The sequence below is a fragment of the Parambassis ranga genome, unplaced genomic scaffold (genome assembly GCF_900634625.1).
Source record: "Parambassis ranga unplaced genomic scaffold, fParRan2.1 scaffold_21_arrow_ctg1, whole genome shotgun sequence".
Taxonomy (NCBI): Eukaryota; Metazoa; Chordata; class Actinopteri; family Ambassidae; genus Parambassis; species Parambassis ranga.
Genome location: NW_021144767.1, coordinates 1,447,873 through 1,519,961, shown reverse-complemented (window position 1 = coordinate 1,519,961; position 72,089 = coordinate 1,447,873). Strand labels below are relative to the sequence as shown.

The window sequence follows — 72,089 nt, the reverse complement described above, 5'->3', positions numbered from 1 at the left end:
GGTTTACACCCCACCGCAACTTTACCAACTCTCCGCTAACCTGTAGATAAACTGTGTTCAGGATCCAGGGACCCCATGAGGGGCAGGGGAGGATAGGTTGGTTCTTCCATCCCCTCCAAGTCTTCGCCCGTGTAAATGATCGGTATTGTAGCAGCCCACTAGGTATCACATAATCTTTAACTATAGTCCCACAGTCATGTTTCTCCAAATCAGCTGATCTCCTCACCTCATGATTGCTGCAATAGTAAGCTGCAGGGCCACAGAAAGCGTTATAGTACAAGGCGTCTCCCCTCGGGCGATCAAGATAAATTCTTTCATTTGGGAGTTGTAGATAGGGGCCAGGTCTTCTTGGTATTCGCCCCCTTCTCGCCCGTTTCGATGCAGGGGTCCCTTTTACTGCTGGGACTTCCCCCTCCATTGTTTCAGCTTGAATCTGTGGAACAAGCTCTTACTTCTCTTTTCTTCTTGTCCTGGAGCTCCAGTTGGCGCTCCTGGTGTAGCTCGTTCTTCTTCCAGTGTCACCTTCGCTCCGACCGAGAACACCCCGAGGAAGGGAACAATCACTGACTGAACTGACAGCCGCACCCTCGTTGTCTGGTCTGGGAAGGCAGGAGTAGCTGCTCGCCCCGCCCACGATCCTGGCAGCTGGAGAACGCCGTCCCTCCGCCACGCCTCTGGTGTGACCGTGTAGACCGCACTCTTTTCCCTCGCTCTCGCCACCTGGTGGCCCCATGCATCCATGCATGTGACACTGTAGAGCAGATTGGTGCCCCTGATGTACTCCTCCCGTGGAATAGGCCCCAGCTCCTCAACCGGTATGGTGGCATCGTTGTAGACCTCCTCTATGAGCCGACCCCAGGTGGTAAGCTCCCAGGGTCCTGCCCAGCCATTGCTCTCTGCCATCTCTCGCTGATCTGTCGTCAGATCCCCGGCCATAGGAGTGAACCCAGGCTGGCTGGGGTCTCGATACACGCGGAACACCATGTTCACCTGCTGTACAGATGGTGGCGGTGCGAAGACCTCTGTCTGCGCAGGGCTGTAGGGCCAGCTCCTCCGGATGGCTTCTCTCCACAGCATCCTTGGGTCTGGATGGTGAGATCTCTCCCTCCGCCTTCTCTTGGACTCAGAGGATTTTGGGGGTAGAGGTGGTGCAGACGGGCCCTCGGCTTCAGGTGAGCTAGAGTAGGATTGGTTGAACAAACCTCCTTCCGTCCTAGGACCTTCTCCTCCCTCCCATCTGGCTGGCTCCAGCGGTTGCAAAGGATCAAGGAACTTCCTCACCTGCCACCCCTCAGCCGTGGCCACCTGTAGTAAGCGGCCATTTCTCTGCTCCAACTTGCAGGCGCTGCAGGGATGTAGCGTCTCTCCGTCCCACTGGCACGAACACTCTCGATAGCCCCCCCTCTCTCTTCTCAGGTCCCACTGGGTGATGAAGACGGGTCTGGGCATGGTGTCCACTCGGCAGAGGCCACACACATGCGCATCCAGCACCTTCACTGGTTTGGGGTACATCCCCTTGAATTCCCTTCTGTTGGGCTCAGCCCGTAGGGGTTTATCCTGTCCAGGTCCTTCCCACTGGACCCCCAGAGTGGTGGGTCTTAAACACACCACACAGGAATTCTTGACTTCTCTCCACTGCAACATCTCGTCTTCAGTAGAAACTCCTCTCTTCGCATACTCCAATAATTTGAGGGCTCTGCCTGCCCAGAGGCCCGTAGTACTGCGTCTCATGGTAACCACCCCATTAAAAGTGGCCAGTCTGACAAAGGGTGGTAGGTAAGATGTGTTACTGGCCATGGTTTTAGCTCCTAGTCGCCACTAGTCTGGAACTGGCTTCAGCTGCTCCACTCCCTGGATCCCCGTCTTCTTCAACCGAACCGTGTTTCGGTCTAAGACTTCGGTCACTATGTCAGTCTTGTCGTACTTGGCTTTGACTGCCACACCGGCCGGGTGATTCTGAGCTTTGATCCACACCTTGTGTCCGACATGCAATTTCATCTTGTCATCGAGGTGTGGCTTCTTGTCATCAGAGCCACGCCCCACCTCCTGTGACGCAAACGGCCTCTGATTCAGCTCTTCTGCAGGTTTTCTGCTTTGACCATAGGCAGAATTTTAGTGCTCCATTCTTTGCCGTTGGCGTTCTTCCCTATCCAACTCTTTACTAGACCAATAGTCCGTTCCACAATTCCATTCGCCTGTGGTGTGTATGGTGGTGAATAAACTCTCATCACCCCATTTTCTTGGCACCACTGGTCAACTTTGGCATTGCGAAAATGAGTCCCATTGTCTGTTCTGAGTTCTTTTGGTAGTCCCAGGTAACAACAAGCTTGATCTAACATGCTAACCACACTGCTACCGTTTGCCTGTCGCACTGGTTTTGCAGCTACATAGCCTGACATAGAGTCCACAAGCACTAGCAGATACTTTTCTCCTCTTGTACCTGTCACTCCCATGGGTCCAGCCACATCCATGCAGATGGATCCCCATGGTACGGTGCTCTTGATGGAGAGACCTCCAGTCCGCTGCCCCCTCCGACCCGCGTTGTACCGACCACACACCGCACAGTCTTTGAGAACATGCCGAACCTCCCTCTCCGGAATCCAGAGTTGCTGCTTCTCCAGCTCCCTGCGCGTCGGGACAGCTCCGGCATGACCGAGTGCCTCATGCACTGCCTGCGTCACCCCCTCCACACAGTCTTTCGGGACTACTTTACCCTTGGGTGTTTGGTCCCATTTCTCGATCCCGACAAAGACAATTTTTCTCATCTGGACGAAACGGTCCACTTCATCGTTCCCTTGCCAGTGAGCTCCCTCTTTGGTGTGCGCTCTCTGATGCACCACCTCCAGGTCCAGATTCAATAACATTTGTGCTATTTTCTTCCACAAGTCCTCATGAGCCACCTTTTTACCTTTGGCGGTCTCATAACCATTCTCTTCCCAGATGGCTAAATCTTCTTTTAGTGCCTGAGCACAATAATAACTGTCCGTTACAAGTTGAGCATGTTTAATTTTTCTGTTCTCTAATTCAAGAAGTCCTTCTAACACCGCCGTCACCTCTCCAGCTTGTGCACTCCCTGGGGCTCTACCTCTCCGTCGGGTCTCTTCTTTGTCCCTCCGTTTTAGGATGAATCCCCAGTAGGCTGTGTCGTCAGGTCCTTTCCTTGAACCATCGGTGAACAGTGTCCACTCAAAATCCCTCTGGGGTGCTTTCTCTGGTACAGCTGCTTTGTGTGTGCCTGGTTGTAGCGGCCCCAAATCGAGGTCTGGATCCAACAGGATGTCTTCCCATCGACCCCATCTGGCATTAGTTGCTCTGGTGCTCTCGACAGTTGCTTTTCTGAGGAACCGATGCACTTGGCTCTGAGTGATGACTTTGATTGGCTGCCCTTGGGCCAAGTCTTTCAGGGCACTCCAGTACCTCGCCAGCACTGCCAGTTCCTTCTCCTCTAGTGGGTACTTGACTTCCACCGAACTGAGCGCGTAGCTCCACAGTGTCACCAGTCCTCCGCCTTCATTACTCACTTTAACTGTAGCATTGTCTTCCTCACAACCGATTTCTGCAACCAGCCGCGCTGTAGGACTCCTCGACTCCAGTCTCAGAGCCCCCTGGATCGCCTTCCTCAGCGTCTCCAAATGGTTCTGGTCAGCAGCTGTCCATTCCCAGGCTGTAGGCTCATCTTGTTTCCTCAGCTTGGCATACAGAGGTTTGGCAAACTTCTGATAGCCCGGGATGTGGTCTCTCACATAGTTACAAAGTCCCAATATTTTTTGTAGTTCATGCAATGATGTAGGAGGCTCTATCTGCTCGATCTTTTTCTTGTACTCTCCCGAGAGTCCCAAGTCATCAGACACCTGGAACCCCAAGTAGTCTACCTGTTTACGTCCAAACTGACACTTTTTCAAGTTCAGTTTGAGCCCTGCTTCAGTCAGCCTTTCAGTCACTTCTTGCAGTCTGTTCAGGTGTTGCTCCTCCGTATCATCAGCAATGAACACATCGTCTATATAGATGGTAGCGTTCAGCCCGTCAAGCACATCCATTACAGCTGATTGAAAAACATTTGGAGAGTTCTTGTACCCCTGTGGAAGTCTTTCCCACACATAAGCTCTTCCTTTGTGGGTGAAAGCTGTCTTCCCTTGGGAGCCTCGTGCCAGTCGAAGGGAGAAAAACCCATTTGCTAAGTCAATACATGACTTAAAGGGCTTCAGCTTCAAGGTCCTCAGGGTCCCCTGAGGATTAATGAGGCTTGCTCGGTTAGCAACAGTCCTTCTGTTTAAAGCTTTAAAGTTGATGACTGGCCGCCAACCTCCCCCTGTTGCCTCTGGCTTCTTTACAGCTTGAATTGGGCTGTTGGTGATGGGGTTGGGCTCTCCCCGAATCACACCCAAGGCTAACAGTTCTCTGACAATCAAGTCCATTTCTTCCACTGCTGCTGGATTTAGGGGGTATTGTCGCACTGGTGGGTGCACTCCCCCTTCTATGGTATGGATGTACCTGGTTCCTAAATCACCACAGTCATTTTTAAATCTTGCCACGTTCGCTCTGGAGATGATCCCTCTCAGCCTCTCTTTCCCCTCTGGAGAAAGATCACTCTCCTGTATTTTCTGCTCTGTCACCGCTGGGATGTCCACTGCCTTGTACCAGACTCTGGTGGTCGAGTCCTCAACCAAGGGTAACTTCACTAGGCGCGCCTGTAGAATCTTCAGTCGCTCCTCCACCCCTCCTCGGTTGCGTGGTTTCCGATGTAGCCCCTCTAGGTCAGCAATGGTTACCAAGTCATAGGCGCCCAAGACCCACACGATCCCCTTCCAGATGCCATACGGGACCTCTGTGATGGATGCGTCCGCCAACTGCACCTTCAACCGTCCTTTGGGTCTCAGGGCCCTCCGTGTCATGGACACCTCAGCCCCTGAGTCCACCAGGTACGGCCTGTCATCCACCTTGGTGTAGATCTGGTCGCCGACTCGGTAGGCATTCTCCAGGGTGACTTGAGCCGTCATGTCCGTTACTCTTTCTTCCCTCCTTCAGCCGCCAGCCGGCGAGCTGTTCGGAGGGCGTCCCGCTGTTCTGGAGTCAGCTTCCTGTACTCCTCTGGAGGCAGGTAGCCAGCGCTCTTTTCCCCAGGTTCACCTCTAGGCGGGCGCTGATCTCTGGGTCGGCCGCCTGGTGGGTTGCTCTGTGGGTTGCGTGGGCTAGGCTGTTGTTCACTCCTCCTGGGTTGGTTCTGAGTGTTCGGCTGGGATTTCGGGGGCGTAGTCTTCTGTTGATTGCGTTGACTCTCCTCGACACGCCTATCCGCCTCGTACTTCCTCCTGAGGTCCCATTTTCTCACCGTCTCCATAATCTGCTCAGGTGTGCTTCGCATTGGATCTAAAGTGACAAAATCCATCTCACCTCTCATGTTCTTGACCAGTTTCCTAAGCACCCTGACACTCCTCCCTGGCGGAACCACTGTTCAATGTGTACCACACCTGGGTTAGAGTCTGTCCCTGATCCAGTTGGTTACGGGCCTTCTCAATCTGGGTGTCTTCATCATCGACATCCTCCAGAACCAGTCTCTTATAATGGTCTTCTGCTGTTTCTACTGACCCGATGGGCTGGCCAGTAACACAGGCCAACCACATCCTCCGGGCCTCATCGTTTCTGGTGCTACTTTTCACCATGGGCCATTTCTGCTTCAGATAATCTTGTAGTGGTTGAGTAGACACTCGATCTTCCACCAGCATTTTGATCTTTTTAAGCTCTTCGAAGCTGGAACCCACTGTCTGCACCGCCGTCGGGTGGCTGTCAGGAATGTTCATGGTTGACTCTGGAGTGGATCTGCTCCTTCTCAGCTGAGGCCTGGTGGTGGAGGGTATCACTGGCTCGTCTTCTTCGCTCATAGACATCTCCTGAAGTTGCCTTGCCCGCATTTCTTTTGCATGTTTACGGGCTGCTTTCTTCAGGCGCCGTAGCATGACATCATAACCAATCGCCAGGAATGTAGTTCTGAAATTTTCAGTCAATGGTTTGCAGCCTCTCAGTGTAGGATAAGTGGGCGCCATAAGGAAATTGGCCCACTCCCTCACCAGTGCGTCCACCTGCAGCACCAACCTTTCCTCCAGCTGCTCTCTCCAGATGACAGGCACGGCGTGCTCCTGCTGCCAACCTCGGGCATGTATGACTTTCGGCCATCTAGTGTCTCTATGTAGCCAAATGAGATGTCTCGGGCCATCTTCTGCGAGGCTTTGTAGACAGAGTAGACAGGGGCTTGTTTCTTTTCCCCTTTCCTCTGGCCAATTCTCAGTTCTCTAGCCTCGGTGATGTCTTCCTGTCTAGGGGACGCCATGCTGCCAACTCCTCCATCGTCGTCATCTGCGCTGTCGTCCGCTGAATACTGTTCCTCATCAGCTGCCTGGTCCGACGTATGCCCTGGGGTTCGTTGTTCTACGGCAGGTGTTCTCTCTGCGTAGATCAGACTGCGCGTCCTTCTGGCCGGCTCGTGACAGTAGGTGACGGCTGCCACGCCTGTGGTCCTCTGTGTGTGCATCGCTTCGTAGTCGGGCAACGGCTCCATCCTGATCCTGTCTGGGATGGGTCCCAGGGTTGTCACCTCGAACCTGGGCATGGCGGCTGATCTCTCCGATGGCGATCGGCTCTGTCGAGGTGCTGCCATCCCGTCCTCGTAGCGCTGGGAAGGTCCTGCCTCCTCGTCCTCGCGCCCTGGCGTGGAGGTGCTCTGGAGTCGCGTCCCGGGTAGAAGAACGGCTGTCGGCTCCTTCTTTCTGGCTGGGTCCTTCGGAACACTTTGCCAGCTGTCACCACCCATCGTCTTCTGTAGGGTGAGTGAAAGGCGACCTCTACGCTCCTCTCGCTGTTTTCTGGAGGTAACGAGGACCAACTCCCTGATGTTGGACCAAGCTGAAGCCTCCAACATGTGCACACGTCCTGCCATCAGCATCGCCGCCTCGGCCGCGATGCAGGGTAGGTTACCGGATCTGGCTCCGTTTACACACATGACCACCCTCTAGTAGGCCAAGTTGCTGGCTCGGCGAATCCCACTATCTAGGGCTTTAGTCAGTTCTTTTTTGTATTCTTCTTGTGGCGTCGCTGCCTCATAGCCTGGCACTGGAACGTGAATCACTCCCAGATAGTCAGTGTCCCCCCCGTGGGTGAGAACAATGGGGTCATCACCTCGGGCTCGTGGCGACTTTCTCTCCTTCCGCCGCTGCTTCAGATCTTCAACATAGTCCTTCCCAGCCTGGCGCAAAAGGTCTTTTTTAAATTTGCCATTCCATGGGGAGTAATGGGAGTCAGTCAGCACAATTAGCCCATGCCCATCAATCTCCCACGGCTCCCCATCATAGCTGTACATCACCTTCTGGGTCTGACTTTTCCATCTCAATGCCTCCGCAGGCATGGGATGCAGCCGAGGGAGCCAGTCATTGTCGTCGCCCTCTCGCCTTGCTGCCCTCTCTTGGTCGCCTTGCTTATTCGTCCCTGGCGGCCCCTCTTCTTGTGGGTTGATAAGGGTGCAGAGCTCTTTGATTCTGGCTGGAGTATCGGTGACTCGTGTGAGTCTTGGAGGCAGCGCCACCAAGTTCATCAGTCTGTCACAGCCGTCCCAGCTTAGGTCGGCGTCTCCTGTTGGTATCTGTGATGCCTCAGAACCTGCCTCTGAATCACTCCCCGACCCTAGATCACAGTGAGAGCCCTCAATGCTCTCTGGGGGTTCTTCTGTCAGTCTTTCTGCCGTTACTTGATACTTTTCTAGAATTTGTAACAGCCCTTTATGTTCTTGATAGCGGCTGGCAGCTTTAGATCTTGTGGCCACTGATATGACTGCAGTGCCTGTTGCTCCAGCTATCATCTTGAGAATAGAGTCAAAATCTTTGTGTGGGCTCACCCAAGCTGCCACCCGCCTAGGTTGACTTTTCTCCACACCTAGGGGCCACAACTGTCTTATTGCCCATAGAATCCAGTCCTTTACGGGTCGTCTCACACGAATGGTAGCCTCTCCGGACTACCTGGGTTCTTCTGTTTGGGCACGACAAACTTCACTTGTCTGTCGAGCCCCACGTTGGGCGCCACGTGTTAGATCCCGGGAAATAATCGTCAGCTCTCCGTCTAAATGGGGTCCCGGTGCCTTAGTCAGAAGGGTATTACCCTAGCATGAATTCTAAAAACACACTACTTAAGCTGAGGGCGGGGTAACTCGCCTGGCTTCTAACCACTGTTAATCCTGACGTCTGCCCTGCTTCCTCCCTCGCACCAATGCAACCACGCAGGGAGGCTTTACCCGCAGCCGGGACCGGTGGAGGGCCCCGTCAGTTGTGGTGGCTTACCCCTAATGGATCTGTGCACTTGGTACGTGCCAGGTTAACGTTTAATGGCTAGGAAAATAAGCCCTAAGGACATAAATGGTAGTGGACTCCTAAAAACCAGGGTGACCGCTAGAGCTAGATGTTGGAACACGTCAAAAAAGTCATTACATAGAGTTTTACTTCCATGAGACTGTGGTGTACTATCACTAGGGAAAACAGGAGAATTCTGAATTTTAAAATATTTATTTTGTATGCAGGTTCAGCAGTTTAAGCAACGCAACAGCTCTTAAATTCAAATCGAGTAATTCTTAGAAAATCCCAAAGATCATCAAAATCATTTAAAATTGCAAAAACTCAATAAAACCGATCAAAATCATCAATCATCTCTCAATCACATTAAAATCTGTAGAAAATCATTCAAAATTAGAATACTTATGAGCCGGCTGAATGATGAGGGGTGGAAAAGTCCAATTCTGTTCAAAAATCCTTGTTGAGTAAGATTGAGTGAGCCGCGGGGCCAGGGCGGCCACACCCGATCGGTCACTGCCGCAGCGAGGTCGGTCCGGGGATCCGTCACGGAGAAGTGTGTGTGTGTTCACACTTCTCCTGTTTCAGTCCAAGGTGTCTCTCTTCTCTGTTCTTGACTCAGTACAAAGTCCAAGAATTAGCACTAGCATGCTAAAGAAGCGTCCAACTTCGCCTGCTAAGCAGGGGGAAAACAGACAGAACTTTTAAAGCCAAAATAGCACTGCAGAGGGCTTGGCTCGGTCCGCACGCAGCGCAGTCCTCGTCCGGTGTAGAAATCCCGGGTTGAGCTTACTTACTCAACCTTTTATAGTCCTTTTCGCAAAGACAACCTATTTTCCAAACATCATCATACTGCAGATGTTTTCTAACCAATTGTACAACATTTCGTCCCACTGCAGATATATTTTGACCAATGGTCAGCATAATGATATCACACACTTTTGAATATGCATTTCTTAGATCATACTTATATCTAATTTCATTAACCATCATATTTGTCACGTACGCCATGGCAACCCAAATTTCAGTTCCCCATTTGGTGCAACTATGGTGCAATCATCCACCAGATGCATCCTGTTTTTCACCAGCCCTACTGCTTGGTCCACCCTGACCTTTGGGACTTGTGACCATGACTAATTTCTGCCCATTACTTATACACACACACACATTTGTCCTCATATGCCCTTAAGTATACAGAAAGACGATCTTAGAGATTTATTTGATTATTATATATTGGATATTTCAACAATTTATTAATCATTACATCATGAATTACTGTCAATTTTTAGGTTAATATTTCAGCCCATAGCTTTCTTTAAGGGGAAGTTAGCCCTGAGATCTCAACTCCACTTGACAATTGGTGGCATCCATTTATGACAGAGATTACTAAAAATTGGGTAAAAGAGTGTAAAATATGTATGAGTATAATTCCAAACACATAGTGAAGTCAGACATGGGAAGTTTCCACTCCCAGTTGTACATGGACAGGAAATAGTTATTAATTATATAGATATGGTGAAGCACCAGGGATGTCTTCTGGTGGCAGTAGATACATTCACAGGGTGGCCAGAAGCATGACCTGTAAAGGAGGAGAGTGCTACAGTGATAAAGTGTTTGATTAATCATTACATTCCACAGCATGGATTTCCAGAGCGAATTAGATCTGATAATGGGTCTCACTTCAAGAGTGCAGACCTAGAAAAGGTGGAGCAGGCTTTGGGCCTAAGACATAGATATGGTGCAGTATATCACCCACAGTCACATGGAAAAGTGGAAAGGATGAACCAAAATTTAAAACAAAAATTGGCTAAAATCTGTGCACAGACTAAATTAACATGGGTTCAAGCATTGCCTATCGCTCTAATCGCTAATGACTGTCAGATGTTCTGTTAATGCTGTCACACATCCATCCATCCATCCATCTTCTACCGCTTATCCGGGGCCGGGTCGCGGGGGCAGCAGTCTAAGCAGGGACACCCAAACTTCCCTCTCACCAGACACTTCCTCCAGCTCCTCTGGGGGAATCCCGAGGCGTTCCCAGGCCAGCCGAGAGACATAGTCTCTCCACCGCGTCCTGGGTCTTCCCCGGGGCCTCCTCCCAGTGGGACATGCCCGGAACACCTCCCCAGGGAGGCGTCCAGGAGGCATCCGAACCAGATGCCCGAGCCACCTCAGCTGGCTCCTCTCGATGTGGAGGAGCAGCGGCTCTACTCCGAGCTCCTCTCGGGTGACTGAGCTTCTCACCCTATCTCTAAGGGAGCGCCCAGCCACCCTTCGAAGGAAACTCATTTCGGCCGCCTGTATTCGCGATCTCATTCTTTCGGTCACTACCCAAAGCTCATGACCATAGGTGAGGGTAGGAACGTAGATTGACCGGTAAATCGAGAGCCTCGCCTTCCGGCTCAGCTCCTTCTTCACCACAACAGACCGGTACAGCGACCGCATTACTGCGGAAGCTGCACCGATCCGTCTGTCAATCTCCCGCTCCATTTTCCCCTCACTCGTGAACGAGACCCCGAGATACACAAACTCCTCCACTTGGGGCAGGAGCTCTCCTCCGACCCAGAGAGGACAGACTACCTTTTTCCGGTCGAGAACCATGGCCTCAGACTTGGAGGTGCTGATTCTCATCCCAGCCGCTTCACACTCGGCTGCAAACCGTCCCAGTGCACACTGGAGGTCCCGGCTCGATGAAGCCAACAGGACAACATCATCTGCAAAAAGCAGAGATGAAATCCTATGGTTCCCGAACCAGATCCCCTCCGGTCCCTCGCTGCGCCTAGAAATTCTGTCCATAAAAATTATGAACAGAACCGGTGACAAAGGGCAGCCCTGCCGGAGTCCAACATGCACTGGGAACAGGTCTGACTTACTGCCGGCAATACGAACCAAACTCCTGCTCCGGCCATACAGGGACCTAACGGCCCTCAACAGAGGGCCACGGACCCCATACTCCCAGAGCACCTCCCACAAGATGCCGCGAGGGACACGGTCGAACGCCTTCTCCAAGTCCACAAAACACATGTGGACTGGTTGGGCGAACTCCCATGAACCCTCCAGCACCCTGCGGAGGGTATAGAGCTGGTCCAGTGTTCCGCGGCCAGGACGAAAACCACATTGCTCCTCCTTAATCCGAGGTTCGACTATAGGCCTAATTCTCCTCTCCAGTACCCTGGCGTAGACTTTCCCAGGGAGGCTGAGGAGTGTGATCCCCCTGTAGTTGGAGCACACCCTCCGGTCCCCCTTTTTAAAAAGAGGGACCACCACCCCGGTCTGCCAGTCCAGCGGCACTGCCCCCGATTGCCACGCGATGTTGCAGAGGCGTGTCAACCAAGACAGCCCCACAACATCCAGAGACTTAAGGTACCCAGGGCGAATCTCATCCACCCCCGGTGCCTTGCCGCCGGGGAGCTTTTTGACTACCTCGGCAACTTCAGCACAGGTGATGAACGAGTCCACCACTGAGTCATTAGCCTCCGCTTCCATAATGGAAGGCGTGTCGGTGGGATTGAGGAGGCCCTCAAAGTACTCTTTCCACCGTCCAACCACCCCCTCAGTCGAGGTCAACAGCTCCCCACCTCCACTGAATACAGTGTTGGCAGAGTACTGCTTCCCCCTCCTGAGGCGCCGGACGGTTTGCCAGAATCTCTTTGAGGCTGACCGATAGTCCTCCTCCATGGCCTCCCCGAACTCCTCCCAGGCCCGAGTTTTTGCCTCTACAACTGCCCTCGCTGCAGCACGCTTGGCCTGCCGATACCTATCAGCTGCTTCAGGAGTCCCACAAGCCAACCAGGCCCGATAGGACTCCTTCTTCAGCTTGACGGCATCCCTGACCTCCGGTGTCCACCACCGGGTCCGGGGATTGCCGCCACGACAGGCACCAGAGGCCTTGCGGCCGCAGCTTCGGACTGCTGCATCGACAATGGAGGTGGAAAACATAGTCCACTCCGACTCAATGTCTCCAGCCTCCCTCGGAATCTGGGTGAAGCTCTCCCGGAGGTGGGAGTTGAAGATCTCCCTAGCGGAGGGTTCGGCCAAACGCTCCCAGCAGACCCGCACAGTACGTTTGGGCCTGCCGGGCCCGTCCAGCCTCTTCCCCCGCCAACGGATCCAACTCACCACCAGGTAGTGATCAGTTGACAGCTCAGCCCCTCTCTTCACCCGAGTGTCCAAAACACAAGGTCGAAGGTCGGCTGACACGATTACAAAATCGATCATCGACCTCCGGCCTAGGGTGTCCTGGTGCCAGGTGCACCGATGGACAACCTTGTGCTCGAACATGGTGTTCGTTATGGACAAACCATGCCCAGCACAGAAGTCCAATAACAAAACACCACTCGGGTTCAGATCGGGGAGGCCGTTCCTCCCAATCACGCCTCTCCAGGTGTTACTGTCACTGCCCACGTGGGCGTTGAAGTCTCCCAGCAAGATGACAGAGTCCCCGGTTGGGGTGCCATCCAGCACCCCTCCCAGAGACTGTAAGAAGGTCAAGTACTCTACACTGCTGTTTGGCGCATACGCCGAAACCACAGTGAGAGACCTCTCCCCAACCCGGAGGCGCAGGGAGGCGACCCTCTCACATACTGGGGAAAACTCCAACACATGGCAGCTAAGCTGTGGGGCTATAAGCAAGCCCACACCAGCCCGCCGCCTCTCACCATGGGCAACTCCAGAATAGAAGAGAGTCCAACCCCTCTCAAGGAGTTGAGTTCCAGAACCCAAGCTGTGCGTGGAGGCAAGCCCGACTATATCTAGTCGGTACCGCTCGGCCTCCCGCACAAGCTCAGGCTCCTTCCCCCCCAGCGAGGTGACATTCCATGTCCCCAGAGCCAGTTTCTGTGTCCGGTGATCAGGTCGCCGAGGCCCCCGCCTTCGACTGCCACCCAATCCACTCTGCACCGGCCCCTTACGGTTCCTCCCACCGGTGGTGGGCCCATGGGAGGTCGGCCCCACGTCGCTCCTTCGGGCTAAGCCCGGCCGGGCCCCGTGGGGAAAGGCCCGGCCACCAGGCGCTCGCATTCGAGCCCCAACCCCGGGCCTGGCTCCAGGGTGGGGCCCCGGCTGCGCCATACCGGGCGACGTCACGGTCCTTGATTTTGTTTGCCTCATAAGGGGGTTTTTGGACCGCTCTTAGTCTGGCCCATCACCCAGTGCTGTCACACAGTTTACACCTTATGAGCTCCTTACAGGTCGACAGTTTCCTGGACCGGCTGGTCCATTGAGATTAACAGAGTATGAAGTAAGGTATCCGTATAAACCTTACTTTAATGAACTCAAAGCTCTGGTGTCAGCATTTGCATTACAGGTGAAAGGTGAGACGGAGAGTCCAGATAAAGCCACACCACACACAGCTGAGTGGGTCCTCCTGAAGGTGATAAAGAAGAAGTGGTCGGAGCCAAGGTGGACAGGCCCTTACCAGGTGGTGGAGCGCACCTCCCATGCGGTGCGGCTGAAAGGGAAAGGAGACACCTGGTATCATTGGAGCCAGTGCACCCCAGCCGTGGAGCCAGGGCGGACGCTGGCCGACATTCAGACGGAGCAGGACAAGGATAAAATACAAGGGGCAGAATAATCCCCTAAACGCAGGAGTGTGACCAGTAGGTAGTCTACCCTACTTGGTTGAAGAGGACGAGACGGTGAATTACAGCCGACATGAGTGAGCAGTTGTCAAGAGGAAGGTTTGAAGCTTCAGGAGCGGAGGTTTTGGTTCCTGTTATCAAGAAGACCTCGACTGACAAGATGGAACTGTGGGGAAAGTGGAGAGTGTTGGGTGGTTTTATTTTGTTATTTGTAACTGTTGTAATTTTGAGTTTATATGTGTGTGAAATGAGAAGTGATTTGGTTTTTCCCTCAGGGTCCAGCATACGTAGGGTGAGGAGAGCACCAGGGACAGGAGGAGATGCATGTGTGTGAGAAAAGAAAGGGGTATAGAGTTAGACTATTATAAGGGTGCCTCTTAAGAGTCTTCTTATATTTTTGATCTGTGTGCAGTAATCAACTGTGGAGGACATAATGCATCGTGGAGAGAGTATAATGTCTATGTTTGTGGGTTAGGATGGCCAGGGGCCTGGAGATGGTGTTCCTCATGGGAACAGTGGCGCAGTGGTATAGCAGGGTTGTCTAGTAACCGGAAGGTTGGTGGTTCGATCCCAACTAGTGTTCTTGGGCAAGACACTTCACCCTAGCCTGTAGTCATTGTATGACACTGCTTGGCAGCAGCCGTAAAGAGTTTCCCTCTGGGATTAATACAGTATCTAAAATAAAAAAAAGAAAATAAAAAAAGGGCACAAATTGGGCACCTAGAACAGCTAAAACAACAGATCTTGTTAAGTGGGTTTTTCCATATACAAAGGGATTGGAGCCACACACAGAATCCCATTATGCTATCAATTATTGGCTTGGAGCAAAACTTATGTTAAACCTTCTGGAGTGCCTGGCCAATGTTGGGACTCCAAATCCGATGATTTTTATATTGTCGTAGGAGTAGACGTGTCCGGTAGGGATCCTGTAGGATTGATTAAGATTAATTTGCTCGATAAACCAGCACTGATTAACCCATCGCCAACTCCCCCACCTCAGAAGGATGTTGTAGTTCATGATTACACTATGTTTACCCCATTCGATGTATTAGCATTGTCTACTGGTTATGAGGATGATAATATTTGGCTCAGATGGATGGTGAAACAGGCACAGGAACAGTTAATTATGGAAATATTGATGTATCATGGTGTGAGACGGTGGTGCACCGTAATACCTCGGTTTTAGGATCAAAGGCTAGAGCGGATTTATATTATTACTGTGGGGGGCCTCATTTGTTTGTTTCTCTACGAGTAGACGGAAGGGGTTTATGTTCTATGGTCAGATTGATGTCTCCATTGCAGATAGTAGGTGAGAAAGCTACCAGGGTACCATCCCAACAACAAGTAAATGCGGCGCTGACTCGCAGACGGCGGCGACATGTCATCACAAAGTGTTACGCAAGCCACTTTGATTTATCTTTAGGCAGTCCCACCTACATAGATGCAATAAGGGTTCCAAGAGGCGTTCCAGATGAATTCAAATTGGCTGACCAGGTTGCAGCAGGGTTTGAGGACATTCCTATTCTCTCTGCTCTTTTTCCAGTGACTCCTAATAAAAATGTTGACAGAATTAATTATGTGCATTATAATGTTCTTAGGTTAGCTAATTTAACCAGGGATGCTGTAGAAGGTCTTTCTGAACAGCTGGCCCCCACCTCTCTGATGTCAGTACAGAATAGAATGGCTTTGGATATGTTATTAGCAGAGAAAGGAGGGGTATGTGCTATGTTTGGTGAAATGTGTTGTACATTTATTCCAACAACACTGCCCCAGATGGTAAGGTGACTTTAGAAGGCCTCAGAACCCTGTCTCAGGAGATGCATGAGCATTCAGGAGTTGATAACCCTTTAGATGGCTGGCTAAATAAGTGGTTTGGTCCCTGGAAAGCTTTAATCATTTCTGTAATGACTTCTCTTACAGTTTTTATAGCTATTTTGATTACATGTGGATGTTGTTGCATACCTTGCATGCGTAGTTTGTGTAATAGATTAATTGTATCAGCTGTTGAGAAGAAGGATATAGGTGTATATCATCCATATCAAATGCCTTTGTTAGCAGCAGAGGTGCCTGAGGGAGATGAGGATGAGGAGGCTCTGTTGTGAGCTCTTAAATGAGCTCAAAAGGGGGAACTGTTAGGTGAAAGATTTTATTTTGTATGATGTTGTTATGTGGTGTGGGTCCACATATCTAGAAGTGTGTCCCTAACATGAAGTTTTCATTTCTGTATGCATATTACTGTAATATGTTTTATAAGTACTTATGTGTTAAGTAAGTTTTACAGAAGATCAAAAGAAGACAGGTATACTGAATGTATTGAGAAGTGTGTAATTTCCCTACTTCTCATAGACTTTTGTAATTCATTTCCTCTGTTAGCTGTTGTCTGTTCTTTGGAGACAGCTCTGGTTGATATCAAGCTAAGGTTGTAAATCCAGATCTTGATTGAAAGAATGTGTTCATCCCCAGGACCCCATTTTATGACCCACCCTTCCTGTGAGTTTGTTTTCCTGGTCACTTTCAGATCTGACCCACAGCTTATGAGATGTTAGGACTTAAAGTGAGCTTACATGGGGGAAGAGGTGTAAGCTTTTATGGGGCGTCATAAAGTCGCTCGTATGGTACAGTGATCATTCTCCTGGAGAACTTATCTTCAATTTAGGTTTAAGACTGACAAAAGGGGACCCCCTGCTATTTCTTTCTCTTTTCTCCTGACTCTAAGGTTTAACCATTACCAAATAAGGTAAACTAAATATCAGTTGAGCTGACCCTATTGGTGCAGAGTTAGGGAAGGACATGATTTTATGGGATCTCAAGATAGGATAAAAGGTGTTTACAAGAATGGCATATTGTTCTCTGGCTGTGAGGCTAGGCAACCACAGAAGCTTCTGTTTGTGTGACTCAGAATTTGCTTCTTTACTGTTAGAATAAATTGTAATTTTGAGACCAGATATTGTCCACTTCTTCTTAACCTTAAGAACCGGGGAAGATGAACGAAAGGATCCAGAAGATTTTACTTCCCGAACACTGGCAGCACCACAAATCACGCCCGGCAACACCTCTGCCCACAGCAGAGAAACTCATGAAAGTTTAAGCACACGCGAACACACACCCCTGCTCGCAGCAGACAACACAACGAAGCATACGCTAACACACATGAAAACCGAGTGCGCACACACACCTCTGCCTCCAGCAGAGAAAACACAAAGGACGAAGCGTACGTTAAACACACCTCTGCTTGCAGCAGAGAACACACGAACAAAGCACATGCTAACACACAAGCTAAACCATACAGAGTTCCTACACAGACTGTCCCAGTTCCTGCCCAAACAAACTTACCTAACTGTCTTCTGGAGCGTGCCGGGCTCGAGGCGTCTTTAAAGGCTGAACTCCAGTGGCCGAGGCCCTGGAAAGCCTACCCCCGCCAGGGAACTGGATCCCCACCCAGGATTAGCTCCGAAAATAAGAAAGGCAAAATAACAAGAGTGTCCGATGGAAGGACTGCTAGCAGACCAGCTGGGCACTCACCTATTCTAAACTGGGAAGACAGTTAATAGGGTTAAAGCTCACACTCACCTCGAGGCTTCCAGCAGGCTACATGGCTACAACAAAGCTACATAGTCACCAAGACCTTGCTGGAACTCTCCCTCAGTAGGATCCCGGACGAGCCCCCATTTGTTACGTTCCCCAGTTAGTCCAGGGGATGAGGGGAAGCAACAATAATGTTACCCAAGCCTGAGGAAGAGACAGCAGTCGGAAATAGTGACTATTAATTAAATTTATTAACTTAAACGAATAACAAAATAATAAATCAAACACAAAAGCAAAACTAAAAAGATCAGCGCTGAATATCATGCTCTAGTCCCTCTGGACGGAGCAAAGACACATGGTGTGTGCGTCCACAAGTTGACCCACACTGGCCCCAGCCATGTGCACACCTCCAGCTGATATACTTCTGCTGATGAGGACCAAATGGACTCAGGTGTGGATGATCCACTTAGTTCACCAGAAGTGCACAGGGGACCCTGCAGAGAGAGCAAAAGACACATAACAGAAATATACCGGCATGTAACAATGTTCTTTGTATATAGTCATTTCTTGATCTTTCTTGATAGTCATGATCTTTTGTAAATAGTTGTACATTTCAAGAATGCCCACTTAATAGAAATGTTCAAATTGTGTCTTTGTAAATACTTGCACATAAAAAATAAATTATTTACCGTTGTAACAAGAAACACAATGACAATACAAATTCAATATACAATTTAATAATAAGTATCATTTTTTTAAATAACAAACAACAACATAGAACTGTGAACCTTCAAAAAAGAAAAGAAAATCACCTCCTGTCCACCATCCTCTCCAATAAACTAAACTCTCTCCATCCTCTCTCTGCTCTCTTTCTCTCCTTTCCTCAGCCTCCCTCTGCAGCCTCATGTCCTCCCTAATCAAGTCCAATAATTCATCAAAGTTCTCTCCTCCTCTTCCTCCTTGCTCTCCTTTGACCTCCTGGCTGCCTCTCCTCATCATCATCCTCTTCCTCCTCTTGCTGGTCACCCTCTGCAGCACCTGGCCCTGGTGTGTCCTCAGGGATGGAGGCAATTAGCACAGGCAGGGCAATAGAGGGCCTCTGTCCTAATATTCATGAGGACAAACCAGGGCCAGGTGGCAGCAGTGGGCGTTCCAGCCACTCCCTGCCCTGTCCCTGGATCTTTGCATTCCTAAAGCAGAGGAAATCAATCACGTCAGCAGATGCAATTTTCTGCAATGTTTATTTAAAGTGTTGAAAATTAGTGCTTGATGGTCTCATAAAATAACTATGTTTAAGGTGCTGTTTTAAATGGGTGATGCAGAAACAAAGATCTGATCTGATCTGATTTTCTGATGAAGGCTTGATGCCAACATGCATTGAAGGACTGTGTTTTTAAGGTGTAGGCTTTATGACCACACCAAGAACAAAGGCATTTTAACTACTTTGGAACAGTTGGAGATTTTTTTTAGGTTACTTAATCAAGTGTTAATTAATCTGGGTAAAACATATGTACTTTCCTTATCATTATCCAAACCTGCACATACTTTATATTTCTTCTTTAAGTTGTCCCATTTTTTTTTTTTTGCAGGATTGCTCTAAACAAGAGAGAAGCATGACAAAAGGTAAACACACAAGATTCACAAAAAGTGGCATCAGGGCATCATTTAATGTGATCCAAAGATTATATTTGTATTTTGGTCTTTGTAAATGATTTGGGTTAATTTACGTAACTTTTACATACAAATGCAATATGTATGATTGATTTCAATATGGTTGATTTCCTCAACCGTTACCTCCAGCCAACTGTGGCCGTATTTTTGGCCCCGGTGAAAAGGTGGTCGTTTTCACCCCGGAGTTTAATCAACTCCTCTGTCTGTTCCTTGCTCCCTACAACAGAATTACATGTAAAGCATATTTTTTGGAACGTCAACAGGCGAAATCTTTTAATAACTATGATATTGCTCTTCAGGTGAACTACGCTTTATACTATACGAAATGATATACTAAATGATATTGTTTAAATCAAAACTATTAAATCAGTATAACTGGGCTCACAACACATCGTTATCATTGTAAGAGGAGTGAACAACGTATGAGAACAAATTTACCTGATGTGAGGTATACAAATATCAGCACAGTTACATAAGGTATAAATTAACATCCAACACATTTGAAAGTGACGGCTTTTCATGTTACGATCGTATCAACAGGTTAGCTTACAACGCATCACATTAGCGTTGTTCACATCATGGCTTTTAAAATAAAACTTACATTTTTCGAAATGCTATGCTATGCTATGATGATAAAAAAAGACCCCCTGAAATCCTAGCCTTAAGCAAAAAGCTATTACTTACATTTAAATGTGTATTTGGTGGCGCCGCTGCTGCTGCTTGCATTGCCAGCCATTGTTGGGGAAAAAAAAAGTAAGCCCGCAAAGCATCTTGGGATATGTAAGGCCACGAAGGATGGTAGCGATGCATCCTCTGAATTCAGGCAAAAGGAGGACGCATTTGGAGGCCACGTTTTAACCTTCGCAAGTCTGGGCCTATTCTGGCCGTTTATGAATGCTTTTGGTTTTGTCTTAATATCCCACATTGAAAATATTTACCATACCCATGTTTGGTATCCTTTTTTTCAGCACAACCTCACCTATAAGATCTGATCATTATTTTTAGGTTTAACCTACTCTATTAACATATTGGGCCCCAAAACAAACAAAAATCACTAAATCCGAATGGAAAAAAATACTATTTATTACAATAAAAATATCACAAAAATGCTCAATGAACCGTTTTGAAACTTGAAAAAGTAAACATAGGTAGCAAATATGAACAAAGAAGCATAAAATTGATGATTGGTAAAAAATATATACAAATATTCACCATATAAACATGTGTATTTACAGGCGATTTTTGTACTACAAGTCTTCAAAAAAGAAAAACACTATGTGAAAAAATTTACAGCACTACTTTGATTTCCCAGAGTTCAAAATAGTGCAAATGTATAATAAAATCTGAGATGTAATCAAACTATATAGAATATTTATACAATATTATACAATATACAATATTTTGTTTTTTTTATTTATGCCACTCCTCAAAGCAGTTTCTGTCCACAATGAGACACAGAGGTACATCACAGGACTTGCACTTCCATGGAGTGAGGCTTCTTTTGTCCAACAGGTGGCACTGTTGGCAAATCCTGCGACCATGTGTGGCTTTCATGCTGGCATCTGTGACCTTTGCAATGGCAACAGGAATGTGGTCAGTACTCCTCTTGCAAGGAATGCCTGCGTGGTCTACCCCACACAACTGGGACAACAGTTCAGTTTGAAAATCCTTGTGGGACATGTGCTTCACCTGTTTTGATGCACTGATCTCACAATGAAGAATGTAGGCATTGGTAGTGGCAATGTCTACAAGGTGCAAAAACAGGGTGCGGTACCAGCGTGCGGTTCTGCGGTGGGTTGAATAATATTGGATCAGCTGGTCAGATCGGTCAACCCCACCCATGTGCTTATTGTATGCGATGACTGGTGTGGGGCAGGGGATGTTTTTCACTGCCCAGCATCCATCTTTGTCCTTCACTCTCCTCTTGATCACCTCCCCAGAAACTGCTGGATGGACTGTGGAGCATATGGACACCTCCCTGGTGTCCATCCACTTCACAAAGAGCAGGGGGCCTTCCCTGATCCATCTCACTGCCCCCCTCTCTGATTTTCTGGTGAGGGCATTTTCCCTACCAGCTGGACATCCTTTTCTGTTTTCCCTGTATGTTCCACAGGCTCCAAATTTGATGCTGGCCAAGTCTAGGAACAACTGGGGACTTGTATAAAAATTGTCCATATAAACATGGTAACCTGTGCCAAGATATGATGGCCTGATCAGGTTCATCACCGCATCGTATGACAGCCCATGCACCATGCGTGTGTGTGTTTTGCCTGCATAAACATTGAAATTTATTGTGTAGCCGTTGCTTGAGTCAGCCAACACAAAGAGCTTGATTCCCCACTTTGTGGGTTTATCCTTCATATACTGGGTCATGCCCGTTTTCGCCTTGGTGGCCACCATTCTCTCATCAACAGCCAGTTCTTTCCTTGGGTGATAATGAGCCTGGCAGGCACTGAGGATGTCATCCATGAGAGGCTTGATTCTGAACAACTTGTCATATGCTGGTGTTCCCTTCTTCTTGTCATTTGTTTGGTCATCCTCTGGGTCACTGGGGTGGATGTTCCAAAGCAGAGCCCTGAATCTGTCCCTAGGCATCACAGTAGCTGGGAATGGCACTGACGTGACTGTATTCTCCCTCCAGTAATCTTGGATGTTTGGCAGTGACACCAGTGATGTATATAAAAGCAGCCCAAAAAACTTGTAGAGCTCCTTGACTTCAACATCAGCCCATTTGTACTTCTTCCCCGCTGCTTTGTTCTTTGCTGCATACATGTTAGTGTTTCTGCAGAGGGTTAGCATTGTGGCTGGGGAGAAGTACAGCTGGAAGAGGTCCAGAGGTGAATAGGCTGCATGGGTGTCAACCTGGGCTCCGGGTGTTCGTCGTGGCATGAACCGGCTGACTTCTGGGGCAGTGTCGGCAACACTTCCAGTTTTCCATGGCTCTGGCTCCAAGCGATGGTGTGGCCGGGCTTGCTGAGATCTGGACCTCACCTGACTCCTCTTTTCACACCCTCTCTGCACAGGCCTCCGTGTAGAGGGTCCACTTCCTTCACCACTGTATTGGTGCAGGAAAATGATAAATAGATAAGAAAATCTGGAGACTAAAATTCTCATTCTCCTTACATCAATGTGAATGCTTACTTTACGAAAGAAAAATCACAACTAAGAGGCAAAACGTAACATAAATAAATAAAATATAATCCAAAGTAAACACTAGGAAAATCAGTGTATACATTGCTTTGAAATGAGCATGAAATTATTATACTCATCTAAATTTAGATAATGGGGTAACAAACAGCTGAACACTTACCAATTTATCTATGTAGACTTATTTATTATTTCACCTCTGCTCTGTACACATAAACCTTCCTGAATATAACATTATATGAAATATAAAACAGGTTTAGAGTTGTTTACAATAGAGCAAAGGCTATAAATACATTCATGGTAAGCTTACCGGTCATGGCTGATGACAAAAGGCGGGTCAGTCACCTCATCATCCTCAGCGCCACTCTCCTCCTCTGATGACGAAGATGAAGTGGGCTCACCCTCTTCATCTTCCTCTCTAAAAAACAAGTCAAGGGCTTGCTGAACATTCAGTGAACGCTTCATGTTCTTCTCAATATTCCTGGTCGTTTTCTTATCTTCTTCTCTTCTTCTGTAAATACACCCGTCTTCTCCCGCTAACTCCGCTAACTCCCGCGGTTGACTTCCGGTTCGGTGATTTTGGCGCCTCCCCGAGTGACGTCAGACGTCGCTGGTATAGTCATCACGTAGAATTACGTCAGCTCATTCAACACATGTGACCGACTTGTAAAAAGACAAAAACTGACGAGTACGTCGAGAGAAATGCAACGCCTGCCGAGCGCTCAGATCGCCCTTTTATGCTGTGACAAATACTCGAACTAAAACGTATCGTATCTCCGGTTTTACTGGGTGTATCAACATAAAATAAAAACTGGGTGAAAGTTCGAAATCTGCACGTTTCAAAGATGTGAACGGCTGCATTGTAGATGGCGGAGTTTTTGTGTTACGACGCGTTGAAAATGTCACGTGATATAATCACGCCGGCGTGATCATAGACTTGCGAATGGACCCTAAGAATTTTGGCGAATTGGGACAGCCTCCGCGCAGCGTTGTGACATAAGCGGCCTTAAAATGCGCACTCCGAAGGATGCAGACCCTGAATTTGGACACAGCTAAAATGAAAATGTTAGCTTAACAAAGGCGAGTGTTAGCTATATGCTAGGTGAACATATTTCAGCACAGTAAGTCAGGTACAGCAGTGCATTATAATCAAGGACTTGTTGAACTTTATTTATGATTCAGAGGCTTTTGGAGACTTTTGTTTTTATGTGCCTGATTTAAATGTAATGATCATTTATTATTATCCATCCATTTTTTAATGTTACCAAGTTCATGTTTGTGTTTCATTTTTGTTCATGACTTCAAGACAAAGAAAAATATGTGAAGTATAACTGATGACAACACAATGTGAACTAAATGTCAAAGTTCATGATCATAAATTCAGCTTCACATTCTTCATGTCATGACTGCTGCTGTGTTGGTGCTGGAGGTCAGGTCATCACACAAGTGCTGCACAGATCACTGTCACTTTGACTGATGGTACCATCACTCTGATCAATATCAAGAATCACTCTGAATGTGTGGTACCAGTATATATTTCCATCATCACACAGAGACAGATGGAGGTCAGTGTTTGTTACAGGTGGAGCTCATTCTGCTGCTTCCACCAACAGGAACATGAAGGTCAGGAATCAGGAACAGGAGAAGAGAAAAGCTGAACTTCATCTGTCCATGATCATCCAGAACAAGAAGATCAATCAGTGCAGTTTTTACAGGAGTTCAGTGGTTAGGAGCTCATTTCACTGCTTCTGCTGACCAAAAAACATCTGGCCTGAAATCACAGTCAGTGATTCAAATGAAAGTGAAACATCATCAACATTTAAAGCACAAAGTTGAAGCTGCTGTCACTTCCACACACTCTGCTTCTACACACAACACAGACTCACTGAGGAACCAGGCCACAACAACAACCCAGCATGTAGAGGCTGAGTGAATGTGGTGCTGAAGGTGTGGAGGTGGATCAGTGTGTCAGAGGAGACTCTGTAGAAGGACAGAGTGCCAGCAGGACAGTCCACATACACTGCTACTCTGTCAGAGACAGAGGAGGAGGAGATGGATGTTCCTCTGTTATTGTGACAGACAGAGTAACCATCATCATCAGAGCAGATCAGACTCCAGGACTGATTGTTTGCTCCAAACCAGCAGTCATCACTGACTCCTTTCCTTCTGATTCTTCTGTAACTCACTGATATATGAACCCCTCCTCTCCTCTCGACCTCCCAGTAACAGCGACCAGTCAAAACATTTCTACACAGCAGCTGAGGCCACCTGTCAAATCTGTCTGGATGATCAGGATATGGCTGCTCCTCCTCTCTCACACATGTCACCTTCCTGTTGTTGTCAGACAGTTTGAGGTTTGTGTTCACTGAGTTTGTGTCGACTTCAAGTTGACAGAAATCTGATGGAGAGAAAAAGACACAGCTGCAGTTTATCATCTGACACATCTGATGGCTTCATTCTGTCTTTACTGACTGATGTGTTGTTCATTCATACAAAGTTTATCATCAGACTTTTTGTCACTAATGTTTGAATGAACAAACACACAACTATCAGCTTTGTGTTCAAACACAAACTGGATATTTGTAGCAATGTGAGTAAAGACAGACGACACATTTAGAACATGAGAAGAACAGCATCATCAACTGTATCATTGGATAAAGAGCATCATACAAAAGCTCCTTCATCAGAGTCTGGAGGAGGATCTGGACTGAAAGAACAGACTCAGACATCCTGATCTCCTCTGCAAGGACTTCTGCAGCTTGGAGCCTCTGAGGACAAACTCTCTGTCCTCTTTGTTTGGAATCTAGATTTGGATCCACCAGGAGAGCCACATCTGAGGGCCTCAGGGCCGTGAAGGTTAACAGTGTGTTCAAAGGTCAGAAATATAATGTGGCTTCAAAGCATTTAGTGCTTTAAAAGAAGAAATCAAATGTTGGAAGCAGCTGTAAACGTCAGAGGCAGCCAGTGCAGGAAGAGAGTGTGGCATGAGAGATGTTTGAGGCATTGCTGTGATCACTGATTGGTTTTGCTTCATTAGCATAGGTGGGCGGGGCCTACATGTATTTGGGTGCCTGTCTTCCCCCCCTCCTCCTCTCTTCCCACGCTGTGCGCTTCATGTCCATTTCCTGTCTCCGGCTGCTGCAGGTGGGCTACATGTGGCTAAGTGCTGTCCACCTCCTTATTCTTTTGCTGTGGCTTTATAAAACATGCTATTACACATTCCCTTGTCACTCGTGCTGCCATTGGTGAACACCGCACGCCAGTTCTTCCTCTGCCATCTGTTAGGTGACAGATTTTATTTTGCATGATGTTATTATGTGGTGTGGGTCCACATATTTAGAAGTGTGTCCCTAACATGAAGTTTTCATCACGCTGCCTGTTTGGTATGTAGCCTTTCCAGCAGTACTTCCGGCGTAATGCCATGTAAACCATTGTATTCAGCCATAGCTAACTGTATCTGACACATAATAAAAGGCTCTTTTTGTGGCAGGGACGGTGGCCCTGCATTGGCCTAACTAGGCCAAACAGCATTGGAGGTCAGATGTGGAGCCAGGTGAAACCCAGAGCCCGGACACTTTGTGTCATGTGTGTAAAGACACAGATCTTTGACATGTAAGCAGCAGCCCTGTCCACCTCACCTTTTATATGTCCCTCTGGTTCTTTCTGACCTTTTCTATCTATTCCTGTTAAGCACACTCAGAGTCATGTGTCTCACTGTGCTTCATCACACAATCATTACCTGTGTGTGATGTGTGTGATTTGACGCCTAACAAATATTACACTGTGTATATATGGGAATATATACATGCTGTTCATAGCTCAGTGTCTTCACTCTTCAGTCCATCAGTCCAGTCTGACCCTTTGGATGAGATTCTTTGCGTCTGAGTCCTGCCTGCTTTTTTGACTGTGGATGTGGTGTGTGGTAAGGGACTTCATTGCCCCCTAGGGGCCGACACACACCATGGCTGCTCTGTGTCTCCTTCTCCTTCCTCATTTCTCCACAGGTGCTCATGGATGGTGCTGGGCGGCACCGGGGCTGAGTGGACGCACCTGTTTCCAATCACTCCTTCCATCTCCTGCATTTAAGGGTTAACTCCTCATCTCTAATAGTCAGTTCTTCAGCTGACCTCCCGTTGACTCCTTTCTTTCAGGCTCCCCACCCCGGAGAACATGGAAACAAAGAAAAAGGGCTTCTCCCTCCAACAAGCTGCAGCTACACATGACAATATAAACAGTGCTATTTACAAATGACTAATCCAAAACCAAGATGGACTCCACCTAAGGAGTGAGAGCTTTTACCATTAATACAAGATCTTTAAACAACACCAAGTTTTTGGGCCATTTCAACAAACCACACAGACCGCTGAGTGCTGTGATTCAGTACAGTTGGAACATTGTAGTGTGTCATGCCTTGTATGCCTTAAATAGATAATGAGGGATGTCTTTTTATTATTTGACCATTTACTATCATCCATGTAGCAGCCTTTCTCCTGCTGAACAGCTCTGATGGACTGATAAAACACTGACTCATGCACAACAACATGAGGAAACACTGAGTCAAACTTACACTTCCTCAGCCCAGGTTTTAACCACTGCTCTCCACCATGCTCCACCCTGCAGGAAGAAACACAGAATGATTTTCTAACCAACATGCATCCAAACTGCTGATCAACATGAAGCAGAGTTCCTCAGTTTGTCAGAGACACACAAACAGACTGAAACTCATCTGTGTCGACTCCAGAAGAGTCTCTCCTGATCTGCTCTGTGTTTATTCATGTCCTCCATTCTGTGAAATATTGCTCTCTGTCAGTGCTTTACTGTAAAATCCTCTTCATGCAGCAACAGTGTAGGTTTGATCTCAGCATTGTGCATTTATCCAAAGCAGCAAACAAGCCACACTGTCTCTGACTGTTTGTTCCTTTCACTCTATATGCAAACACAAGCCTGGTTCACATGTGTCATGGATGGAAGAGTTTCTGACACACTTCAAATAAATTTCAGGAACATTTGTTCGTGGAAATAATTCAGTGGTTCTTACAGCTGAGGACATTAATAAGTAGGGCATCATTTTGTACTTTATCTGCACTAAGTGTGACTGAAAATCAATCTGTTTGTATTTTGATATGAAGAAAGTGTATAAAGAAAAGTGAAGTTAACATGATGGACACTTAATGATGGAGGAAGATGAGCATCAGGGATCAGTGATTATTTGTTCTCTGCAGTTTCAGTCCATCCATCAACAGCTGTGGATATATGAGCTAAACTGACAGACTGAGGAGGACTCATGCTCTGTGGTCTCTGTGTACCTGAGAGTCTTCAGACTACAATCTGGACTGTTGAGTAAAGCAGACAGCAGCTTCACTCCTGAGTCTCCTGGATGATTGTAGCTCAGGTCCAGCTCTCTCAGATAGGAGGGGTTGGAGGTCAGAGCCGAGGCCAGAGAAGCACAGCCCTCCTGTGTGATCAGACAACCTGACAGACTGGAGGTACAAAACATGTCATGAACTCAAGAAGAAAGAAGAAAAATCCAACAGATCTTCAACATGAACATGAAGCAGAATTTAACTGATGATCAAAAAGCTGGATCCTGACCTGAGAGTCTCCAGTCTACAGTGAGGACTCTCCAGTCCACAAGACAGCTGCTTCACTCCTGAATCCTGCAGGTCATTATTATCTAGATCCAGCTCTCTCAGACTAGAGGACTGGGAGCTGAGAACTGAGGACAGAGCTTCACAGCTTCTCTCTGAGAGGTTACAGCTGCTCAGTCTGAGAAAAAAATAAGAATGAACATGAATTCAATGTTTTATTGTTCATAAATAATAAATAAAATAAACCATGTTTGAAATAGTTATTAAATCCACCTACAGAACTTTGTTGGAGGCTTTGACCACTGGCAGCAGCCTCAGAAGAGCCTCCTCTGAAGCAGAGTATTTCTTCAGGTCAAACACCTCCAGATCTTCTTCTGATGACAGTAAGATGAAGACCAGAGCTGACCACTGAGCAGGAGACAGTTCATCTGTGGAGAGACATCCTGATCTCAGGGCCTGTTGGATCTCCTCCACTAGAGAACGATCATTCAGTTCATTCAGACAGTGGAACAGATTGATGCTTCTCTCTGCAGACACATTCTCACTGATCTTCTCCTTGATATACTGGACTGTTTTCTGATTGGTCTGTGAGCTACTTCCTGTCTGTGTCAGCAGGCCCTGTAGAAGAGTCTGATTGGTCTCCAGTGAAAGACCCAGGAGGAAGCGGAGGAACAAGTCCAGGTGTCCATTTGGACTCTGTAAGCACTTGTCCACAGCACTTTGGTGGAGATGTTTTAGTTTAGGTTTGTCTCTAAAGACTTTAGATCTCACAGGTGTTCTTTGTTGTTCCAACAGGTTGACAGCAGAGCTGATGAAGGTCAGATGGACATGAAGAGCAGCCAGAAACTCCTGAACGCTCAAATGGATGAAGCAGAACACCTTGTCCTGGTACAGGCCTCTCTCCTCTTTAAAGATCTGTGTGAACACTCCTGAGTACACTGAGGCTGCTGTGATATCGATGCCACACTCTGTCAGGTCTGACTCATAGAAGATCAGGTTTCCTTTCTGCAGCTGGTCAAAAGCCAGTTTTCCCAGAGACTGGCTCATCTCCCTGCTCTCTGGACTCCACTGTGGATCTGTCTCAGCTCCTCCATCATACTTGATCTTCTTCACTTTGGTCTGAACCACCAGGAAGTGGATGTACATCTCAGTCAGGGTCTTGGGCAGCTCTGCTCCCTCTCTGGTTTCCAACATGTCCTCCAGAACTGTAGCAGTGATCCAGCAGAAGACTGGGATGTGGCACATGATGTGGAGGCTTCGTGATGTCTTGATGTGGGAGATGATCCTGCTGGCCTGCTCCTCCTCTCTGAACCTCTTCCTGAAGTACTCCTCCTTCTGTGGGTTAGTGAACCCTCTGACCTCTGTCACCACGTCCACACAGTCAGGAGGGATCTGATTGGCTGCTGCAGGTCGTGTGGTTATCCAGAGGCGAGCAGAGGGAAGCAGCTTCCCCCTGATGAGGTTTGTCAGCAGCACATCCACTGAGGTGGACTCTGTTACATCAGTCAGGATCTCATTGTTGTGGAAGTCCAGAGGAAGTCGACACTCATCCAGACCATCAAAGATGAAGACCACCTGGAGGCACTGAAAGCTGCAGATTCCTGCTTCTTTGGTTTCAGTGAAGAAGTGATGAACAAGCTCCACCAAGCTGAACTTTCTCTCTCTCAGCACATTCAGCTCTCTGAAAGTGAATGGAAATGTGAACTGGATGTCCTGGTTGGCTTTGTCTTCAGCCCAGTCCAGAGTGAACTTCTGCGTTAGGACTGTTTTCCCGATGCCAGCCACTCCCTGTGTCATCACTGTTCTGATTGGTTCCTGTCTTCCAGGTGAGCCTTTAAAGATGCCTTCTAGTCTGATGCTTGTTTCTGGTCTGTGTGCTTTCCTGGATGCTGCTTCAATCTGTCTGACCTCATGTTCCTCATTGACCTCTGCAGTCCCTCCCTCTGTGATGTAGAGCTCTGTGTAGATCTGGTTCAGAAGGGTCGGCTCTCCTGCTTTAGCGATCCCCTCAAACACACACTGGAACTTCTTCCTCAGGTTAGACTTGAGTTTACATCCACACTCTGCAGCACGAGTTCCTAAACAAACAATAAATGTCATTAATAAGTGAACGCTACAATAAATGTGTCAAATTAAATTCTCCGTCTCCATGAAATCTGTTCATCAGTTGTAGACAAACAGTTTGTGTTTTCAGTCAGAAGAATTCATAGATGTCTGCATCATATTAACAGCAGAGTGTGTAAATGTAAACTTCATTTCCACTTTCCATCATGTTAAAGCTCTTCAAATCCTCTTACTGCTCTGCAGACGCTCAGCCAGTTCCTCCTGCTTCATCCTCCTCAGGAAGTGCACTGTGATCTGCACTAATGACTCTCTGCTGCTCCTCTGCTCTTCATCCTCCTCATCCTCCCTCTGACTCTCTGAGCATTCTGGGTAATCTGGACTCAGAAGCTTCTGGATCTTCTTCAGCTCATCCTTCACAAACCTGACAATGTTCTCCTCCAGCAGCTGGAACAGAACAACAGAGTATAAACTCTCAGACTTTGAGGAGCAGAATAACAGTTTAGTGTTTCATGTTTCATGATATTACAGCTTATGTTCATACATTTATTACTTGAATCTATAAAAACAAATATGAGGTGTTGTGTATGTTTTAGTCATAATTAAATATATACAGGACACCCTCTACTGGCCAGAGTGTGGTAATGTAATAAGTCACTTCCTGTTCTGCATGTTGGTGTGTTTGATGTTTGGTGCTGGTTTTGTAGACTCAAAAGATTCGATGTGCAAAGAATGTGAAATGTTTAGATATTCATCTGCCTCCTTTATTTTATCAGCAGTTTTGGAGGTACGCTTCAAGCTCTGAGCGGCTAGGTGGCAGTTTGAAGAGAAGTTTACTCCTTCTGTCCTCGTCAGGCATTGAATCGTTTCTCCCTCCTCAGCAACACACCAGTAACCGACCCTGGCCATTGGTGATTATATTTTGCACAGCATGAGGCCGACTATAGTTAGGGGCTTGAGTCAGGTCCTGCTGTTCCTGTTAAAGGGCTTTTTTCCTTTCCACTGTTTGCCTTTGAATGCTTGCTCAGAGGTCAGGCTCTGGATCTCTGTAAAGTCAAATTATGAATGTAAAATTCTAATTGGTCAACGTTTCTTTAGACTGCAATTTCAGTTAAGGATGTTAGATGGTCTATTTAACAGCATAGTAACAGGGATTATCCCACAATGCACCAGGAGAAGCAGGTTCGGACAACATACAGAGATAACAGGGAGGAGACAGGACTGTTGTGTTGTAGTTAGAAGCTGTTTTTACCAAGCGGCAACCTTCGGGGCTCAAAGTTGAAGCCCATGCGGAAGTGTCAAATTCACGCCGCAACTGCTGGGGGCTGGCTCCAAAAGCGAGTAATTTCCCATAGACTCCCGTGTTAAAATGGCCGACTTCACAGCAGAAAAAAACATGTTTACAGCCTGGTACAAAAAAACACTCTGGTCTCAGATGATAGGTTCTCTTCTAGTGTCAATTGTAGGGGGGGTGAATTTTTTTACAACTCACTCTGTATTCGGACTTAAAATTATGCCTAATTATGGGCGTTGCCGCTTGAGTGACAGACAGTTGACGTATCACAGCATGAGTTTCCTGCTTCCACGATCGCCCGCCCCCCTAAACCCTGCTCGTGCTCCCCCTTTTTGTCCATATTTGGAGTTTTGGCGGACGTGACGCTGCCAACATGGCGGCGGTCATCAACGTCCTGGATCCTCCCACCGAGCCTCAGAACAGCTCTTCAGAAACAAACGGGTGACGTCACGGAAGCTCTGTCCATAGTTTTTACTGTCAATGGTTTTTACTCACCATAAATATGGCGTCCTGAGCAGGAGTCTGAACACTGGGTTGCTGCAGTCTGTGACAGAAACATCAGCATTTACCAACACAATCAAAACACCATTTTTATGTGTTTTCAGTTTAAACACAATCAAAATACTGAAGAACAGAAGCCACCTTAAAGTTCTGCACAGTCTGCGTTAAAGTTGCTGAAGTAGCTCCTAGCTACATATAGGCTGACAGCTACAGTAGTTTTGGGAAGTTGGTCAAACTTTCTATATTTCTGCATAAATATGACCCGAAACACGATCAATGCTGAATTCTGCAGGTCGACAAATAAACTTTACTGCTGGACTGCATGTGGTTCAGATGAGTCCAGATGGAGATGAAGAGTGAAGGTGTCATGCTGCATGCTGTGTGTCAGTCATGATGTCAGTTTTAGCTACGGTCTGCTAACATGAATCTGTTAATGACAGACTGATTCACATTGAACTGAAGTATGGATCCTTTACTCGCCGCCAGCTAGTTTTAAGAGTTCAAATACACAGTATTGCTGTATTAGCCTAATGTACTAGCGGAGCATCGTCTGTTAGTGTAATATTTACATACAGTGTATGAATCTATCATTTATTTAAATGTTTTATTACTGAAATGTCTTTCCATACTTTGTTTCAGTGGGCTGCCTTTCTAGTACAGTGAGGCAGATGTTTAAGTCATGTTTATGCAGACATATAGATTTTAAATGATTCATAAACTTTGAAGCAGCACTGTAAATATGCATTACTCTGTGCTACAGATGCTCCAAACCATCAACCACCTGCAGAGCAAACAGACACATACAACCCCAAGAGTCCAGCAGAGCTCATCACAGCATGGAGACACTTCCAGAGTGATTCTTACCTTTGATCATCAGATGGCTGATCAGCTTTGAAATCAAAGGGCTGAATCATCGACCAATCACTTTTCATGGACACACAGCTGGGTCCAGGTCCAGCAGAGTCTGCTCTCACATCCTGGATCCTGATAGAATCACAAACACTGACTCTGAGCTTCTTCTGGAAAAATGATGCTGAACATCATGTTACACTTTAAATGTTTAATAATGATGGAAACAAACTGCAGCTGTGACATTAACTCTGACCTTTGACCCTCAGATGGATCAACAGCTTTGAAATCAATGGGATAATCCTTTGACCGATCACTCTTCATGGACACACAGCTGGCAGGTCCAGGTCCAGGTCCAGGTCCAGGTCCAGGTCCAGCAGAGTGTGCAGTGTGCTGCTGCTTTGTTCTTGAACACACAGATGTGTGAATGTGAGTGTGAGCTCTGACATGGAGAAGAGTCATGGACAGTCAGAGACGGTCCTCTTACCTCTGAGCTTTGGTCCGGCTCTCATGGTCCCCACACAGAGGGCTTTTAGAGGGAGGGACTCCCTCCTCTCTGTCCTCACACTGACTCATAGCAGAGCTCACACCTTCACACAAACACAGCAACATGACACAGAAACACACAGTCAGCATGTTGTTATTGATCCTTCATGTAGATGCTAACAGGCTAATCATGCTGTTAGCTTAGCATCAGAGCCTCAGACCAGGTTTGGTTCTCAGGCTTTTATTTTGGTGAGTCTGTAAACACACCAACATCTCTGATGCTGTTATTATTGATGTCACATGCTGTAAGTGGAACAGTGCACACACACATTCAGTGTTTGCTTCAGAATTCTGTCACTTCTCTCCATGTGTGAACATGTGAATAAATGAACATGTGTTCATGTGTGTTTCTGTCACAGTGTGAACAGACTGAGTGAAGCACTGAGACCTTCCTCTGTAACAGTCTGTGGACTGTTTTCTATAGAAAGGACAAACACATGAGCAGCTACTGTCTGAGCTCTCATGTCCGACACAGATGTTGTGGGGACATGGACAAATCTGATGTGATGCTTGTGACTGTGTTTCCTCTGCCTCGTGGTGGGAGGTCCCTTTCTGTCAGAGTGGCTGGGTATGGTTTCCCGGTGGCAAACACACCTGAGACCTGTTCATTCCTCCTCAATGCTTATATGCCTTCACATGGCTGTGGTTCAATGCTCATTGTCTGTCCATAGTGATAACGTTCTCATCGCTGTTAACCTGGTGTTACAGTTAATTCTAGTTAACTTATTTGGCTTCTTGCCTTCAGTGGATTAACCCTTGCTTCCTTGTTCTCCTAAGGAACCGCTGCTTGACTGCCTACCCGAAGCTGCCAGCCTTACCTGTCCAACCTTGTCTCTGTTTAATTAAACAAACTACTAAAGCTGACCTCTCTCTACAGTCTGCTGCTGGGTCCTCCACACAAAGCCATAAAAACATATCTCGTAATGGCAAATATTATAGACACATATTTATGAAAACCTCTCGGTTTTCTTCTTGTGAGATTTTAAATTATCACTATGAATTTATGAAAAAATAAAATGTTAGAAAATTGAAATTGAAAATAGTTTAAATTTTTTACTTTATGAGAGCATTTACCTCAAACACACACCATGCCATTCAACCCATCTAACCTTTATTTATAAGCAGCTGTATATATAAGAAGCAGCTGAATTAAAACCACCTTCAGTCATTCAGCAGTCTTTCCAGCACAGCTCATAGGAATAAATGAGATGTACCTGAATGCACTATGAAGACCCCACGGCCCCTTTACCAGTCACCGTTCAAAATGTTCATGCAGGCAGAGAGCGGCCATGACGGTGTTGTAGATAAAAGTAGATAAAAGTGATGAGTGCAATGTCATCCAGCTGTCGGACCGGTTCTGACACTCCCTGCATTTCTCACTGATCATGTGACCTGAGAGCTGTGTTCTACAGTCTGCTGTGACTCGAACAGAAAAACACTACAAGTAACAACTTGTTCTGAAACAGCTGTTCATCTGCTATAAAAGTCATCAAAGAGCAAAGAGAAAGCAGCCAATCAGCAGCAGAAACATCTGTACTGTACCATCAGTCAGTGATGCAGCACAGTGTGATCAGACACGGAGAGATTTCTCTGGAAGGACTCTCACCTGCTGGATCAGTTCAGATGGACTTACAGACACTTTCCAGCTTCCTGTGTGGAGAAGAAGCTGCTCCTGGTCCTCCTCAGTCCTGCGGTCTGACACAATCTGATCTGAGGACGCCGTCACTTCCTCACAGCCTCACAGTCTGAACACGTCAGTGACGGTGAAACCGGTCCAACAAGTGTCTGAAAGACATTTCCTGATTCATTTCTACTGTCTGTCCACTAGATGGAGCTCAGCAATCAATGAGCTGCAGATCAGCACAGGATGGAGCAGAGCAGAAGCAGCATGGATCACACATCATTTGACCTGCTTATTATTCAGTGTTAATAGAGGAGAACAGAAACAGGCTCAGGTCTGTTTCCATATTGTAGCTCTCAGCAGGGTGACTTTATGAGATTTAATTCATGAAGTGGAGAAAACAATCGATGACTGTTCACATCTGAATCCTACAGATCATTTTTGCTCCATATTTAATACTGTATCATTGTCCAATAAATCTTAAACCAAGCCCAGTGGAATCTGTTGCCTGGCAACACTTACAGAAGTCACCATGAGAGGGCGCTGCACCAGCACCAAGGTTCTCATCTTTGTGAGCATCCAGCTCCACTCACATCTCAGTAGGCTACAACCTCCTCACAGCTGCACATTGATAAGGGTGATGTATTGAAATTCTAAACACCAGTTTACAATGAGTTGATCCTGTTACAACCAAACTACATTCTCTTTATCAGGGCTGACCTGGGACTAAAATGGCATTTCTGTCCATGGCAGCCCACCATGGTTATTTATAAGTTATGCATACCAGAGCATATATGTGCTGTTCAAAGATGAAATAAAGCACATTAGACTGCACGGAAGAGAGTGACCATGCTAAAAACATTCTTGTAACACTCAGAGCTTTCATCTGGGGAGAGATCGCCACAGGGCCACCATTCCCATCTTGGAGCTAAAGTGGCCGTCAAAGAAACGCTGCTAAACCTACTGCTTACAAATGCAAATAAGACAACCGGGCCTGACATGCATGATAATAATAACTGTAAGCTGTGGGCTAACTCCTGCAAACTGTACCTTTATGGCAAGCTATAATAACCCTGTAGGTTGGATAGCAAGTCATAGCAGGAATTGTAAACAAAAGCAACAAAGGCAACAGTCACTCATCTACTGCTCCCGTACTTCTACCGGCTGACAGGAGCTATTCTGACTCCTGCTCCGGTCCCTGCTGGCTCTCCTCCTCCTCCTCCTCCTCCCTCTGTGTTACTACTCTGCTGCTCATTAAAGCTGTGTGCACTCTGACGGCCTGTGCACTCCATGGACCTGCTTCTGCACTGATGTGGGCCCTGCACCTGCTGCTGCTACAGTGTGCTGCAAACATATCTGTGGTTTTGGCACTAAGCAGCCACTTGTAGGCTTTTGAGCCTTTTCTCTCTCTTCATCAACATTTTTATACTTTACCTGTGACCTTATGATGTCACCTTTATATGTTTATATATATATATATATATATATATATATATATTTTATGGGGCAACAGTGGCGCAGTGGGATAGCAGGGTTGTCCAATAACCAGAAGGTTGGTGGTTCAATCCCAACTCCTCCCTAGTTGTGTTGTGTGTTCTTGGGCACGACGCATGACACTGCTTGTGCAGCAGCCGTAACGAATTTCCCTCTGGGATTAATACAGTATCTAAAATAAAAAAAAAAATAAAAAAAAAATAATAGAACATGATAACATAAAGCCATTGATTCCTACTGATCTATCCAGCTAATGTCCACATTAAAACTCTGCACTCAACATGTTGGAAGCATTTTCTCATTATTCCTTCACAGTGAGTGAGTCTTACCTGTGTTGTTGGTTTCTGTGACGAAGCAGAGAGCAGTCAGTGTTCAGGGTGTTTATACTCCATCATAGGAGGAGCCTCTGTGGTCACATGACTTCCTAGAAACTCTGAACAGGTTTAAACAGACTGTTGGCTCAGATTAAAAAAACTGGCAGCTGGGAGCCAGGTGTCACCACCCAGCCTCTGACAGACAACAAGAAAACACACAAGCTAAACACTGTCTGGACCGATTTCTTTACATGACTTGGTCGACATAATGTGCTGCAAACCCTGAAGTCAAATATAGTAAATATAAGAATCAGCTGTTGCAGCCGGACTCTCTGTAACCTGCATTCCTGTCACACCTTCATGCTCCTGAGGGCAGACATGATTCAACATGTGTCTGCTACAGTCTAACACACACTATTACACAGCTCTGACACACTGAAGGTACTTTTCAGTATGATGCTATTAGCGTGTATATGTGTGTCTAATGAGCCAAAACATTGTGAAGATGTTGTGGGAGCACGATGAGAAACAGCTGTTTCAGGTTGACTGAATGGCTCTGTGGGCAGCATTCTGTCTGATGGTCACCTCAGTGAAAATCTCTCTGGATCTCCTGACATGTAGCTTGTGTGAACACATGTCAAACAGGCGGCCCATACAGACCATATGACTCAGCTGATAGCAAATTAGGAAAGCCAGTGCTGCTGCAAAGGCCAACATGTGACATGATGATGTCACAACTTTGATGTCCGACATACTTTAATATATTATTATTTATTATTATTATTTTACAATAGGCAGTGCACACATGAACAAGGGATACACACTGATGTCAGGACACTGTGTCATCACTCCTTTCTCTGTTCTCAGTGAACTACACTGTAGTAATGCATGATAGAAACAACATACGGCAGAAATGATAACAATTTGGCCTATGATAGAGATGTTTATTCTATCCACCTATTGTGATAATGCATGTTGATGACACTGTTTGATGTTGTTTCCCAACACGTATTGAGTATAAACATCCCACAGCACATTCCCCTGGCTCTACGCTCTCTGGGTCTACACTCTGCTCTCTGTACAGTTCTCCCCAATATGCACACATGAGCCTGAACACACAGAAACACACACTGTGCCTGCACTGAGTCCAGAGACACTGCCAGAGTAGACAATAACTTCACTTATCTAACTCTAGCTCTAATCAATTGTTCTGCCTGTCATTACACTGTACTTGCACAAACACATTATTTACAGTACATGAATAATAATATTCAGACCAATTAAGTGAAACTGGTTAATTCCCATGGCACACCTGATGATCTGTACCAGCGCAGTGAGCTGCAGCACACTGGTTGGAACACTGGTAGCCTATATGGCACAGCACTGCTTTTATCTCTTTTTTTATAATATGTTTGCAGAACACATGTTCTCAAAACTATGTACTATAACAATCACTGAAAAGAACTGATGTGAACTCACCAAGGGATTCTTTCTATTGTTCAATAAGGTTGTAAGCAAACATCAGAGCAAACCCTGCTCAGCTCACATGCAGCATTAGAACCAGCTGTTAATGATGATGAGTCACACTAATTATTCAAAGCAAGAACAAAGAAGCTCATGAGGTGATGCTGGTGAATCTACACTCAACAAGACTGGAGCTAAGAAGTAATCAGTCAATCAGTGGAGCTTCATTCATACAGCAGCTGTCAGGCAGAGCAGCCGCTCTTCAAGCTGCTCTTTTTGTCCTCTTCATTCAGCCTGGACAGTCTGAGCATGTGGCTCCACCTAGTGGACAAAAGTGCAAACCACTGGCCCGGTCACAGAAGTCAGAGGCTCATGCACATGGGGCATGTTTTGCAGTGCTTATCACGAGCGTGCTTCTCCTGCAGTTCACACACTTGTGAGGACAAACACTTGTTGTTGCAGGACTGACTGTCTGTGGGGGTTTGGCAGCGTCCTCCTGATAGTTTTAGTCTCTTATCAGATGTTCAGGTGAGCCACACATCAAGACATCAGATATAAAAACAGGACAGTCTGCTTCAGATTCTCATGTTCCTGTTAACAACAAAGATCAACAATTCACTTCAGTGATGTTGTAACTGCACATTGAGAATATTTCAATACACCACGAACACTTCAGAAGGACCATCAGGAGGAGTTCATGCAGACTTAGCAAGCAAAGCAGACAGCTTTCATTGTTGGTAACACAAGAGTACTCTAGTTTCCACAGGAGGTGATGCAGCGATGCAACCAGTTACATGTTAATGGTCATAACACTGTAAAGTCATATTTTACTTCAAAATAATGCTGCTAAAAGAAAAACGTCTCTGGGTGGGACTACATCATTAACCATTAAGAGCCCAGACAGAGCTCCAGTACATGTTACATGGACATTTCAACAACCAGCATCACCTTTCACTGCAGACCATGTTAGTGAGAAGAGCTGGATACTGACACCACCTGCAGCTGCAGCTCTGGACTCCTCCCAGGATATGTAGACTGTACCTTCCACTGAACATGTATCCAGAAGGATCCAGTGGTTTACAGATATGATGTCACCATGATGTTTGTAGAAAGAACACAGGGAGACGTTCAGCTCTACTATATAACAGGTTTTTGTATTGAAAGAAAAAACAGGACAGGGAAGAGCAGGACGACTGTCCACACTCCAGTCCAGTAGGTGGCGGTAATGCGCCTTGTAAGTTGGCTGCCAACCGCCATTAAACTGGAGAAGAAGAAGAGCCGGAAGGAGGAAGAGGAAAACAAAGACGAGCACAGCGACAGCACATGTGAAGAAGGAGTTTGTTGTTCGCTAGCTGAACAGAAGTGTAACTACTGTGAGTGTTTCATCATCTGAATGGCTGCTGCGGAGTCTCTGAGAGCTTTTATCAGCGAGCGGCTAACTGCTGCTGCTGCTGAAATATTGGGAGTGTTTGAACAAACTATCGTCCAGTACGAGGGAGAGCTGGACCGTCAGCGCAAACTGCTGGATCTGCTCCTGAAGCCTGAGATCAAGCTACACAGAACAGGTATGTAAACATGACAATGTCACGGAACAACAACGGCTCTGTGTGAAAAGAGGGACATTCAGCACATAGTGTTTCTGACAGGAGGACACTGACTTCATGACTTGGAGCTGAGCTGGGTGAAGACGCTCGCTCATTACCACTGTGTACGTCATCAGTCGTTGAGCTGAGCATCATCGATGTAGCCCGAGTTGATAAACGTTTTCATTTATTGCGGTTCATCCGTTCAAACGTGACCTGAACAACAACAATATGAGTTTTTGTTCACAACCAAAAGTTTAGCGGCGTCAACAGAGGTTTTTGGTGTCCGCGCATCTGCCTGATCAAAATACTGCAGCACTAAACAATCCATACAGACAACAGCTGCTTAGAATGCGCGGACATCATTATATGTTGTTGTCATCATCGTCATGGTTTGTGTAGTTCACTGCTGAGTTGTGGTTTAACCTGCATGTTTAAAAAGTAAACAGTGCAGCACTGATATGATCATTACATGTTGGCTGGTAGCTGAATTCCACCAGTGCCGTGGTGCACACCTCCACAGACCACAGCCAGGTTAAGATGTGACAGCTTAACACCCTCCTGTCTGCCAATGACAGACACAGACAGCAGTATTATTTAAACAAAGTCCATGGTTTGTTCCTGGGGGTCAGGAATCAAGACTCGCTCAATTCTTTCTTTAACTTTTGGCTTCACAATATATTATTTTCCACACAACAGAGGCCGTTGAACATGCTGTCACATGCTGGCCGACATCACTACGTTCACTGTTACTGCTGAAATAATGAAAAAATTATTTTTAAGGAAGAAAAGTTCCTGATGTTACTTCCTGGTTTGTACAAAAAAAACATTCCTGTGTGTGTGCGTGTGTACGTGTGTGTGTGTGTGTGTGTACGTGTGTGTGTGTGTGTGTACGTGCATGGGGCAGCTATTTATTGTGTTTAATAAAAAGAACAAAGACCTGTTCTGTAGGAAAGGTGACCTTAAATGACTTCTGCTATGATCTGCTGCTGTATAGAAAACAGCTGCTCCCTATATAATGGCAGGGAAACACTGGTAAGTGTGGAATATGATGTAACAACAGAAGTTAGTAGTGTGTGAATGTCCCACACAGGGAAGCCTAATATTTTGTTACTGCACCCTAAGTTAGACTTGCTGAATGTCTGTTGACATGATATTACTGAAAAGCTGATGGTATTTCTATGTTAGAATTCTCTATATAGAAAATACATCTCTCTGTGTGCTGTGAACCTTCTGACCCTCTGACCTGCAGATCTCCCTCAACAACACAGTTTACAAGTGGAGGATGTTCTGGCTGACCAGCAGCTCTGTAACCAGAAGAAGAACTCCATTCTGGACCAGGAGGAACCAGAACCTCCACAGGTTAAAGAGGAACAGCAGGAAGACTGCACCAGTCATGAAGGAGAGCAGCATGTACTGAAAGAGGAGACTGATCCCTCTATAGTAACTGCAGCTTATGATGGACCAGAACCAAACCATGACATGGTTCTCTCTCACAACGCTCCTCAAGGTAAAACGTCTCTAAAATGTTTTTTTTCTTTGTAAGAACCTGGATTTTTATTATTATTTCTGTTTATTAGAACTTTAATGTTGGTTTAGGTCATTTGGTTGTTCCAGGGTTTAGATCTCTTGAGAGCAGGTATGGACTGGCCATCTGGCATTCCGGGTAATGCCCAGTGGACCGGAACACATTTTTGGGTTGGGGATGGCATAATGTAATCAAAAGTTAGGGCTGAAACAAACCAGTATTTTGGTACTCAGATACTCGCCTATTATTTTTGCGATTATTCAAGTACTCGGATCACACGTAAATGTCATAGTTTTCTCATGGAAACGGCTGCAGCGTCAATGCTTCAGTCAGGGCTGGGCGATAAAAATGATAATTATCGCGATATAACTTTTTTCAATAACAACATGACAAAAGTTCGATAATGCTCAATAAATGTGTACACGTTGTGTGACGCTGCACATGTGCATTGCATGCTGGGCTCTCGAGTGCTACATGTGGAGCTGTACCGTCACTGTGTTCAACTTTTTTTTCTCCGAAAAGAGGACACTTTAGGCTTTCTCTTAGTATACTCCGCCATGTCTCTGTCTTGTTTACAGGCTGTGTCTATGGGAAAGTCAGTGTCCAATCGGACGATGGAACGAGATCACAAGGTGCTCAAACTAGAATTGTAGAGCTTTCTGCTCTCACGTGGTATATCAAAGATGATTGATTCGACACAAGACGTATCACCCCTGACTAGCTGGGTCGTCTACACGGCTAAAAAAAGCAGCTCTGAATGCAATAAAAGATGCGTAGCGGACTGTTATCTCAGCTGGAATGTCATCAAAGTCAATAGAGCGAATCGCACATTTTTTACTTATAGTGTAATAAATTTGTATGGGTTATGGTTCTACATTTTAGTACAAAGATATAGATTGTAATATTGATTTCATGGAGATTTTATTAAGAGATATACACCTTAGTTTTTTGAAGAATTGGTCATGTCATGTTTTGACAAATAAAGAGAAGCTTAACACCACAATTAACCATCTGGTTTCTACAAACTGTTCTCCTCTAAATGTGAAATAAATATAGATTTTACATATCGTGTTAATTATCGATATTGACATGGAAATAAATGATCATGATAAATTTTTTGCCATATCACTCAGTCCGTCACTCCTCCATACCCGGCGCCAAAACCGTGTGTCTATGTGTCCGACCTGCAAACTGCTCACTCGCTTTTGAACCCAGGACCTCTTGCACTCAAAACACTGATCATCCCGCTGCACCACAAGAGAATCATTCTCAATGACATTGGGCAGTTGTCGAATGCTAAATTAGTTGTCAATGAATTTTGCCTTCAAATATTACTCGAGTACTCGAGTAATCATTACAGCCCTAAAAAAATACATCATAGATATTTTCTATCAACCACAATGGTATTTGAGATGTTAGTATTAGTATTAAATAACGTTGGTGATACAGCAGTATACCAAAGGGGTACTGGGAAACTCACTCTAAGCTTGAACTGGAAAACTTGAGAGCTCTGCTTTGTGTCCATTTGTTCCTCCAGTTCTCCCTCAACAACATGACTGTAAGGAGGAAGAGATCCTGTCTGACCAGCAGCTCTGTAACCAGGAAAAAAAATCCAGTCTGGACCATTTTGCACCGATTGTGATCCAATACAAAGAAGAGATCAACCATCGGGACCCACTGCTGATACCTGAGATAAAGTTACACAGAGCAGGTATGTGAAACTGCAAACAAGCAGTGAATCCAGTGACTCATGCAGGATCCTATTCAGTTCTGTGCAACGTTTATATTAAGCTCAATGATCAAAACTGTGAAACATGTTTTCTTGTTTCTTCTAACCCTTTAGATCTCACTCAACAACACAATTTTAAGGAGAAAGAGCTGATTCTGGCTGACCAGCAGCTCTGTAACCAGAACAGGAACAACAGCCTGGATTGGGAGGAACCAGAACTCCCACAGGTTAGAAAGGAACCGCATGTTCTCTGCAGCAGTCATGAGGAAGAGCAGCATGAACTGAGAGAGGAGACTGAGCCCTCTATATTGACTGTTGCTAATGAAAGGAACTATATTGAACTAGAACCAAGCTGTGACAGGATTGTCTCTCACAACTCTCCTCCAGGAAAAAAATCAGTAAAATCTAAACCTGGTAGAAAAGGTGAGAAGCCATTTTCTTGCAGCACATGTGGAAAATGCTTTCGTCGAAATCATGATTTAACTATTCACATGAGAACCCACACAGGTGAGAAACCACATTCTTGCAAAACATGTGGCAAGTGTTTTAGTCAATATAACCATTTAACTACTCACATGAGAACCCACACAGGTGAAAAGCCATTTTCTTGCAAAACATGTGGCAGGTGTTTTAGTCGATATAGCCATTTAACTACTCACATGAGAACCCACACAGGTGAGAAACCACATTCTTGCAAAACGTGTGGGAAATGTTTTACTCAAAATGGTACTTTAACTGCCCACATGAGAACCCACAAAGGTGAGAAACCATTTTCTTGCAAAACATGTGGCAAATGTTTCAGTCATAAAAGTAACTTAACTGTCCATATGAGAACTCACAGATGAGAAGCCATTTTCATGCAAATTATGGTGGAAATGTTTTAGACAAAATATTGTTTTAACTGTCCACAAGAGAACCCACACAAATAAGTCAAGTGTTTGCCAAACAGGTGTGACCAACTGAACCATTTGTTTAATGTTCCTTGGTAGGTTTTATTTCTGTGTACTATTGAATGTGAACTGACAGCTGACACTGAGATCTGTCATGTTGATTTGTGTGTATGTCGATCATCAGTTCTGTTAGTTCTGGTTTTAGTTTTAATTCTAGTTCTTACTGTTAGAAAAGTTAGAACTGATGAAGCTGCTTGAATGAGCAGCGAAACATCTTCAAGAAAACTCTACAAGTCCAGACGCCTTGCTTCAATCTTCTCTATGTATGATGACCTGGATGACTGAGAATCTTCATCAACAAAACAGCACAAAAAAACCCAGTCAACTAAAAGCTTGTCTGAATAAAAGTTTTTGCAGCTGGCGTTTAAAAGAATCAACAGTATCTTGGAATTCAAATAGTTCCAAAGCTGGAAGAAGTGGTAGAATATAACTATAATCCAATTATGGCCAGCATTTTTAAATCGATGGAAAGATGGTCGAATCTTCAAATTTCATTAATTGGCAGAATAAATATTCTAAAAATGAATGTTCTTCCCAAACTTTTATACCTGTTTCAGAATATTCCCTTACCACCCCCATCAGATTTTTTCCTTAAAATTAAAAAACAATTTAACCAATTCCTATGGAACAATAAGCGTCCCAGACTTCGCTTGTCCCTTTTATATTTGCCCTTTGACGGAGGTGGGCTGCAATGCCCTAACATGCTATGGTATTATTGGGCGGCCCAATTACGAACAATAATGTTTTACTATACTTCAGATAATTCCCTGGCTTGGAGAAATATTGAATCATTATCTTTGAAGTTGCCCATCCTAAACTATATTTACTCTGACAAACACAACAAACTTAAAAGGATTACTCTCAACCCAATTCTTAAAAATATGATCTGTGTTTTGCAGGCTACCAAACGATATCTGAATGAATCCACCCCCCTTTCTACATTTCAGCCCAATCTGGGGCAACAATAATTTTACCCCAGGGAAGAATGATGGAGGCTTTAAAATGTGGGCAGACAGGGGGGTGGGACTAGTGAAGGATGTCTATGGAAAAGATGGAAAACTTTTAGCTTTTGAACAATTGGTTTCTAAATTTAATATCCCCCGAAAACATTTTTACAAATATCTGCAATTAAAGGATTTTATTAGGACCCATCAAAGCAACCTTACACAAATTCCTTGTATATCAACCTTAGAAAAAATTCTCACTAAAAATCCATATAACAAAGGAATCATTTCTGAATTATATGACCTACTGATGTCATCTTCTTCTCAATCTTCTGTTTCTAAATTTAATGCTTGGAAAATTGATTTACAGGAGGAGATATCTATAGACCAATGGAGAAAAGCCTGTGAGGTAGCCCAAACGCAGACGGGCAATACACGTCTAAAGTTACTGCAATTCAATTGGCTAATGAGACTTTATTTTACTCCAGAAAAACTTAACAAATTTAATATACAGATCCCAGATCTCTGTAATAGATGTAGAGAAGATAACGGCACTTTGTTCCATTGTCTATGGTCATGTCCAAAACTCAGAGAATTTTGGGGAGAGGTTAGGGATATGTTACAGGAAATATTGTCGGTGAAGTTAAAGCTGGAACCCAAATTTTTTATATTAGGCTTGCACCCTGAGGAATTCCATATAAATCGCCATGACAAAATTCTCATAAATCTAGGAATATTACAAGCCAAACGAATGATTGCTATGTCATGGAAAGAAATGGGCAAACCAAGCATAGCAAAATGGCTCAAAGAATTGTCTTTATGTTTACCATTGGAAAAAATCACATACACTTTAAAAGGCAAACAAGAGGTTTTTGAAAAAGTGTGGGGCCGTTTCATTAATTATATGAAAAACAAAGATTTATCCTATATGTTGCACGACCCTGGGACTTCATAACTAGTCCCTGTACAGTTACACAATCATGCTGAATTTTCAATGCCATCTTTCGTCTGCAAATACTTTCATGTACTTGTACTCTGCTTTTAAAATGTGCCTTTTTGTTTGTTAGTTTGTTCTTATGTGAGCCCATTTTACATTTGTATTTTGTAAAATTTCAATAAATATATTGTTGAAAAAAAAAAAAAAAAGAATCAACAGACTCAGCCACACGGATAGGGAGGGGCAGAACGTTCCATAGTCCGGGTGCCATGCCTGAAAGGATCGAGTTTTAAGGTGGGTTTTTGGAACCTCATGTAGGTGCTGGCAGGAGGATCGAAGAGTGCGTCTAGGGGAGTAACACACCAGCATGTCTGTGATGTACTGGGGGGCTTGCCTATTTAAAGCTCTGAAAGTTTGGGTTAAAATTTTAAAATCAATTCTGAATTTAATGGGGAGCCAGTGTAAGGAAGATAAATTCGCGGTAATGTGTGACCATCTGTTTGATCCTGTTAAAAGCCTTGCAGCAGCATTCCGAACCAATTTCAGGCGTTTGAGTCCAGAATTGTAAAAAAACAAATAAAAAGTGAATTGCAGTAATCTAAACGAAACCAGATAAAAGCATGGATAATCAGCTCTAGATCTGCATTTGACAACATCGGCCGTAATTTTACCTGTTTATGGTTTAATAATATGAACAATGAGCATTCAAACGTGTTTTTGTGTGGGAGCTTCTTTGATGAAGATCAGAGTGAGTCTTAAATGTTTATATGATTTATCAGATTTGTCAGAACAAATATAAAACAAATACAAGTGAATACACACACTGCATACAGGACTATAACATACTATTCAGCCCATTCACCCATGTGAAAATATATACAGGTCAAATATTATACAATAAAATTAAACAGCACTGCATAAAGACAGCCTTATCTAGACATGGAGGACAGTGTCAGTCAGTGTTGATCCTAACTGGACAGGCTGATTTCACACAAGTGTGACTGACTTGGAGTTACATTGTTACAAAGATTTCTTCTCTTCATTGTTCTCCTCTTTTTTTTCATTCATTAGAGTGCTAACCATTACACCATGGAACCCCCTCTTTACGCAAACCTGCCTGGAAGAGAACCAGAGACATGTCTTGTCCAGTCTGTCTTTCCAGAAACGGAGTCTGTCAGTGGTTAAAATGAGTGAGCTGATGTCCAGGTGTAGAACAAAGGAGCTCCTGCTAGCAGTGGTACAGTTTGTACCTACCAGCTTCAAATGAAGACAGAAGTGTGCTCTGAGGACTCACACAGCACTACAGTAGATCCTTATTATAGTCATCCATCTTGTCACATGACCTCACAACACACTGAACTGTTAGTGGGATTTGAACCCACACTATCAACAACAAATTTGGAACACCTTTTCCCCTCTCATTGATCCTCACCAATTATTAACTTCTTATTGATTCTTGTTGTCCATTGATTCATTGATCAATCAGTGACATCATCAATGCAGCAAAGCTGAACTTCATGTGGTTCATTAATGCCAGCCTCTTATTGGTTGTTGCTGGTCATTAGATAAAGAATGACAGACCTATAAAAGGCTGAACTTTTCTTGCTGAACCTTCTCTTCCCTCCAGCCAACCCTTGATTCAGGTACTTTTAGTCCTCTATAGACTAGACTGATACCATCAAGGCCACAGCAACAGTAATTGTAATGTGAGGAACTGGGCCTGCTCATCTGACAAAGATTGCTGAAGGTAAACCTGTTTTATATTTGTCGACACAACTAATGGAACACCAAACTCACATATATATATATAACGTCTTTATATGTCTTTAATGTAGTGCTGACTCTGCGGATGAAGGCCCCAGTCGAGCTGCCTACGGCTCCAACACAAAGATGTGCAGGCAGCGTTGGTTAGGTGGTCACCGCTGCAGAGGGCCAGCAGATACATGAGACTGCAAGCAGGTAGGAGACCGGCTACATGTTCTTTTACATGAAAGAGTGGACTGCTGATCGACACACACTTGGCCCACTGTGAGTGCCACCACGACAAAGATATATTTGGCTGTCTGAAGCCACTCATCCAAGTGCTGCAACCTGAAGCTGAGGCTGGACACCAGTGGCTGCTTGGGCGAGGAACAGGATGTCAGCCAGCTGGAAAAACACGCACTGGCTGAAGGACTAAACTTTGCCAAATTGCTGGAGCAGATTCCATTGGTGGAACTTATCATGAGGTGGAGTCCTCAACACACAGTAGAAGAGAGATCCCACTAGCAACTAAGAAACAGATAGTCAGCTACCTACAGAAAGTGGAGAGGGATCAAATAATCAGCTGCCAGCTCTGCTTCCAGCTTTATCCAGGCCTGTATGGACTCCAAGATACACCAAGAAGGAGTCTCCCTCAGACCCATCATCAACAGCACAAACTCAGTCACACAGAATGTGGTTAAGCACTTGGCTGACATCCTGACACCACACTGCACTCTGTGTTCGACTAGAACAGCCTTAATGCACCATTCTGATATGGATTGCTTCTGCCTGATATAGACCCTGGTGGGGAATAGTTTATCCATTCCTGATAAGGCTCCCGATGAGACAACACCTCGGCTGCCCCGCAGACGGCGCAGCCCCTGCTGAATGCCTCTTTGTTTATTTGATGTAGCACTATTCCAGGGTGTATCTTTCTGTGCCTTAATCTAACGTCCATTGTGAGCACATTCCCAGGGGCCATGCCGCTCCTGAGTGTGGCCCAGATCCTGTCCCCCCGGAGGCCAGGGAAAACCCTCCTCCACGCCTGGTCAGCCGCTGGTGGAAGATGTGATACAACCCTTTTGTGGGGATGTCTTGTAGGTTTTTCTGGTCCTGTCGGGTATAAAACTCACAACAGAGTGGATTAGTTGTTCCTGGCTGCCTTCCCCCCCTCAGCAACCGTAACCAGCGCTGAGGGACAGAGGCAGCCAGTTTATCACATACATCAACAATGTTGCCTTTTCTGAAAACTATTCTCCCCCTCCTTAGGATGGCCAGGATCCCCGCAGCTTCTATGCCACCGGCCGGGTCGACAATGTCCCCGAACCGGACTAAGTATCATGACGTCATGGGCGACCTGGTTCATGTTAGACCTCCACAGGAAGCTGCTGATGGCTTTGTTAATGTTGCTCTCCTGCTGTGGGGACAGAGGACAAACAGCCAGGACATGATTCATGGTAGACATCATTAGTGAATTGATTACAGTTATTTTTCCCTTTATCCCCAGCTGTCTCTGCTTCCACAGGTTAATTATGTTCTTGATTATTCCTGTTAAAATGTCCCAATGTTTTTGATTTGCTCTCCCTTCATCTTTCCCCACCCACACCCCCAGTATCTTTATTTCCTCTCCCGCATTCTGAAACCCCCATGTGTTGCGTGTGCTTTGTGCTCCCCCACACATCATTATTTGTGTTTTATTAATATTCATTTTTGCACCCGATGCTTTACAAAAAGAATCTATCGTGCCCATCACCTCATTAACACTATCTTTATCTACCACCGTGGCATTTGTGTCGTCTGCGTACTGCACAATCTTGCAGCACGCAGACTCTCCCACTCTAATCCCTCTAATATTTACATTTCGCTTCTGCCAGAGGCTCTGTCACCAGGGTGAAGAGCATGGCAGACAGCGGACAGCCCTGTCTGATCGATCTGCTCAGCGGAAACGCGCCCGTGCACGCGCCGTTTATTTTGACGCAGCTGGTGGCTCCGCTGTACAGTGTTTTGATCCAGTTAATGTACCGCTCTCCAAAGCCCAGCCTCTCTAGGACTCGCCATAGAAAGGTGTGCTCCACACGATCAAAAGCTTTTTCAAAATCTACACTCAATAAAAACCCCCGTTGTGCATGTGTTTGACCAGGCATCTGACGGCCAGGACAGAGTCAGAAATGTCTCTGCCCGGCACGCCATGTGCCTGTGTCTCACCCACCACCTCCTCAATGACCCTTTCAGCCTGTTTGCTAAAATGTTCGCCATTATTTTATAATCCGTATTCAAAAGACTTATCGGTCTGTAGTTTTCTAGTTTGTTTTATCCCCTTTCTTTTTATACACTATTGTTATTATTCCTTTTGCAAAAGTCTCCGTTGTTGTTTTTCTTCTTTCTATTTCATTGAAATAGGATGGGGGCCAGGTTAGGACTGAACGCTTGGTAAAATTCAGCTGTCAGTCCGTCCCATCCTGGGCTTTTCCCCGTATTCAGTGATTTTATGGCTGTTGTGATTTGTTGTATTGTCAGGTCGGAGTCACAGAAGGCCCTGTCTGCTTCGTCCAGCTTTTTCTCCAGATAATTTATATTTTTTCCCTTTCGTCCTGATCTGTTGCTTCAGTTTGAAATAATTTGCTATAGAAATTCTGCGCCGTTTGTAAAATCCCTCCCAGGTCCGTTATTATTTCCCCCTCACTGTTTACTATCGATTTTATAAAAGGGTTTTCTTGTTTTTGTTTTTCCAACCCCAGAAAGTAACTTGTTGATTTTTCCCCTTCCACTAGATATTTTGCTTTTGCTCTTATTGCCGCTGCTTTGCATTTGTTGACCGTTAAATTGTGCAGTTTTGCCTGCGCTGTTGCGAGTATGATTGTGTTTCGATCCGGATTTTCTTCTATTTTTTTCGTTTCGATTTTTATTATTTCTAATAATTCGTTCTCTTCCTGTTTTTCCTACCACAGTTTTTTATCCTATTTTTTACCCCCTCCCACCATTTCAATAAGTCTTCGGTTTCCGTTATTTCATATTTTATTCGTTTAGAAAAGAATTAATCTTTATTTTGAAATGTTCATTTTCTCAGATTTTATTGTTTAGAACCCACAGACCGCCGTTTCTGGGCCTGCCCGCTCCTCTCATGCGAACCTGAAGCAGGGAATGATCGCTCCACCTGTTAGGCATGTAATCCACGGTGTCCACCTCTGTGACTTCTCCAGGAGACGCCAGCACCAAGTCTATTCGGGATTGTCTCAGCTTCCCCCGCACCAGCTGTCTCCTGGAGTAGTCCCGACCTCCCGGGTTTAGCACTCTCCATAAATCTATTAAATTATATTCCGACATTAACTTTAGTAATTCTTGTCTGCTCGTGTCACTCTTTAATTTGTTGTTATTTATATTTACTGTATCTTCTGTTGTCATTATTATATTAAAATCCCCAATTATGATGCAATTCCCCGATACCCATTTACTTAGTTTTTCCCATAGTAAATCTTTCCTTCCCTTTTCATCATTGTTTCCATATATATTAATTACTTAGACCCTTGCTGCCTTCTTTCAGGTCCACCATGACCAACCGGCCCCCGCCGTCGGTGTGCACACAGGCCACATCGTGAGGGAGGCCCGGTTTGATCCGCACAGCAGCGCCCGCTGCCAGAGAGGGTCCAGGGTCATAAAATATTTCTCCTCTCCAAATGTTCTTTACTTGACTTAATAGGTCTGCGCTCCACCTTACTTCCTGCATACAGAGAATATCCGTGTGTGTGTGTTGTATTTTCTCTATTGTCCTTGCGCCAGGAATGTTTAAAGATGTGATTGTGATCAAGAAGTAAGGTGGAGGCAGACCTCAATGCAACAGTATCATTTCTTTTTCCTTGCATGCCTATTCTGTTTTGCTTCCTGCATCTTTTTTCTATACAATTTCTGCCCTGCCTCTCTCTCCAGGTCAGAGTCGGAGGAGATCACCCTATGTCCCAGGAAGGCGGGCACAGAGACGGCTTCTCTTGCCCTGGCTTTTTCAGCCAGCAGGGACTTACTGGAGCGAAGGGTGAGCCTCACAAAACTGTCCTTCATGGTGCTTTGCCCAAGCTCCTGGGAGCCGGCATATAGGCTAACGTCATCCAGGCTGGATCCCAGTGACAGAGCCTCTTCACCACCTGGCAGCCTCCGGGCAGGGCTCTTCACCTCCCCCCCATCCACGGCTGTCAACGCACTGATCCCTGCGCCACCCCTTCCGGGTGCGCTCATTTTTTTTATATGCTACAGGATCCGGGGTAGGGCCAGACTCACCGCCCCCTTCTGGGCAATCCCTCACGATTATGGAGCCAAATCGGGGTCATAAATTTTGTTCACCTGAAAAAATAAAATTAATTCAAACACTAAAACTTGAAACTGAAAATTAATGTTTTGATGTTGATTTTTTTGAATCAACTTTGAAATTCTTTTGAATAAATAGTTTATTTTCAGGTTTCATTTCAATAATTATTTTCATATTTACCATTTTATTTTTTCAGTTTCAGATTTTTTGTTTTCAGATTCAAATCTTAATTTTTTACAGTTTCACATCTTGTTTCTTCAGGTTCAAATCTTTTTTCAGCTTCAGATTTACTTTTCAGGTTCAAATCTTTTTTCCACTTTCGCCTCTCCTTTTTTCACCTTTGAGGTTTTGACCCCGATTTTGCGGGGGGTGGGACATGGGTGTGGCCTGCTGAGTGACAGCAGGACAATGAATGCTGAGGCAGAGCGCGCTCTGGGCTGAGGCCCCAAGCAGCAACCTTCGGGGCTCAAAGTTGATTGCAGTCTGCTCATCCTCACTGCCCGTTCAAACAGGACCTCTGTGCTCATGCTGCTGCACACTGCACAGCTCCACCTGGCTGATGCAGCAACAGCTGCTGCTCTGACACCATTGTTCATGTCTTCCTCTCTCTGCACTGTGTTAACACACCTGAATGCTGCAGAGCATCTTCTTCTTTCCTGCTAAATAAATAATGGCCCTGTGGTCTGGTGGTGTCGGTTCACCTTGGACAGCGATGGACAGGAGGACAGGAAGGTCCGGCTGCTCTCAGCTGGGACCTGTGCGTCTGGGTGCACACACACCTGCAGTCTGCTCACAGTTACTGACGTAGCCACTCCGTCACACCCCAGCTGACACATGACCGCACCAGGTGGCTGCTGCTATGACAGATGGTGGTTGTCAGCATTCCTCGTTAGTATAGTGGATAGTATCTCCGCCTGTCACGCGGAAGACCGGGGTTCGATTCCCCGACGGCGAGAAAGACTTTTACCACCAGATAGGATGATACTGACCCTGTACATTGCTGCTGAAGACAAGAAGATAGAAGACATTTCCCAGTTTGGGATAAATAAAGTATTTGTTCTGTTCTGTTCTGTTCGTCTTGTGTCTTGTGAGCTTTAGATTATATTATTTCTTGGGCTCTATGCTCTAAGTGTCTTAAAAATATGTGATTTCCTTTATTTACAGTGGTGCATGTCATGTGACTTTACTTATGCAACATGTATGATAATGTTCTGTCTCCTCTCATTTCCAGACGTGCAGCCAAAAACATGTGCAGTGATGATATGTGACGGTATCATCATGGTCTCAGAGAGAAGAGCTGAGTGTGTCTGTTCTGATCTTTGTTGTGTCTCTTCTCCTCTGTAGTTTCTGCTTGTTGCTCCGTCACACGCCCTCTGCTGGTGAGCTGCGTCATTACACACAACCTCTGCTGCTGTCAGACTGTATAATAACCACTTCTAATAGGTGCAATATTCACACACCACAGTGTACAACACATTATTTATTTAGTTTCTGATGCACTATGTACAGTTTTCTTACAGACCACTTCTCCCTCCACTCACCTGTGCAATAACTGTTCATATGTAAACTGTTGATGATTCTATTCTATATTTTATTGGTAGTTTATTTTATCATATATATCTTTTCTTAACTTATCCTTTGCTGTCTGTACCTGCTGTTGCAAAAATGCAATTTCCCCATTGGTTTTTTAATTCCCCACACTTAGTTGGATGGAGGACTGCGACACTGACAATCATTAAAGAAAATGCCATGCATGCAGAAGATGTATTGAAGCAAGATTTAAAGAAAAAGAAAAAAACTTCTCACCGGTGTACACGAGAGTGAAAGACAGCAGGTTCAAATAAGAATCCCGTCAGCTCTCCCTCCTCTAGTGGCTCCCTGCTTCTAGCGGAGGCAAGGCCCTCGTCAGTGTGCACTATCAAGCAGCCGCCAGAGAAGTGAGTGCGTATTGGGATCCGGCTCGAAGGACCAATTTATGTTAGAAAAATACACAAGAGATAATAGCTGGAGTTCACTCAAGTGTGTTTATTCCTGCAGGAAGGAGCAGTCACAGACACAGACAGTTGCCTTTGTAGGAGTGCTCAAGCAGCTCCCTTCTTATACCCTCTGTTATCTGACAGACACAGCTTCTCAGAATACACACATCTTAGAATAGGCACAAGCATAATCATAAAACAGGATCACAGGACTACGTAATGATTAATCACTATACACTATAATTAATTCTCTGATTCTTGAGATTATGGACAGAACTACATTTAAAATTAAAAAATATATATTTGTAGTAAATGTAAATGTAGTAAGTTATTTACTATATAATTTTTTATAAAAATTAGGATTTATCTGATTTTTTTTCATCATATGTCAACTCCATACAACATATCCAAAATAATTTTATTTCAATTTGAATAATTAAGTCAAACTTTAAAAGCTTCAAATATCAAGTACTAGCTTACTTAATCATAAAAAAGTGATTAAAATACATATTGTACCATTCTGTCATTATTTTACACGGTTTTGGAAAATGACTTTTAAAAAAAACTTTGTTTCATATATTCATTTTTAATATTATATAAATAAATTATAAAATATATAAATTATATTTAATATTATATTTAATCTGCCAATTTATGCAAATAAGAGACCAGTGCATGCAGTCCAAGTAATATTTTAATAAACAAATTCATAAATTGTACCAAAATGCATTTAAAAAAAAAAAAAAAGAATAAACCTACACTCTTGTCAACTGATGGAGTTGACAAGAGTAGGCAAAGCCTATTAACAAGGCCAGTAAACAACACATGAATACACATGACAACTTTGGAGGTACTCTATACTTGGAATATTGCTGAACTGAACTGTTTGAGGAAACATTTAAAACTTATTTAGGACACAGGCTTCCAGTGGCACCTGTGTGGGATCCCAAAAACTCCCTGAATGCATCCTCCCTCCTTTCAAGGGCTCACTGTAAATGAAAGTTTACAATCAGACTCAAAATGTCAATGCAATGTCTGTTATTATTCAGTGCATGTATGATATGTATGTTATTATACAGCTGCTGTACAGTATGTTCTATCAGTCAGGTAACTTGGTTTCTACAGGACAAGTGTCAAGGTTGCAGATCTCCTAAATGACTTTATGCATAACTCAATAATTCAAAAATTTACCTAACCTGTACGATTTAGGCATCAGACAACAAGCGGCGAACATGCATGCGCTCTATGAAGTTCATTACTTCAGGAGTCATGTTATAGAGCTCTCGTCTCCGACTGGACTTGACTGGTGATGCACTCCCAGTTAATTTAAGAAGGATGTCCTTTACTGGACAAAAACAGATGACCTCCGTTCCTTGTTTTGGGTGAAAAGTGGCTGTAGGACCACAAGGGTGCATAAACTCAACCTTCACATCTTGGTGCTCATTGTCTATGTCAATGGACTTTGCAAGCCACCAGTGGTTGTCATATACCACTGCTAGCCAGTCTCCTTTTTCAACATTGTTGATAGTGATATCAACAACAGTGCCCTCAGGACCATTCAATGTCTCCTCTATTTCATCCATCAAATCACTGTCTTCTGCTTCCCATGTCTCCATCAAATTGTCTTCTTCTTCCGCTTCATTTTCCATCTCCTCCATTAACAGGGCCAGTGGCCTCTTCTTACTTCTCCTTGCTTCAGTGTGCTGCTCTACTATGCGTTCTTGCAAATGTGAGGTAGCCAGGGCAAAGCACTGACAATCCAGAGGCTCACTACAAAAGCAAGACATCTGTCTGTGACAGATACTATTGTCATTCGGGATGACCTGGTGTATTTGTCTTGTTGCTGGAACCTGTCTGAGCTGTTGTGTAAGAAATGCATCATATTTCTCCATGTCTTCTTCCTCAGTAAGATACAGCTGCACACCATTGAGGCAGTTTGAAACCTTGTCAAAGAACACGTTTCCATTCTCAATATGACTTCCCTGTAGAATCAACGAGTCTGCAGTTCTCTTTACAGTTCCTCCAATGCCATCAGGGGCACCCTTGCCATGGGCTGTTGGAAAGTAATTCCATGTAGTCCTACTGAAGCCGAAAGTGGGTGGCACTTCAGAAATGAGTAAGAAGTTTTTCTTGTTTTTGAACTGCTTACTTGGCCCATCTGACCAGAAGTGTACAGTGGTTACTGATGGATATTTGGTCTTTATGTCTGTGAGGACAGGATCTATGTGAGTCCAGATTGCTGCCGCATCTTGTCTCTTGGACTCAGACACTGAGCAAAATGCTGCCTTTTCATCCTTGGTATAAAACATCCCAGTATGTAGAGTCCACTGAGGCAAGTTCTGGCCAAAACGGCAGGCCTGAACCTCAGATGCATATTTACACTTCCAGGATTCTGAGAAATCAATATGCACGATGACTGTGTTCTCATTGCAGGTTTTGATGACATCTTTGTATGTATTTACTTGATTGCGAACCAGGCAGACATGTGTTGTTGTCTCCCTTTTAAGTTTCTCTTCATACAGATGAAGCAATTCTGAAAGACTTCCTGAGTGTGGTTGAAGTCTCATGTTGAAATGGCTCTCAGTTGTTGTCTGGTCCTGAACTCTCTCCCACTGCTCCCACTGAACATTAGTTCCACCCAGTTCTGGAGCCACAGCTGTGTGTTTGGTTTTGCAGCATAAACAAGTGCGAAGAAGACAAGCCTCACTTGCTGGAGAGCAACAAACTAAATGAAAACTATCTTCACGTTTTGCTGACTCCACAACACCTGATGACACAAGAGCTTGAAGCATTAAGTTGGCATTTGCATGGTAATGACACATGCATGTGTTTCTGTCAGATGCCTTTGGAGGTGTAACATAGAACGGTTGTAGTGCACAAAATGAAGAATAACTGAGTTTCAGATTTGGGTTTGTGTTAAGAAACTCAGCGTGGAGATTTAGCATGGAGTCAGTCAGAACCATTCGCTGGCGCTTGATTTTTTTTCTGGTGATGGTGTCAGTTTTATCAGTGGTCATGCGGGATGAGCTCTCAAAGAATTCCTTAACTGTCTGGCTGATGAGCTGGAGATATGTTTTCTTTTTTTCTGGTTTCTTTTTTAGACTCATTGACTTGTAGCTGACTCCAAACTTGTGCACACCATGAAGAAGCCGATACTTCCTTAGAACCTTGCCAGACAGTGCCAGTTGCCTATGACCATTTGTGCGTCTCTGTGACACAGTTTCTTGGTCCTGTCTAAGCTCCTTGCAGAGAACATTGTGAAAAAAAAAGTGTTCTTTTGATATTTGGGTTCCTAAGATAGCTTCCTGATAACATCTTCTCTGTCTCTGTTCGTGGAGAATCTACTGTTGTTCTACCTCTATTTTGTTTGTCATTTGATTTTGGAGTTACTTTAGCCTTTTTCTCCCGCCATCTCTGCTTCCTAAGCCTGTTTCGCTCTTTTCTCAATTTATCAATCTTTTTCTTCAAAGCTTGTATTTCCCTTGAGTGTCTCTTTCTAGCTCTTCTTCTCTGTCTCTCATTTGCAAGAGCTCGTCTACTGGTGGCCGGCTCTTCGATCCCCTGCTCTAAGGGACTAGCTGGTGGGGTGACAATATACTGTGTGGCTCTGGAACTTCTTGACCTTTTCTTTGCTTCCCTCCAACGTTTTCTGCAATGTCTGAGTTCCCTTGGCCCCAAGTCTACCACTGTTCTCACAGCTTTGTTGAGGACCCTTTGCCTCCATCTTTGCCTTTCCTTCTCTAGAGATTCCCTTCTTTTGTCTGCATCACTGTTTATTTTCTGTCTTCTCCTTCTTCGATATTCCCTATTTCTTTTTCTTTGCTCTTCCACTGAAAGTTTACATCTAGCCATGTCTACCTACAGATAAAAGCAATACATACAAGTTAACATTTGTGTTGATCATTTCTTTTTTAAATAAATAATTTAAAATGTATTTAAATTTAAATAAATAATTTTTTAAATAAAATAAATATCAGTCAGTGTTAGATAAGATTTATGTGAGTATTTTGTCATTCTATGTTTTGTTATTCAATACATAATGAGTTCTGGAGAATTTTTCAACCCCGTCAGGTTAAATGTCAACACCGTCAGGCATTCATTCTGACGGAGTTGACTCCTGACGGAGTTGACAAAATGAATTGTTTTTTTGTCTCAATCATGTCACATACACTGGAGCCATTTTGTTTTCCCCCAGGTGGTAGCTGCCTCTATAAGCTACGCTAAATTACCTACATTTATTTAACAATTTTCATATAAGACAATTATACCTAGATGACAAAGTTGACACCCAAAACTTGTGACGACAGAGAAATCGCCTTTATTGGCTAAAAAGAAAAAAAACTGTTAAACTTACTTGAGCATGTGTTGTGCTGCTGCTTCCATCAAGAGAGGGAAAATGAAAAGGGGGTCCTCAGTGTTATAGCTGACCAATATATGCCTGATTTATTTAGAAACTTGAAAAAACCTGACGGAGTTGACTTGATGTGAGGACGCTACTTTGAAAAGATTTTTTAATGGATATAATTATATTTATTGAACTTAATGTATTCTTGTACATTTTATAAAACCATCAAATTAATTTTGTTGTAATTTTTATGTATTATTCACATGTTTAATCACTTTTTCTTTCAGGCAGCTCTTATGACCTCTTGCAGAGGTCATGCTAATTGGCATGTACTTTCTTGCTCTGCCCTCATACTATATCAGATTGCTATGAAAGCACGCTTGCTTTTAAATTGAGGACATGTTTTGTCCCTAATCTCAAGAATCAGTGAATTAATAGTAAAAAACAAATTAAGGTAGAATTATTCCAACAGAACTCAACATCAGTGCAGTTACACAGGACACAGTCCTGACATGACCTGACTAAATATACAACGATACACAACTATTATTCATGTAAACAATGTGCCATTTTCTGTGCCAACATGGTGCCAGCATGGCCTCCATGTTGGTGGGAGGGGGTTGATACAAACAGAGGGCGGAGCTTCAAAGTGAAATATAAACCTCCTCTCAGTGAATCTAACAGTACGAGTCAGTGTGTGTCTGACTGCTACAGACAACTCTCCAGCAGGACGTGTGGATCCACTGCAGCAGGACTACAGTAAGTTTCAGCAGCTCTGCATTCTTCTGGTCTTTTCCTCTAGAACTGCATGTAAAGTTAGAAATGTGAGTCCCTGGTTAGTGTAACTAGTTTATTCCTTTCTAGTGTTTTTGTACGTGACCTGGATACCCTCCCCGTGAACCTGGAAGTTTGACGGTGCTAGCGGGAGTCGCTAGCTGCATTTGCATTCAGAGCTTAGCCAGATTCCAGCGATTCTGTGTGAACAGGGTCTAAAATAACATGACACAGCTACCAGAGGTTTGCTAGTGTTTCCATGCAATGTTGGTTAGATTATAGAGGCAGTAGAAAGTTTGTCTGAAAGGTGAAGCAGTGCTGAGAGCTACAGAGTCCACCTGCAGTAAGGACACAGAGGACAGCTCCATCATCAGACAGTGTACTTTATTCAGAAAGCTGCACTGTTCACTGTTTAATGTCCAAAAGTGCAGGAAGTGCCCCTCACTGTTTTGTGTTATTATTTCAAGTTTCAATGTGTAACTGGGCACAGTGTTATCATGTGAAATCCAAACCCAGATGTAGACCTCATCCTGACCCTGGTCGCTGTGGACCTGTGACTGTTGCCTCTGTGCTTTCTAATTTACTGAACACTGAGTTTTATTCCACTGTTCACAATCATGTGCACAACTTCAGTTTCATGTTGTTTTCACTCTGAGCTGTTACGATGTAAATTGTTACACACTCAGCTTCAGGATCTTCCTGGTGTGTCCTCATAGATAATGGACTTCTCACTAGAAGAATTAGAGTCTCCTGAGAGCCTGGAGGTTATGCAGCTCATCCAACGTCTCATGGTGAGTTATTTCAACCTCAAACTTCAGTAAAATGTCTAAAATGATTGTTTTTGTCATCACACTAACATGCATGTGTGTGTTATAGGACAGCTGTTGTGACCCTGCTGTATCCAGGGAGGACCTCCGCAGGCAACTTGTAGAGATTGAATGTAAAGTTGTGGACATATTAACAAGACGTGCTCTTAAACTTGAGGCCATGGAAAAGGAAATGGCTCTTCTTACACAGCAGTGTGTTTTTTCTTACTCGGATTGATGCTGAGCAGCTGTTAGTGGAGGATCCTGGGGAAGAAATCAAACGTCCCCGTAATGGCTTTCATGTCTACATGCTATTTGTTTATTTTTGCTGTGCATTTAAAGAAAATACTGTTTTCCAAAATTCATTCTTATTTGATTCACATTCTTAGCAATTCATTGAATCGAATGAACAAGCTCTCAGTCAAACCTCAATCACATGACAACCGTTCTGCTAAGCTGTTCTTTTGTGTTACTGACATGCAGACACATGAGTCTCTTCTCATTCCACACTTTAGTATTTAATAACATTTAGTACTTACATTAAATATAACAAGTCACTACATCACCGTGTTCTTTAATCGTGGTAAAACATCATAAAAACATCTGAGCAGCAGCATCATAAATCAGTCCCTTTGAATTAGGACTCCTGGAGACAAAGAAGCTGAGCATCAGGTTTGCAGTCATTTCAGGAGGAGGAGGAAGATTTGTTGATACTATTCATGATTCCATGGTTTTGCTTTTTTGCCCAAACACCAGTTTCCTTAATGTGTAACGAGCTAATAATGTTCAGCGTGTAGGTGGGCGTGTACGTGCGCCTAGCATGATAATAGACTGAACCACAGGTCTGGCAGACAGTATTGTTTGACCTGTGTGGATTCTCAGTTAGTGGAGAGGCTTTTCCACTTTTCTCCAATCACTACACACTTTTCAAAATTCTGACCAATTACACAACAGTATTTAAATATGACCCCAGAAAAAAAAGTTGTGCTCAGAGGAGGAGAACAAGCTGTGAGACATCCCAAACACACTGTTGTTTTGTTTGGACTCTTTTTTGGTAACAGAAATAAACAGGACATATGAGAAGAGTTTGTAAAACACTGATGGGAGTAATAACAACATTACACCCAGCAGACACTTTATTATGTACACCTGTTCAACACAATGTATTAATAACGGGTGGTCCAAGAAGTAAGAAGCAGCAGCAGTGTCTCCAGTGGAGCTCACAGCAGGATCCTCCTCCTATTATTCAGAGACCTGTTTGAAAATCTCAGCAGTCAAAGACACAAGTGGCAGCTGTCCATGGTGCTGATCAGGACCCTCACAGTGATGCAGTCAGGCTCTCTGTCTGATGTGTGTTGCTGCATGCACACAGGAACATTCTATTCTTCCTCATCTAGTTGATGCAGAATAAGAAGCAGGAGCTCATCACACTGTGAGCTGATGTTAGTGACTCTACACTCAATAAGAGGAGACTTATTGAACAAAAGTCCACCTCTGCCTCCTACATGGGTCCAGCTGATGTTACAAGTACACACTACACACACTGTGCTGACGTCATTTCATCACAAAGTGTCTGTGAAATGATGATGTCAGATGTGAAAAGAGGTAAGGAAATGCTCAATATCATCTTCATCAGTCCATTTTTGCACTTCTGGTTCTGTTTAGCTTGTGGGCCAAAAATAACACATTGTAAAACAGAAGCTATGGACCTTATAAAATCTGACATCCAAACAGGACTACACAGACCATCAAATGATACCATCATATGTAGCACTGAGGTCTGAATGATTTCAGCTGAGCTGTGCAGGTCCTCTAAAGCCATCATTTACCGGTAGTCCAAATTGCTATGTATTTTGGTCCCTACGGGTAACCATAGTTACGTTGTACGTAAGCATGTAATGTTTTGAGTATGCCCCTGTATGAGGATGAGTTGAGCTCTGCCAAGTTGCTACACAGAGGCTAATAAATTGTGTCGTTTCTAAGAACTATTTCCTCATTTCCCTCACCTGAAATAACGATGGAAGATATAACAAATTGTTGTTCTGTACATTCTTTTGAAATATGAGAACTGAGGTCAATAAAGCTCACATCTACAAAAACAACAGTCACAAAGACAACTGTAGACAGGCAAACTCAGAGTCTTTATTGCAGATCAAAAATGATACGAGAAGACCTGAGTCAGCAACCGGTTGCAAAAACAAGGCATAATCCCTTCCTTCTAAAGCCATCAAGCCCCTCCTTGACTGCTACTCATCTTTTAATCTTCTGCCACTGTCCATCCATGGCACCTGGCTGTGTGTGTGTGCCTACTTGTGCCGGGTTAGCCCCCTGTCTCGCCAGGGTCAGCTGTTTTACACCACTGCTACAGCTGGGCAGCCCCTCTTTTTCTTACCAGGGCCCACCTACTTGCTGCCCTGCCACCACATAGCAGCACATTGTCACACTTTTCTCTCTTGTTTAAACAGTCTCAAAATTCAAACCTTCGTAGAAAAATAAGTCAGGTATTATAGAATTAATTTGAATTTATTAATTGACAACTGTCTACAGACAATCAGGGCTATCAAGTGTTACATGCTATGTTAAGGAAATGATACTGCAGAAATGCAGTACAATTGATTGAACATGTCCCAGCATGCTTTACCTCCATCACATTCTGAGATACAGCTGATATACCTGAAGGCGCTGTGGCTTAGTTGGTCAAAGCGCCTGTCTTGTAAACAGGAGACCCTGGGTTCAAATCCCAGCAGTGCCTTTGTGTTTTCGGGGCAGCAGTGCCACAGTGGTATAGCAGGGTTGTCCAATAACCAGAAGGTTGGTGGTTCAATCCCAACTCCTCCCTAAAGTCAATGTTGTGTGTCTTTGGGCAAGACACTTCACCCTAGCCTGTGGTGTACCTTGCTAGTCATTGTATGACACTGCTTGGCAGCAGCCTTAAAGACGTTCCCTGGGATTACTAACGTATCTAAAATAAAACAAAAAACATAGTTTTATATAAATTATTTAACAATTCATTCAGGAAACCAATTCATTGAACTGGTTGCATAAAAAAATATTTTTTCGACATACACACAAATCAACATGACAGATCTCAGTGTCAGCTGTCAGTTCACATTCAATAGTACACAGAAATAAAACCTACCAAAGAACATTAAACAAATAGTTCAGTTGGTCACACCTGTTTGGCAAACACTTGACTTATTTGTGTGGGTTCTCTTGTGGACAGTTAAAACACTATTTTGTCTAAAACATTTCCACCATAATTTGCAAGAAAATGGCTTCTCATCTGTGAGTTCTCATATGGAAAGTTAAGTTACTTTTTTGACTGAAACATTTGTCACATGTTTTGCAAGAAAATGGTTTCTCACCTATGTGGGTTCTCATGTGGGCAGTTAAACTACCATTTTGAGTAAAGCATTTCCCACATGTTTTGCAAGAATGTGGTTTCTCACCTGTGTGGGTTCTCATGTGGGCAGTTAAACTACCATTTTGAGTAAAACATTTCCCACATGTTTTGCAAGAATGTGGTTTCTCACCTGTGTGGGTTCTCATGTGGGCAGTTAAACTACCATTTTGAGTAAAACATTTCCCACATGTTTTGCAAGAATGTGGTTTCTCACCTGTGTGGGTTCTCATGTGAATAGCTAAATCATGATTTCGACAAAAGCATTTGCCACATGTGCTGCAAGAAAATGGCTTCTCACCTTTTCTACCAGGTTTACATTTTACAGATTTTTTTCCTGGAGGAGAGTTGTGAGAGACAATCCTGTCACAGCTTGGTTCTAGTTCAATATAGTTCCTTTCATTAGCAACAGTCAATATAGAGGGCTCAGTCTCCTCTCTCAGTTCATACTGCTCTTCCTCATGACTGCTGGAGAGAACATGCGGTTCCTTTCTAACCTGTGGGAGTTCTGGTTCCTCCCAATCCAGGCTGCTGTTCCTGTTCTGGTTACAGAGCTGCTGGTCAGCTAGAATCAGCTCTTTCTCCTTAAAATTGTGTTGTTGAGTGAGATCTAAAGGGTAGAAGAAACAAGAAAACATGTTTTACAGTTTGGTTCATTAAGCTTAATATAAACGTTGCACAGAACTGAATAGGATCCTGCATGAGTCACTGGATTCACTGCTTGTTTGCAGTTTCACATACCTGTTCTGTGTAACTTTATCTCAGGTATCAGCAGTGGGTCCTGATGGTTGAGCTCTTCTTTGTATTGGATGACAAACGGTTCAAAATGGTCCAGACTGGATTTTTTTTCCTGGTTACAGAGCTGCTGGTCAGACAGGATCTCTTCCTCCTTACAGTCATGTTGTTGAGGGAGAACTGGAGGAACAAATGGACACAAAGCAGAGCTCTCAAGTTTTCAAGTTCAAGCTTAGAGTGAGTTTCCCAGTACCCCTTTGGTATACTGCTGCATCATCAACATTGTTATTTAATACTAATACTAACATCTCAAATACCATTGTGGTTGATAGAAAATATCTATGATGTACTTTTTTAGGGCTGCAACGATTACTCGAGTACTCGAGTAATATTCGAAGGCAAAATGCATTAACAACTAATTTAGCATTCGACGACTCGTTAGTGACGTCATTGAGAATGATTCTCTTGTGGCGCAGCGGGATGATCAGTGTTTTGGGTTCAAGAGGTCCTGGGTTTGAAACGCGAGTGAGCAGTTTGCAGGTCAGACACATAGACACATGGTTTTGGCGCCGGGTATGGAGGAGGTCGCAGACTGAAGTAGGACTGAGTGATATGGCAAAAAATTTATCATGATCATATATTTCATTATCAGTCGATATCGATAATTAACACAATATGTAAAATCTATATTTATTTCACATTTAGAGGAGAACAGTTTGTTGAAACCAGATGGTTAATTGTGGTGTTAAGCTTCTCTTTATTTGTCAAAACATGACATGACCAATTCTTCAAAAAACTAAGGTGTATATCTCTTAATAAAAATCTCCATAAAATCAATATTACAATCTATATCTTTGTACTACAAAGTAGAACCATAACCCATACAAATTTATTACACTATAAGTAAAAAATGTGCCATTCGCTCTTTTGACTTTGATGACATTCCAGCTGAGATAACAGTCTGCTACGCGTCTTTTATTGCATTCAGAGCTGCTTTTCAGCCATGTAGACGACCCAGCTAGTCAGGGGTGATACGTCTCGTGTCGAATCAATCATCTTTGATATAGAGAGAGATATATATGAGAGCAGAAAGCTCTACAATTCTAGTTTGAGCACCTTGTGATCTCGTTCCATTGTCCAATTGGACACTGACTTTCCCATAGACACAGCCTGTAAACAAGACAGAGACATGGCGGAGTATACCAATAGAAAGCCTAAAGTGTCCTCTTTTCGGAGAAAAAAAAGTTGAACAGTGACGGTACAGCTCCACATGTAGCACTCGAGAGCCCAGCATGCAATGCACATGTGCAGCGTCACACAACGTGTACACATTTATTGAGCATTATCGAACTTTTGTCATCTTGTTATTCAAAAAAGTTATATTGCGATAATTATCATTATCGTTTTTATCGCCCAGCCCTAGACTGAAGCAATGCCGCTGCATCTGTTTCTATGGGAAAACTATGACATTTACGTGTGAGCCGAGTACTTGAATAATTGCTAAAATAATCGGCAAGTATCCGAGTACCAAAATACTGGTTTGTTCCAGCCCTAACCTTTGATTACATTATGCCATCCCCAACCCAAAAATGTGTTCCGGTCCACTGGGCATTACCCGGTATGCCAGATGGCCAGTCCATACCTGCTCTCAAAAGCCCTGACTAATGTGTTGATGGAAAGATCTAAAACCTGGAACAACCAAATGACCTGAACCAACATTAAAGTTCTAATAAACAGAAATAATAATAAACATCCAGGTTCTGACAAAGAAAAAAAACATTTTAGAGACGTTTTACCTTGAGGAACGTTGTGAGAGAGAACCATGTCATGGTTTGGTTCTGGTCCATCATAAGCAGCAGTTACTATAGAGGGATCAGTCTCCTCTTTCAGTACATGCTGCTCTCCTTCATGACTGGTGCAGACTTCCTGCTGTTCCTCTTTAACCTGTGGAGGTTCTGGTTCCTCCTGGTCCAGAATGGAGTTCTTCTTCTGGTTACAGAGCTGCTGGTCAGCCAGAACATCCTCCACTTGTAAACTGTGTTGTTGAGGGAGATCTGCAGGTCAGAGGGTCAGAAGGTTCACAGCACACAGAGAGATGTATTTTCTATATAGAGAGAATTCTAACATAGAAATACCATCAGCTTTTCAGTAATATCATGTCAACAGACATTCAGCAAGTCTAACTTAGGGTGCAATAACAAAACATTAGGTTTCCCTGTGTGGGACATTCACACACTACTAACTTCTGTTGTTACATCATATTCCACACTTACCAGTGTTTCCCTGCCATTATATAGGGAGCAGCTGTTTTCTATACAGCAGCAGATCATAGCAGAAGTCATTTAAGGTCACCTTTCCTATAGAACAGGTCTTTGTTCTTTTTATTAAACACAATAAATAGCTGCCCCATGCACACACACACACAGGCATGTTTTTTTGTACAAACCAGGAAGTAAACATCAGGAACGTTTCTTCCTTAAAATTAAATTTTTCATTATTTCAGGAGTAACAGTGAACGTAGTGATGTGGCCAGCATGTGACAGCAACGGCCTCTGTTGTGTGGAAATTAATATACTGTGAAGCCAAAAGTTAAAGAAAGAAACATGATCACATCTGGAACCACTGGAGGTTTGATAACGGATCATTAGACAATTAGCACCTGCTAGCTGTGATCAGGTAGTTTATATGTGCTGTAATTGAGCGAGTCTTGATTCCTGACCCCCAGGAACCAAACCATGGACTTTGTTTAAATACTACTGCTGTCTGTGTCTGTCATTGGCAGACAGGAGGGTGTTAAGCTGTCACATCTGAACCTGGCTGTGGTCTGTGGAGGTGTGCACCACGGCACTGGTGGAATTCAGCTACCAGCCAACATGTAATGATCATATCAGTGCTGCACTGTTTACTTTTTAAACATGCAGGTTAAACCACAACTCAGCAGTGAACTACACAAACCATGACGATGATGACAACAACATATAATGATGTCCGCGCATTCTAAGCAGCTGTTGTCTGTATGGATTGTTTAGTGCTGCAGTATTTTGATCAGGCAGATGCGCGGACACCAAAAACCTCTGTTGACGCCGCTAAACTTTTGGCTGTGAACAAAAACTCATATTGTTGTTGTTCAGGTCACGTTTGAACGGATGAACCGCAATAAATGAAAACGTTTATCAACTCGGGCTACATCGATGATGCTCAGCTCAACGACTGATGACGTACACAGTGGTAATGAGCGAGCGTCTTCACCCAGCTCAGCTCCAAGTCATGAAGTCAGTGTCCTCCTGTCAGAAACACTATGTGCTGAATGTCACTCTTTTCACACAGAGCCGTTGTTGTTCCGTGACATTGTCATGTTTACATACCTGTTCTGTGTAGCTTGATCTCAGGCTTCAGGAGCAGATCCAGCAGTTTGCGCTGACGGTCCAGCTCTCCCTCGTACTGGACGATAGTTTGTTCAAACACTCCCAATATTTCAGCAGCAGCAGCAGTTAGCCGCTCGCTGATAAAAGCTCTCAGAGACTCCGCAGCAGCTTCAGATGATGAAACACTCACAGTAGTTACACTTCTGTTCAGCTTCTGCTGTCGCTGTGCTCGTCTTTGTTTTCCTCTTCCTCCTTCCGGCTCTTCTTCTTCTTCAGTTTAATGGCGGTTGGCAGTCAACTTACAAGACGCATTACCGCCACCTACCGGACTGGAGTGTGGACAGTCGTCCTGCTTTGTCCTGTGCTGTTTTTTCTTTCAATACAAAAACCTGTTATATATTAGAAATGTAAATTATATTCTACTTCCCTCCAGGGATCAACAAGCAGCAGAACAAACAATAAGACAATGCAGAGTGTGCTACTAGAGAAGCATAAAAAGTAGAAACAGAAATAACAAATGATCTAGAATTAAAAATAGAATGAAAGATAATGACACAGGAATAAGAATAACCATAAGGTGTTCAGCTGAGATATGTGTAGTGGTGTATTTACATCCTACATCATGAATGAATCAATGAAACAAAAAACGTTCTAAAAGTAGGGATTGTTGCAGTTTGGCCTGGCAGCCAGCAGGAGGACTGCCAGGACCAGAGAGGTGGCCCTGTGCTCCACTTTCTGAGTGTCTGAGCTCTCTGTTACCCTGTTCCTCAAAACATGAAGAATGTTGACAGTGCAGAAGAACATAATACAAAGGGGGAGGAAGAAGCTGAATGTTGAACACAGAACACTAAACAGCACATCATGACTTCTACTTGGATAAACACTACTACATTCAGTAACATTATTCTCAGGATCACTCACGGCTTTAAGAGAACTAAATCAAATGTCAAACTGAAGTGAACATGCTCCTCAGCAGCTGAACGTCTCCCTGTGTTCTTTCTACAAACATCATGGTGACATCATATCTGTAAACCACTGGATCCTTCTGGATACATGTTCAGTGGAAGGTACAGTCTACATATCCTGGGAGGAGTCCAGAGCTGCAGCTGCAGGTGGTGTCAGTATCCAGCTCTTCTCACTAACATGGTCTGCAGTGAAAGGTGGTGCTGGTTGTTGAAATGTCCATGTAACATGTACTGGAGCTCTGTCTGGGCTCTTAATGGTTAATGATGTAGTCCCACCCAGAGACGTTTTTCTTTTAGCAGCATTATTTTGAAGTAAAATATGACTTTACAGTGTTATGACCATTAACATGTAACTGGTTGCATCGCTGCATCACCTCCTGTGGAAACTAGAGTACTCTTGTGTTACCAACAATGAAAGCTGTCTGCTTTGCTTGCTAAGTCTGCATGAACTCCTCCTGATGGTCCTTCTGAAGTGTTCGTGGTGTATTGAAATATTCTCATTGCGCAGTTACAACATCACTGAAGTGAATTGTTGATCTTTGTTGTTAACAGCAACATGGGAATCTGAAGCAGTCTGTTTTTATATCTGATGTCTTGATGTGTGGCTCACCTGAACATCTGATGAGAGACTAAAACTATCAGGAGGACGCTGCCAAACCACCACAGACAGTTAGTCCTGCAGCAACAAGTGTTTGTCCTCACAAGTGTGTGAACTGCAGGAGAAGCACGCTCGTGATAAGCACTGCAAAACATGCCCCATGATCTGCATGAGCCTCTGACTTCTGTGACCGGGCCAGTGGTTTGCACTTTTGTCCACTAGGTGGAGCCACATGCTCAGACTGTCCAGGCTGAATGAAGAGGACAAAAAGAGCAGCTTGAAGAGCGGCTGCTCTGCCTGACAGCTGCTGTATGAATGAAGCTCCACTGATTGACGGATTACTTCTTAGCTCCAGTCTTGTTGAGTGTAGATTCACCAGCATCACCTCATGAGCTTCTTTGTTCTTGCTTTGAATAATTAGTGTGACTCATCATTATTAACAGCTGGTTCTAATGCTGCATGTGAGCTGAGCAGGGTTTGCTCTGATGTTTGCTTACAACCTTATTGAACAATAGAAAGAATCCCTTGGTGAGTTCACATCAGTTCTTTTCAGTGGTTGTTATAGTACATAGTTTTGAGAACATGTGTTCTGCAAACATATTATAAAAAAAGAAATAAAAGCAGTGCTGTGCCATATAGGCTACCAGTGTTCCAACCAGTGTGCTGCAGCTCACTGCGCTGGTACAGACCATCAGGTGTGCCATGGGAATTAACCAGTTTCACTTAATTGGTCTGAATATTATTATTCATGTACTGTAAATAATGTGTTTGTGCCAGTACCATGTAATGACAGGCAGAACAATTAATTAGAGTTAGAGTTAGATAAGTTATTGTCTAGTCTGGCAGTGTCTCGGTACCTGGACTCAGTGCAGGCACAGTGTGTGTTTCTGTGTGTTCAGGCTCATGCGTGCGTATTGGGGAGAACTGTACAGAGAGCAGAGTGTAGACCCAGAGAGCGTAGAGCCAGGGGAATGTGCTGTGGGATGTTTATACTCAATACGTGTTGGGAAACAACATCAAACAGTGTCATCAACATGCATTCTCACAATAGGTGGATAGAATAAACATCTCTATCATAGGCCAAATTGTTATCATTTCTGCCGTATGTTGTTTCTATCATGCATCACTACAGTGTAGTTCACTGAGAACAGAGAAAGGAGTGATGACACAGTGTCCTGACATCAGTGTGTATCCCTTGTACATGTGTGCACTGCCTATTGTAAAGTAATACTAAATAAATAATAATATATTAAAGTATGTCGGACATCAAAGTTGTGACATCATCATGTCACATGTTGGCCTTTGCAGCAGCACTGGCTTTCCTAATTTGCTATCAGCTGATTGAGTCATATGGTCTGTATGGGCCGCCTGTTTGACATGTGTTCACACAAGCTACATGTCAGGAGATCCAGAGAGATTTTCACTGAGGTGACCATCAGACAGAATGCTGCACACAGAGCCATTCAGTCAACCTGAAACAGCTGTTTCTCATCGTGCTCCCACAACATCTTCACAATGTTTTGGGTCATTAGACACACATATACACACTAATAGCATCATACTGAAAAGTACCTTCAGTGTGTCAGAGCTGTGTAATAGTGTGTGTTAGACTGTAGCAGACACATGTTGAATCATGTCTGCCCTCAGGAGCATGAAGGTGTGACAGGAATGCAGGTTACAGAGAGTCCGGCTGCGACAGCTGATTCTTATATTTACTGTATTTGACTTCAGGGTTTGCAGCACATTATGTCGACCAAGTCATGTAAAGAAATCGGTCCAGACAGTGTTTAGCTTGTGTGTTTTCTTGTTGTCTGTCAGAGGCTGGGTTGTGGCTCTGCTTCAGAGAGTTGGCTGCTGACACCTGGCTCCCAGCTGAACCAACAGTCTGTTTAAACCTGTTCAGAGTTCCTAGGAAGTCATGTGACCACAGAGGCTCCTCCTATGATGGAGTATAAACACCTCAAACACTGACTGCTCTCTGCTTCGTCACAGAAACCAACAACACAGGTAAGACTCACTCACTGTGAAGGAATGATGAGAAAATGCTTCCAACATGTTGAGTGCAGAGTTTTAATGTGGACATTAGCTGGATAGATCAGTAGGAATCAATGGCTTTTATGTTATCATGTTCTATTATAAAGGTGACATCATAAGGTCACAGGTAAAGTATAAAAATGTTGATGAAGCAGAGAGAAAAGGCTCAAAAGCCTACAAGTGGCTGCTTAGTGCCAAAACCACAGATATGTTTGCAGCACACTGTAGCAGCAGCAGGTGCAGGGCCCACATCAGTGCAGAAGCAGGTCCATGGAGTGCACAGGCCGTCAGAGTGCACACAGCTTTAATGAGCAGCAGAGTAGTAACACAGAGGGAGGAGGAGGAGAGGCGAGAGCCAGCAGGGACCGGAGCAGGAGTCAGAATAGCTCCTGTCAGCCGGTAGAAGTACAGGAGCAGTAGATGAGTGACTGTTGCCTTTGTTGCTTTTGTTTACAAATCGTGCTATGACTTGTTGTCATGGTGACTTGGTGTAAACAGTACATTACATTTAGCAGCGTTTCTTTGACGGCCACTTTAGCTTCAAGATGGGAATGGTGGCCCTGTGGCCATCTCTCCCCAGATGAAAGCTCTGAGTGTTACAAGAATGTTTTTAGCATGGCCACTCTCTTCCATGTAGTCTACTGTGCTTTATTTCATCTTTGAACAGCACATATATGCTCTGGTATGCATAACTTATAAATAACCATGGTGGGCCGCCATGGACAGAAATGCCAGGGCCACATTTTAGTCCCAGGTCAGCCCTGATAAAGAGAATGTAGTTTGGTTGTAACAGGATCAACTCATTGTAAACTGCTGTTTAGAATTTCAATACATCACCCTTATCAATGTGCAGCTGTGAGGAGGTTGTAGCCTACTGAGATGTGAGTGGAGCTGGATGCTCACAAAGATGAGAACCTTGGTGCTGGTGCAGCGCCCTCTCATGGTGACTTCCAGTGTGAAGTGTTGCCAGGCAACAGATTGCACTGGGCTTGGTTTAAGATGTAGTATGTTTGTTTATTGGACAATGATACAGTATTAAATATGGAGCAAAAATGATCTGAAGGATTCAGATGTGACCAGTCATCGATTGTCTCCACTTCATGAATGAAATCTCATAAAGTCGCCCCTGCTCAGACCTGTTTCTGTTCTCCTCTATTAACACTGAATAATAAGCAGGTCTAATGATGTGTGATCCATGCTGCTTCTGCTCTGCTCCATCCTGTGCTGATCTGTAGCTCATTGATTGCTGAGCTCCATCTAGTGGACAGACAGTAGAAGTGAATCAGGAAATGTCTTTCAGACACTTGTTGGACCGGTTTCACCGTCACTGACGTGTTCAGACTGTGAGGCTGTGAGGAAGTGACGGCGTCCTCAGATCAGATTGTGTCAGACAGCAGGA

General features: G+C 44.5%; 2 protein-coding genes and 1 non-coding gene across 3 annotated transcripts; 1 reads left to right on the top strand and 2 right to left on the bottom strand.

The window, feature by feature from the left end:
- Nucleotides 1-20,512: 20,512 nt before the first annotated feature.
- Nucleotides 20,513-21,874, bottom strand: LOC114429852 (piggyBac transposable element-derived protein 4-like). Its single transcript, XM_028398467.1, has one exon. The coding sequence runs from the start codon at nt 21,872-21,874 to the stop codon at nt 20,513-20,515; it is 1,362 nt and encodes a 453-aa protein (XP_028254268.1).
- A 1,668-nt stretch (nt 21,875-23,542) lies between these two features.
- On the bottom strand, nt 23,543-32,875 carry LOC114429851 (stonustoxin subunit alpha-like; the record flags this gene model as incomplete). Its single annotated transcript, XM_028398466.1, has 5 exons — nt 23,543-23,548; nt 24,136-24,624; nt 27,603-27,729; nt 27,842-28,015; nt 32,799-32,875. Coding segments are annotated over 5 exons (873 nt in total), but the record flags the coding sequence as incomplete, so codon positions are not given.
- Nucleotides 32,876-62,271: 29,396 nt separating this feature from the next.
- Nucleotides 62,272-62,345, top strand: trnat-ugu (transfer RNA threonine (anticodon UGU)). Its single transcript has one exon. It is a non-coding gene; the product is annotated as a tRNA-Thr (tRNA).
- Nucleotides 62,346-72,089: the final 9,744 nt, after the last annotated feature.

Coding starts and splice junctions, on each gene's coding strand:
- LOC114429852 (XM_028398467.1), bottom strand. CDS start 21,874: ATGTATGCAGCAAAGAACAAAGCAGCGGGGAAGAAGTACAAATGGGCT.